Source organism: Solanum verrucosum, unplaced genomic scaffold (assembly GCF_900185275.1).
Source record: "Solanum verrucosum unplaced genomic scaffold, falcon-dt-bn FXZP01000161.1, whole genome shotgun sequence".
Classification (NCBI taxonomy): Eukaryota; Viridiplantae; Streptophyta; class Magnoliopsida; order Solanales; family Solanaceae; genus Solanum; species Solanum verrucosum.
Window position 1 is genome coordinate 984,043 of NW_026020127.1, and position 71,863 is coordinate 1,055,905.

General features: G+C 34.3%; 7 protein-coding genes across 10 annotated transcripts in view; 5 read left to right on the forward strand and 2 right to left on the reverse strand.

Moving 5' to 3' along the window:
* The window catches only part of LOC125825920 (uncharacterized), a 2,942-nt gene extending 1,937 nt beyond the window's left edge, over positions 1–1,005 (forward strand). Inside the window, exons 3-4 of the mRNA XM_049505207.1 lie at positions 1–253; positions 344–1,005. The exon at positions 1–253 is cut by the window's left edge and continues 116 nt beyond it. Of these exons, the coding sequence (XP_049361164.1) occupies positions 1–253; positions 344–1,005 (915 nt within the window). The remainder of the gene's footprint in view (positions 254–343) is intronic.
* A 24,570-nt stretch (positions 1,006–25,575) lies between these two features.
* LOC125825961 (uncharacterized) lies at positions 25,576–30,306 on the forward strand. Its single transcript, XM_049505251.1, has 4 exons — positions 25,576–25,769; positions 29,147–29,269; positions 29,768–29,887; positions 30,124–30,306. The coding sequence occupies exons 1-4, from the start codon at positions 25,742–25,744 to the stop codon at positions 30,186–30,188; spliced, it is 336 nt and encodes a 111-aa protein (XP_049361208.1). The 5' UTR covers positions 25,576–25,741; the 3' UTR covers positions 30,189–30,306.
* Positions 30,307–31,438: 1,132 nt separating this feature from the next.
* LOC125825954 (uncharacterized) lies at positions 31,439–34,642 on the reverse strand. The gene is made up of 4 exons (XM_049505243.1): positions 34,375–34,642; positions 33,128–33,753; positions 32,333–32,848; positions 31,439–31,764 (listed from the first exon to the last, which is right to left on the reverse strand). The coding sequence occupies exons 1-4, from the start codon at positions 34,640–34,642 to the stop codon at positions 31,639–31,641; spliced, it is 1,536 nt and encodes a 511-aa protein (XP_049361200.1). The 3' UTR covers positions 31,439–31,638.
* Positions 34,643–38,712: 4,070 nt separating this feature from the next.
* LOC125826011 (heat stress transcription factor A-4a-like) lies at positions 38,713–42,248 on the reverse strand. 3 transcript variants are annotated; one of them, XM_049505307.1, is made up of 4 exons: positions 42,019–42,092; positions 40,321–40,562; positions 39,961–40,254; positions 38,713–39,846 (listed from the first exon to the last, which is right to left on the reverse strand). In XM_049505307.1, the coding sequence occupies exons 3-4, from the start codon at positions 40,174–40,176 to the stop codon at positions 38,851–38,853; spliced, it is 1,212 nt and encodes a 403-aa protein (XP_049361264.1). In that variant the 5' UTR covers positions 40,177–40,254; positions 40,321–40,562; positions 42,019–42,092; the 3' UTR covers positions 38,713–38,850. The 3 variants fall into 3 exon arrangements, with proteins under 3 accessions (XP_049361264.1, XP_049361263.1, XP_049361262.1); XM_049505306.1 differs by lacking the exon at positions 42,019–42,092 and adding an exon at positions 42,122–42,248 and having other exon boundaries at positions 39,961–40,562; XM_049505305.1 differs by having other exon boundaries at positions 39,961–40,562.
* Positions 42,249–55,900: 13,652 nt separating this feature from the next.
* Positions 55,901–61,369, forward strand: LOC125826044 (BES1/BZR1 homolog protein 4-like). 2 transcript variants are annotated; one of them, XM_049505341.1, is made up of 3 exons: positions 55,901–56,201; positions 60,022–60,773; positions 61,079–61,369. In XM_049505341.1, the coding sequence occupies exons 1-3, from the start codon at positions 55,986–55,988 to the stop codon at positions 61,080–61,082; spliced, it is 972 nt and encodes a 323-aa protein (XP_049361298.1). In that variant the 5' UTR covers positions 55,901–55,985; the 3' UTR covers positions 61,083–61,369. The 2 variants fall into 2 exon arrangements, with proteins under 2 accessions (XP_049361298.1, XP_049361299.1); XM_049505342.1 differs by lacking the exon at positions 61,079–61,369 and having other exon boundaries at positions 55,904–56,201; positions 60,022–60,914.
* Positions 61,370–66,052: 4,683 nt separating this feature from the next.
* On the forward strand, positions 66,053–69,182 carry LOC125825960 (aquaporin NIP1-1-like). The gene is made up of 5 exons (XM_049505250.1): positions 66,053–66,230; positions 66,745–66,966; positions 67,641–67,838; positions 68,293–68,354; positions 68,803–69,182. Exons 1-5 carry the CDS (start codon positions 66,093–66,095, stop codon positions 69,014–69,016), a joined length of 834 nt encoding a protein of 277 aa, XP_049361207.1. The 5' UTR covers positions 66,053–66,092; the 3' UTR covers positions 69,017–69,182.
* Positions 69,183–71,122: 1,940 nt separating this feature from the next.
* The window catches only part of LOC125825921 (E3 ubiquitin-protein ligase RSL1-like), a 2,611-nt gene continuing 1,870 nt past the window's right edge, over positions 71,123–71,863 (forward strand). Inside the window, exon 1 of the mRNA XM_049505209.1 lies at positions 71,123–71,863. This exon is cut by the window's right edge and continues 53 nt beyond it. Within this exon, the coding sequence (XP_049361166.1) occupies positions 71,123–71,863 (741 nt within the window).

A 71,863-nucleotide genomic window follows, 5' to 3' on the forward strand; every position in this document is an offset into this window, starting at 1 on the left:
GTTAGTAAGGGTTGTTTAGCTTTCTTGGCACATCTCAGGGATGATACTTCCAAAGTGCCTTCAATCGAGTCTGTTTCGATAGTCCGTGAGTTTACAGATGTTTTTCCTTCCGACCTACCTGGTATGCCACCAGATAGAGATATTGATTTTTGTATTGACTTGGAGCCGGGGACTCGCCCCATTTCTATTCCACCTTATAGAATGGCCCCAGCTGAGTTAAGGGAGCTAAAGGCCCAACTTCAGGAATTGTTAGGTAAAGGTTTTATTAGACCGAGTATATCTCCTTGGGGTGCTCCAGTTTTATTTGTGAAGAAGAAGGATGGTAGTTTTCGGATGTGCATAGACTACAGGCAGCTGAATAAGGTAACTATTAAGAACAAGTACCCCATTCCTCGCATTGACGACTTGTTCGATCAGTTACAGGGTGCTTGTGTCTTCTCTAAAATTGATTTGAGGTCTGGTTATCATCAATTGAAAATGCGGGCAACGGACGTGCCAAAGACTGCTTTTCGAACCAGGTATGGGCATTATGAATTCTTAGTAATGTCATTTGGGCTTACGAATGCCCCTGCTGCTTTCATGAGCCTAATGAACGGAATTTTTAAGCCATATTTAGACCTCTTTGTTATTGTATTCATTGATGATATCCTGATATACTCGAAGAGCAGGAGGGAACACGAGGAGCATTTGAGAATTGTATTGGGGTTGTTGAGGGAGAAAAAGCTTTATGCCAAATTCTCCAAGTGTGAGTTTTGGCTCGATTCAGTGTCCTTCTTGGGGCACGTGGTTTCTAAGGATGGAGTGATGGTGGATCCCTCTAAGATTGAAGCAGTGAAGAGTTGGGTAAGGCCTACTAATGTTTCAGAGGTAAGGAGCTTTGTTGGTTTAGCTAGCTACTACCGCCGATTCGTACAGGGATTCTCTTCCATTGCTTCCCAGTTGACCAATTTGACCAAGCAGAATTTCCATTTGTATGGTCGAATGAGTGTGAAGAAAGCTTCCTGAAACTCAAGACCTTGTTGACTACTGCACCGATTCTTGCCTTGCCCGTGGAAGGTAAGAATTTCATTGTTTATTGTGATGCATCTTATTCTGGTTTGGGTGCAGTGCTAATGCAGGAGAGGAATGTAATTGCTTATGCTTCAAGGCAATTGAAAGTGCATGAACGTAACTATCCAACCCATGATTTGGAGTTGGCTGCAGTTGTATTCGCATTGAAGCAGTGGAGGCATTATCTATATGAGGTCAAGTGTGAAGTGTATACAGATCATCGCAGTTTACAATATGTGTTCACCCAGAAGGATTTAAATTTGAGACAGAGGAGGTGGATGGAGTTATTGAAAGACTATGATATTACTATTTTATATCACCCGGGAAAGGCTAATGTTGTGGCAGATGCCCTAAGTAGAAAAGCAGGGAGCATGGGTAGTTTAGCCCACTTACAGGTTTCTAGACGCCCATTGGCTAGAGAGGTGCAAACTTTGGCTAATGACTTTATGAGGCTGGAAATACTTGAAAAAGGAGGATTTTTGGCCTGTGTGGAGGCAATATCTTCTTTTCTTGACAAAATTAAAGAAAAGCAATTTGAGGATGAGAAGCTGAGTCGAATTCGAGATATGGTGTTGCGGGGAGAGGCTAAGGAGGCTATGATTGATGAGGAAGGTGTCTTGAGAATTAAGGGGCGAGTGTGTGTGCCCCGTGTTGGTGACTTGACTCATACTATTCTTGCAGAGGCTCATAGTTCGAGGTATTCTATACATCCTGGTGCAACCAAGATGTATCGTGATCTGAGACAACATTATTGGTGGAGTAGAATGAAGCGTGACATTGTTAATTTTGTTGCCCAATGTCCAAACTGTCAGCAGGTAAAGTATGAACATCAGAGGCCTGGAGGGACACTTCAGAGAATGCCCATTCCGGATGGAAGTGGGAAAGAATTGCAATGGATTTTGTGGTTGGTCTTCCAAAGACATTGGGTAAGTTTGATTCTATTTGGGTAATTGTTGACAGGTTAACTAAGTCTGCTCACTTCGTTCCGGTTAAGATGACTTACAATGCAGAGAAGTTAGCCAAACTCTATATCCGTGAGATTGTTCGATTGCATGGAGTTCCAATTTCCATCATATCAGATAGAGGTACGCAATTTACTTCTAATTTTTGGAGGACTTTGCATGCTGAATTAGGTACTAGATTGGATCTTAGTACCGCATTTCACCCTCAGACCGATGGACAGTCTGAGCGAACAATTCAAGTGTTGGAGGATATGCTTCGTGCGTGCGTGATAGATTTTGGTGGTCATTGGGATCAATTCTTGCCTTTAGCAGAGTTTTCGTACAACAATAGCTACCACTCGAGTATTGATATGGCCCCATTTGAGGCATTGTATGGGAGGAGATGTAGGTCTCCCATTGGTTGGTTTGATTCATTTGAGGTGAGGCCTTGGGGTACCGATCTCTTGAGGGAATCGTTAGAGAAAGTGAAATTCATTCAGAGAAGCTTTTAGAAGCTCAGAGCAGGCAGAAGGAGTATGCAGATCGGAAGGTTAGGGACTTGGAGTTTATGGAGGGTGAGCAAGTCTTGCTTAAGGTTTCACCCATGAAGGGTGTGATGCGGTTTGGTAAGCGAGGTAAGCTTAGTCCGAGGTACATTGGGCCATTTGAAGTTCTTAAGCGCGTGGGGGAGGTGGCCTATGAATTGGCCTTGCCTCCAGGGTTGTCAGGAGTGCACCCGGTATTTCATGTGTCCATGCTGAAAAAATACCATGGTGATGGAAACTACATTATTCGTTGGGATTCAGTACTGCTTGATGAGAATTTGTCTTATGAGGAGGAGCCTGTAGCTATTATAGATAGGGAGGTTCGCAAGTTGAGGTCAAAAGAGATTGCATCTATCAAGGTTCAGTGGAAAAATCGGCCAGTTGAAGAGTCCACTTGGGAGAGTGAGGCGGATATGCAAGAAAGATATCCACATCTTTTTGTAAATTCAGGTACTCTTTCTTACCTTTGCCTTCTTTTTATCGTTCGAGGACGAACGATGGGTAAATTGGTATCTAATGTAACAACCCATTTTATCATTTTGAGTATTAGAGCTTTTATTGTATAAAATACTCTTCCGATATATTTTAAATGAGTGTTTTGGACTATTCGTAACTACAATTATGATATTAGTGGGGTAGTTTTTATAATTAGGTTACTTGGTGGTTATAGAAGATAGCATTAAAACAAATAGTGGACCACTTCTACCACCCCATATTTAGGCTTAATAATAATTAGGGATTTCCATCGTGAGTTAGAAACTCAACAAAACTTCCACTACAGCGATACAAATTGCAGAGAGGCCGACGAGTACTTCAGGTAAATCCAATATCCAATATGTATTTGGTGAACATGAACAAAGGTTTTATGATTATTATTAGATTATCGTTATTAGACTAGAATTTGAAGAGAACGAGTTCTCAGTGGTAGTATTAGGTTGACTTCTGATGATTAATGGCGATAGGTGGTTGAATTGTGATTAATTTCTGAGTGGTGGTGTAAGGAAATTATGTAGTGCAAGAGTAATAATATGGATTTGTATTTTCATTAAACTGTAAAGGAAATTATGGGTAGTGATTATTGTTGCTTTGTGTTGAATAATTGGGTGAAAACTTCGGTGGAGACAAACTTGTCTCTCTGTTCATTATTTAATTAAATTATTGTTAAGTACTAAAACCATAGATGGCAAATTATTATCTATTGAATTTAGCGAGTGGATTGCAGGCGAAAACTTTATAAACTTGAATGGTCACTGTCATGTTTTGATAATTTTGAAATGGCTTTCGTGTGTTTGCTGCCACTGGTATCGTGACCAGTGGCTTCAGTTTTACCATATTATAAACTAAAATTTGATAGATTGAGGTAGAGGTAATTAAATATATGGTGTAGTATATTATATGAATTACATTAAAGTTATGCTAATGGGAGGAATTAAGACTTGCCCTTAGGTTTGAACTTTAGGAAGTTGATTATAGAATTAGGTGAGTTTTTGGATATAGGAGGGACATAGAATAATATGAGTGTTTGTAGGCTTGTTAACTTACAAATTATGCATATATACTTGATAGATTGGAAAGGTTCGGAGACATTGAGGAAAGGAAAGGCATTGGAGAAGTAGCTTGCCTGACGTTAGTTCTTCGGTGGAGGTAGGTTATGGTTTGTTCTATTTGATAGATAAACTCTTAATAGCAATTGATATATATTGAATGATATTGTGAAGTTCTCTATGTACTTGACTGTGTGATTACGTGGCTTGGTTGTGTGGTTTGTGATTGGTCTAAAATCCTGAGACCGTGAGATTTATAATCTGAAAACCTCTCTATTGAAGTTATGCCTTGAATAAAGAGGGCTTGATGTAATATTATTAATGAACTGAAAAGTAGTGATAATAAATGATGAACTAATAATATTATTGGATCGGAGTGTCACGTTCCGACACGGTATTTTTGGATCGGAGTGTCACGTCCCGACACGGTATTATTGGATCGGAGTGTCACGTTCCGACACGGTATAATTGGATCGGAGTGTCACGTTCCGACACGGTATAATTGGATCGGAGTGTCACGTTCCGACACGGTAACCTTAAAGGAAAAAGATATTGAATTAACTTAATGTACTCCATCTCAATGAACACATTTCCCAAACGAGTGTGATGTAGAGGCATGAGTTCTCGTGTGTGTACTTGATAGTGTGATTGATTACGTACTTGCTTCAACTGTTACTTGTTCATGTTGTGGTTTCTTATCACCTGCTAAGTGCTATAGTTGACTTTATACTATTATTCATTGTATATTAGTTTCTATTTTGGGTTGGCCGATGATACCTACTCAGTACGTGTTCCTTGTACTGACCCCTACTTGTGTTTTCCTCGTTTTTCTTTTGTGGAGTGCAGCAAGTGTACCATCGACTTCGACTCGCCCTCAGCTCTAACCAGTCTCCAGCACATCAGATTTCAGGGTGAGCTATTCCTTCTAGCTCGTGCTGAATTCTCTCAGTTATGGCGTGATGTCCTTGAATTTTGGACATGGACCATCGTATTTTCTTATTTTGGGGTCTCTAATACTTTTAGACTTGATATGTTAAGAACAGATGTCCTTGATGTGATGACTTTTAGATTTTGGGGATAATATGTAAGAGACTTTAGAGGTTTATTTGATTGGTTACATTAATAAGTTTTGGAGCTTCCGCGTTATTGTTGTTAGTCGTAATTAAATTATTGGTATATGTTGGGGTTTAGATTCCTTGGTCCGCCCACTTAGGAGATGAAGTGTGGGTGCCACTCATGACTCAATTTGGGTCGTGACAAACTTGGTATCAGAGCCTTAGGTTCGATGATCTCATCACACAAGGACAGGTCTAGTAGAGTCTTGCGGAACGGTACGGGGACGCTTTTACTTTTCTTCAAGAGGCTATAGGACTTTAGGAAAACTCACATTTTTCTTTCTTTCTGCTATTACTTGAATCCAATTGGTATCTAGGTGATACAAATTGGTATCTGACCTTTTTCACTCTATCTCGCAGATGGTCAGAACTAGAGCAACAGGTGTGACAACACCAACCCCGGCAAGACAGGGTACGCCTGAGCCAACCGTTGGGGCTGCAGCTCGAAGGGGAGCAGTGGCAAGAGGCCGTGGTAGAGGTCGCGGGAGAAGGCCCACTAGAGGCAGAGGACAAACACCTGGTTCAGCTAGGGATAGAGTGGTAACTCATCCACCGACTGACGAGGTAGTGAGAGAGAGTGACGAAGGGGAAGATGAGCAGATTCAAGAGAAGGAAGTACCACCCCAGCCTACTCCAGAGATGATTAATCAGGTTCTCACTTATCTTAGCGGGTTATCCGATCAGGGGCAGGCACCCCCAGCATTTTCTTCACTAGCACCTCAAGTTCAGGGAGTGCAACATGCAGCTGATGTGGCTCCTCGCATGGATGCGTCCTTAGAAACAGACACGTTTCCCCGATTGACTGCAGGGCCTATAATGACTAGTGACCAGCATGATCTCTTTATTAAGTTCTTAAAGCTGAAACCTCCAGTTTTCAAGGGTACTGAATCTGAAGATGCTTATGATTTCCTGGTTGATTGTCATGAGTTGTTACATAAGATGGACATAGTGGAGCGATTCGGTGTTGAGTTTGTGACCTACCAGTTTCAAGGGGATGCCAAAATGTGGTGGCGGTCTCATGTGGAGTGTCGACCAGCAAAGGCACCACCTATGACTTGGACAACATTTTCTAGCTTATTTATGGAGAAGTACATACCCCGGACTTTGAGGGACAGAAGAAGAGATGAGTTCCTGAATATAGAGCAAGGAAGGATGTCTGTTGCAGCTTATGAGGCTAAATTTCGTGCGTTATCCAGGTATGCCACTCAGCTTTGCTTCAGTCTGCAAGAGCGGATTCGCCGCTTTGTAAAGGGATTGAGGTCAGATTTGCAGATCCCAGCTTTACAGGTAGCTGCTTCTGCAAAGTCTTTCCAGGAAGTGATTGATTTTGTGATAGAGGTAGAGGGGGTGAGGCCGGATGACTTCACCAAGGTGTCAACATTTAAAAAGTTTCGTAAGGGAGGTGAGTTTAGTGGTTCGTACTCCAGAGGGCAGAGTTCAGGGGGCTATCCACCTCGTCCTATTCAGTCTTCATTGCAGGCTTCAGTTGAGGGTCCGTTGCGGACCAGTCAACCTTTTTCTGAGTTTGGGGGTTACCTCCAGTCTTCTTCGTCTTCACAAAGACCTACACTCGACTCTAGGACTTGTTATGGATGTGGAGAGGCCGGACATATCAAGAAATATTGTCTAAAGCAGAGTCAGGCTCGGTACGATCAGAGTTACAGATCCCCAGCAGTTAGAGGTAGAGGTGGTCATGGTAGAGGCCGTCATTCTGGAGGACGTGGTGGCCAAGGTAATGGTGGTCACCAGTTCAACCGGGGTGGCGGGCAGGTTGGAACTACTGAAGCGCAGCCCGGTAGAGGCAATAGACAGACAGGTGATAGGGCCCATTGTTATGCTTTCCCCGGGAGGTCAGAAGCAGAGACATCTGATGCTGTTATCACAGGTACTCTTCTGGTCTGTGATCGCATGGCTTCTATATTGTTTGATCCTGGATCCATATTTTCTTATGTATCTTCCTCGTTCGCTACTGGTCTTGATTTGCATTGTGATTTGCTTGACATGCCTATTCGTGTCTCTACTCCTGTTGGTGAGTCTGTGATAGTGGAAAAGGTGTATAGGTCTTGCCTTGTGACTTTTGTGGGGGGCGAGACTTATGTAGATCTGATTATTCTAGAGATGGTTGATTTTGATGTAATTTTGGGTATGACTTGGCTTTCTCCAAATTTTGCTATCTTAGATTGTAATGCTAAGACTGTGACCTTGGCCAAGCCTGGGATAGATCCACTAGTGTGGGAGGGTGACTATATTCCCGCCCCAATTCGTATTATCTCTTGTCTTTGTGCTAAGAGGTTGGTTAGTAAGGGTTGTTTAGCTTTCTTGGCACATCTCAGGGATGATACTTCCAAAGTGCCTTCAATCGAGTCTGTTTCGATAGTCCGTGAGTTTACAGATGTTTTTCCTTCCGACCTACCTGGTATGCCACCAGATAGAGATATTGATTTTTGTATTGACTTGGAGCCGGGGACTCGCCCCATTTCTATTCCACCTTATAGAATGGCCCCAGCTGAGTTAAGGGAGCTAAAGGCCCAACTTCAGGAATTGTTAGGTAAAGGTTTTATTAGACCGAGTATATCTCCTTGGGGTGCTCCAGTTTTATTTGTGAAGAAGAAGGATGGTAGTTTTCGGATGTGCATAGACTACAGGCAGCTGAATAAGGTAACTATTAAGAACAAGTACCCCATTCCTCGCATTGACGACTTGTTCGATCAGTTACAGGGTGCTTGTGTCTTCTCTAAAATTGATTTGAGGTCTGGTTATCATCAATTGAAAATGCGGGCAACGGACGTGCCAAAGACTGCTTTTCGAACCAGGTATGGGCATTATGAATTCTTAGTAATGTCCTTTGGGCTTACGAATGCCCCTGCTGCTTTCATGAGCCTAATGAACGGAATTTTTAAGCCATATTTAGACCTCTTTGTTATTGTATTCATTGATGATATCCTGATATACTCGAAGAGCAGGAGGGAACACGAGGAGCATTTGAGAATTGTATTGGGGTTGTTGAGGGAGAAAAAGCTTTATGCCAAATTCTCCAAGTGTGAGTTTTGGCTCGATTCAGTGTCCTTCTTGGGGCACGTGGTTTCTAAGGATGGAGTGATGGTGGATCCCTCTAAGATTGAAGCAGTGAAGAGTTGGGTAAGGCCTACTAATGTTTCAGAGGTAAGGAGCTTTGTTGGTTTAGCTAGCTACTACCGCCGATTCGTACAGGGATTCTCTTCCATTGCTTCCCAGTTGACCAATTTGACCAAGCAGAATGTTCCATTTGTATGGTCGAATGAGTGTGAAGAAAGCTTCCTGAAACTCAAGACCTTGTTGACTACTGCACCGATTCTTGCCTTGCCCGTGGAAGGTAAGAATTTCATTGTTTATTGTGATGCATCTTATTCTGGTTTGGGTGCAGTGCTAATGCAGGAGAGGAATGTAATTGCTTATGCTTCAAGGCAATTGAAAGTGCATGAACGTAACTATCCAACCCATGATTTGGAGTTGGCTGTAGTTGTATTCGCATTGAAGCAGTGGAGGCATTATCTATATGAGGTCAAGTGTGAAGTGTATACAGATCATCGCAGTTTACAATATGTGTTCACCCAGAAGGATTTAAATTTGAGACAGAGGAGGTGGATGGAGTTATTGAAAGACTATGATATTACTATTTTATATCACCCGGGAAAGGCTAATGTTGTGGCAGATGCCCTAAGTAGAAAAGCAGGGAGCATGGGTAGTTTAGCCCACTTACAGGTTTCTAGACGCCCATTGGCTAGAGAGGTGCAAACTTTGGCTAATGACTTTATGAGGCTGGAAATACTTGAAAAAGGAGGATTTTTGGCCTGTGTGGAGGCAATATCTTCTTTTCTTGACAAAATTAAAGAAAAGCAATTTGAGGATGAGAAGCTGAGTCGAATTCGAGATATGGTGTTGCGGGGAGAGGCTAAGGAGGCTATGATTGATGAGGAAGGTGTCTTGAGAATTAAGGGGCGAGTGTGTGTGCCCCGTGTTGGTGACTTGACTCATACTATTCTTGCAGAGGCTCATAGTTCGAGGTATTCTATACATCCTGGTGCAACCAAGATGTATCGTGATCTGAGACAACATTATTGGTGGAGTAGAATGAAGCGTGACATTGTTAATTTTGTTGCCCAATGTCCAAATTGTCAGCAGGTAAAGTATGAACATCAGAGGCCTGGAGGGACACTTCAGAGAATGCCCATTCCGGAGTGGAAGTGGGAAAGAATTGCAATGGATTTTGTGGTTGGTCTTCCAAAGACATTGGGTAAGTTTGATTCTATTTGGGTAATTGTTGACAGGTTAACTAAGTCTGCTCACTTCGTTCCGGTTAAGATGACTTACAATGCAGAGAAGTTAGCCAAACTCTATATCCGTGAGATTGTTCGATTGCATGGAGTTCCAATTTCCATCATATCAGATAGAGGTACGCAATTTACTTCTAATTTTTGGAGGACTTTGCATGCTGAATTAGGTACTAGATTGGATCTTAGTACCGCATTTCACCCTCAGACCGATGGACAGTCTGAGCGAACAATTCAAGTGTTGGAGGATATGCTTCGTGCGTGCGTGATAGATTTTGGTGGTCATTGGGATCAATTCTTGCCTTTAGCAGAGTTTTCGTACAACAATAGCTACCACTCGAGTATTGATATGGCCCCATTTGAGGCATTGTATGGGAGGAGATGTAGGTCTCCCATTGGTTGGTTTGATTCATTTGAGGTGAGGCCTTGGGGTACCGATCTCTTGAGGGAATCGTTAGAGAAAGTGAAATTCATTCAGGAGAAGCTTTTAGAAGCTCAGAGCAGGCAGAAGGAGTATGCAGATCGGAAGGTTAGGGACTTGGAGTTTATGGAGGGTGAGCAAGTCTTGCTTAAGGTTTCACCCATGAAGGGTGTGATGCGGTTTGGTAAGCGAGGTAAGCTTAGTCCGAGGTACATTGGGCCATTTGAAGTTCTTAAGCGCGTGGGGGAGGTGGCCTATGAATTGGCCTTGCCTCCAGGGTTGTCAGGAGTGCACCCGGTATTTCATGTGTCCATGCTGAAAAAATACCATGGTGATGGAAACTACATTATTCGTTGGGATTCAGTACTGCTTGATGAGAATTTGTCTTATGAGGAGGAGCCTGTAGCTATTATAGATAGGGAGGTTCGCAAGTTGAGGTCAAAAGAGATTGCATCTATCAAGGTTCAGTGGAAAAATCGGCCAGTTGAAGAGTCCACTTGGGAGAGTGAGGCGGATATGCAAGAAAGATATCCACATCTTTTTGTAAATTCAGGTACTCTTTCTTACCTTTGCCTTCTTTTTATCGTTCGAGGACGAACGATGGGTAAATTGGTATCTAATGTAACAACCCATTTTATCATTTTGAGTATTAGAGCTTTTATTGTATAAAATACTCTTCCGATATATTTTAAATGAGTGTTTTGGACTATTCGTAACTACAATTATGATATTAGTGGGGTAGTTTTTATAATTAGGTTACTTGGTGGTTATAGAAGATAGCATTAAAACAAATAGTGGACCACTTCTACCACCCCATATTTAGGCTTAATAATAATTAGGGATTTCCATCGTGAGTTAGAAACTCAACAAAACTTCCACTACAGCGATACAAATTGCAGAGAGGCCGACGAGTACTTCAGGTAAATCCAATATCCAATATGTATTTGGTGAACATGAACAAAGGTTTTATGATTATTATTAGATTATCGTTATTAGACTAGAATTTGAAGAGAACGAGTTCTTAGTGGTAGTATTAGGTTGACTTCTGATGATTAATGGCGATAGGTGGTTGAATTGTGATTAATTTCTGAGTGGTGGTGTAAGGAAATTATGTAGTGCAAGAGTAATAATATGGATTTGTATTTTCATTAAACTGTAAAGGAAATTATGGGTAGTGATTATTGTTGCTTTGTGTTGAATAATTGGGTGAAAACTTCGGTGGAGACAAACTTGTCTCTCTGTTCATTATTTAATTAAATTATTGTTAAGTACTAAAACCATAGATGGCAAATTATTATCTATTGAATTTAGCGAGTGGATTGCAGGCGAAAACTTTATAAACTTGAATGGTCACTGTCATGTTTTGATAATTTTGAAATGGCTTTCGTGTGTTTGCTGCCACTGGTATCGTGACCAGTGGCTTCAGTTTTACCATATTATAAACTAAAATTTGATAGATTGAGGTAGAGGTAATTAAATATATGGTGTAGTATATTATATGAATTACATTAAAGTTATGCTAATGGGAGGAATTAAGACTTGCCCTTAGGTTTGAACTTTAGGAAGTTGATTATAGAATTAGGTGAGTTTTTGGATATAGGAGGGACATAGAATAATATGAGTGTTTGTAGGCTTGTTAACTTACAAATTATGCATATATACTTGATAGATTGGAAAGGTTCGGAGACATTGAGGAAAGGAAAGGCATTGGAGAAGTAGCTTGCCTGACGTTAGTTCTTCGGTGGAGGTAGGTTATGGTTTGTTCTATTTGATAGATAAACTCTTAATAGCAATTGATATATATTGAATGATATTGTGAAGTTCTCTATGTACTTGACTGTGTGATTACGTGGCTTGGTTGTGTGGTTTGTGATTGGTCTAAAATCCTGAGACCGTGAGATTTATAATCTGAAAACCTCTCTATTGAAGTTATGCCTTGAATAAAGAGGGCTTGATGTAATATTATTAATGAACTGAAAAGTAGTGATAATAAATGATGAACTAATAATATTATTGGATCGGAGTGTCACGTTCCGACACGGTATTTTTGGATCGGAGTGTCACGTCCCGACACGGTATTATTGGATCGGAGTGTCACGTTCCGACACGGTATAATTGGATCGGAGTGTCACGTTCCGACACGGTATAATTGGATCGGAGTGTCACGTTCCGACACGGTAACCTTAAAGGAAAAAGATATTGAATTAACTTAATGTACTCCATCTCAATGAACACATTTCCCAAACGAGTGTGATGTAGAGGCATGAGTTCTCGTGTGTGTACTTGATAGTGTGATTGATTACGTACTTGCTTCAACTGTTACTTGTTCATGTTGTGGTTTCTTATCACCTGCTAAGTGCTATAGTTGACTTTATACTATTATTCATTGTATATTAGTTTCTATTTTGGGTTGGCCGATGATACCTACTCAGTACGTGTTCCTTGTACTGACCCCTACTTGTGTTTTCCTCGTTTTTCTTTTGTGGAGTGCAGCAAGTGTACCATCGACTTCGACTCGCCCTCAGCTCTAACCAGTCTCCAGCACATCAGATTTCAGGGTGAGCTATTCCTTCTAGCTCGTGCTGAATTCTCTCAGTTATGGCGTGATGTCCTTGAATTTTGGACATGGACCATCGTATTTTCTTATTTTGGGGTCTCTAATACTTTTAGACTTGATATGTTAAGAACAGATGTCCTTGATGTGATGACTTTTAGATTTTGGGGATAATATGTAAGAGACTTTAGAGGTTTATTTGATTGGTTACATTAATAAGTTTTGGAGCTTCCGCGTTATTGTTGTTAGTCGTAATTAAATTATTGGTATATGTTGGGGTTTAGATTCCTTGGTCCGCCCACTTAGGAGATGAAGTGTGGGTGCCACTCATGACTCAATTTGGGTCGTGACAAACTTGGTATCAGAGCCTTAGGTTCGATGATCTCATCACACAAGGACAGGTCTAGTAGAGTCTTGCGGAACGGTACGGGGACGCTTTTACTTTTCTTCAAGAGGCTATAGGACTTTAGGAAAACTCACATTTTTCTTTCTTTCTGCTATTACTTGAATCCAATTGGTATCTAGGTGATACAAATTGGTATCTGACCTTTTTCACTCTATCTCGCAGATGGTCAGAACTAGAGCAACAGGTGTGACAACACCAACCCCGGCAAGACAGGGTACGCCTGAGCCAACCGTTGGGGCTGCAGCTCGAAGGGGAGCAGTGGCAAGAGGCCGTGGTAGAGGTCGCGGGAGAAGGCCCACTAGAGGCAGAGGACAAACACCTGGTTCAGCTAGGGATAGAGTGGTAACTCATCCACCGACTGACGAGGTAGTGAGAGAGAGTGACGAAGGGGAAGATGAGCAGATTCAAGAGAAGGAAGTACCACCCCAGCCTACTCCAGAGATGATTAATCAGGTTCTCACTTATCTTAGCGGGTTATCCGATCAGGGGCAGGCACCCCCAGCATTTTCTTCACTAGCACCTCAAGTTCAGGGAGTGCAACATGCAGCTGATGTGGCTCCTCGCATGGATGCGTCCTTAGAAACAGACACGTTTCCCCGATTGACTGCAGGGCCTATAATGACTAGTGACCAGCATGATCTCTTTATTAAGTTCTTAAAGCTGAAACCTCCAGTTTTCAAGGGTACTGAATCTGAAGATGCTTATGATTTCCTGGTTGATTGTCATGAGTTGTTACATAAGATGGACATAGTGGAGCGATTCGGTGTTGAGTTTGTGACCTACCAGTTTCAAGGGGATGCCAAAATGTGGTGGCGGTCTCATGTGGAGTGTCGACCAGCAAAGGCACCACCTATGACTTGGACAACATTTTCTAGCTTATTTATGGAGAAGTACATACCCCGGACTTTGAGGGACAGAAGAAGAGATGAGTTCCTGAATATAGAGCAAGGAAGGATGTCTGTTGCAGCTTATGAGGCTAAATTTCGTGCGTTATCCAGGTATGCCACTCAGCTTTGCTTCAGTCTGCAAGAGCGGATTCGCCGCTTTGTAAAGGGATTGAGGTCAGATTTGCAGATCCCAGCTTTACAGGTAGCTGCTTCTGCAAAGTCTTTCCAGGAAGTGATTGATTTTGTGATAGAGGTAGAGGGGGTGAGGCCGGATGACTTCACCAAGGTGTCAACATTTAAAAAGTTTCGTAAGGGAGGTGAGTTTAGTGGTTCGTACTCCAGAGGGCAGAGTTCAGGGGGCTATCCACCTCGTCCTATTCAGTCTTCATTGCAGGCTTCAGTTGAGGGTCCGTTGCGGACCAGTCAACCTTTTTCTGAGTTTGGGGGTTACCTCCAGTCTTCTTCGTCTTCACAAAGACCTACACTCGACTCTAGGACTTGTTATGGATGTGGAGAGGCCGGACATATCAAGAAATATTGTCTAAAGCAGAGTCAGGCTCGGTACGATCAGAGTTACAGATCCCCAGCAGTTAGAGGTAGAGGTGGTCATGGTAGAGGCCGTCATTCTGGAGGACGTGGTGGCCAAGGTAATGGTGGTCACCAGTTCAACCGGGGGTGGCGGGCAGGTTGGAACTACTGAAGCGCAGCCCGGTAGAGGCAATAGACAGACAGGTGATAGGGCCCATTGTTATGCTTTCCCCGGGAGGTCAGAAGCAGAGACATCTGATGCTGTTATCACAGGTACTCTTCTGGTCTGTGATCGCATGGCTTCTATATTGTTTGATCCTGGATCCATATTTTCTTATGTATCTTCCTCGTTCGCTACTGGTCTTGATTTGCATTGTGATTTGCTTGACATGCCTATTCGTGTCTCTACTCCTGTTGGTGAGTCTGTGATAGTGGAAAAGGTGTATAGGTCTTGCCTTGTGACTTTTGTGGGGGGCGAGACTTATGTAGATCTGATTATTCTAGAGATGGTTGATTTTGATGTAATTTTGGGTATGACTTGGCTTTCTCCAAATTTTGCTATCTTAGATTGTAATGCTAAGACTGTGACCTTGGCCAAGCCTGGGATAGATCCACTAGTGTGGGAGGGTGACTATATTCCCGCCCCAATTCGTATTATCTCTTGTCTTTGTGCTAAGAGGTTGGTTAGTAAGGGTTGTTTAGCTTTCTTGGCACATCTCAGGATGATACTTCCAAAGTGCCTTCAATCGAGTCTGTTTCGATAGTCCGTGAGTTTACAGATGTTTTTCCTTCCGACCTACCTGGTATGCCACCAGATAGAGATATTGATTTTTGTATTGACTTGGAGCCGGGGACTCGCCCCATTTCTATTCCACCTTATAGAATGGCCCCAGCTGAGTTAAGGGAGCTAAAGGCCCAACTTCAGGAATTGTTAGGTAAAGGTTTTATTAGACCGAGTATATCTCCTTGGGGTGCTCCAGTTTTATTTGTGAAGAAGAAGGATGGTAGTTTTCGGATGTGCATAGACTACAGGCAGCTGAATAAGGTAACTATTAAGAACAAGTACCCCATTCCTCGCATTGACGACTTGTTTCGATCAGTTACAGGGTGCTTGTGTCTTCTCTAAAATTGATTTGAGGTCTGGTTATCATCAATTGAAAATGCGGGCAACGGACGTGCCAAAGACTGCTTTTCGAACCAGGTATGGGCATTATGAATTCTTAGTAATGTCATTTGGGCTTACGAATGCCCCTGCTGCTTTCATGAGCCTAATGAACGGAATTTTTAAGCCATATTTAGACCTCTTTGTTATTGTATTCATTGATGATATCCTGATATACTCGAAGAGCAGGAGGGAACACGAGGAGCATTTGAGAATTGTATTGGGGTTGTTGAGGGAGAAAAAAGCTTTATGCCAAATTCTCCAAGTGTGAGTTTTGGCTCGATTCAGTGTCCTTCTTGGGGCACGTGGTTTCTAAGGATGGAGTGATGGTGGATCCCTCTAAGATTGAAGCAGTGAAGAGTTGGGTAAGGCCTACTAATGTTTCAGAGGTAAGGACTTTGTTGGTTTAGCTAGCTACTACCGCCGATTCGTACAGGGATTCTCTTCCATTGCTTCCCAGTTGACCAATTTGACCAAGCAGAATGTTCCATTTGTATGGTCGAATGAGTGTGAAGAAAGCTTCCTGAAACTCAAGACCTTGTTGACTACTGCACCGATTCTTGCCTTGCCCGTGGAAGGTAAGAATTTCATTGTTTATTGTGATGCATCTTATTCTGGTTTGGGTGCAGTGCTAATGCAGGAGAGGAATGTAATTGCTTATGCTTCAAGGCAATTGAAAGTGCATGAACGTAACTATCCAACCCATGATTTGGAGTTGGCTGTAGTTGTATTCGCATTGAAGCAGTGGAGGCATTATCTATATGAGGTCAAGTGTGAAGTGTATACAGATCATCGCAGTTTACAATATGTGTTCACCCAGAAGGATTTAAATTTGAGACAGAGGAGGTGGATGGAGTTATTGAAAGACTATGATATTACTATTTTATATCACCCGGGAAAGGCTAATGTTGTGGCAGATGCCCTAAGTAGAAAAGCAGGGAGCATGGGTAGTTTAGCCCACTTACAGGTTTCTAGACGCCCATTGGCTAGAGAGGTGCAAACTTTGGCTAATGACTTTATGAGGCTGGAAATACTTGAAAAAGGAGGATTTTTGGCCTGTGTGGAGGCAATATCTTCTTTTCTTGACAAAATTAAAGAAAAGCAATTTGAGGATGAGAAGCTGAGTCGAATTCGAGATATGGTGTTGCGGGGAGAGGCTAAGGAGGCTATGATTGATGAGGAAGGTGTCTTGAGAATTAAGGGGCGAGTGTGTGTGCCCCGTGTTGGTGACTTGACTCATACTATTCTTGCAGAGGCTCATAGTTCGAGGTATTCTATACATCCTGGTGCAACCAAGATGTATCGTGATCTGAGACAACATTATTGGTGGAGTAGAATGAAGCGTGACATTGTTAATTTTGTTGCCCAATGTCCAAACTGTCAGCAGGTAAAGTATGAACATCAGAGGCCTGGAGGGACACTTCAGAGAATGCCCATTCCGGAATGGAAGTGGGAAAGAATTGCAATGGATTTTGTGGTTGGTCTTCCAAAGACATTGGGTAAGTTTGATTCTATTTGGGTAATTGTTGACAGGTTAACTAAGTCTGCTCACTTCGTTCCGGTTAAGATGACTTACAATGCAGAGAAGTTAGCCAAACTCTATATCCGTGAGATTGTTCGATTGCATGGAGTTCCAATTTCCATCATATCAGATAGAGGTACGCAATTTACTTCTAATTTTTGGAGGACTTTGCATGCTGAATTAGGTACTAGATTGGATCTTAGTACCGCATTTCACCCTCAGACCGATGGACAGTCTGAGCGAACAATTCAAGTGTTGGAGGATATGCTTCGTGCGTGCGTGATAGATTTTGGTGGTCATTGGGATCAATTCTTGCCTTTAGCAGAGTTTTCGTACAACAATAGCTACCACTCGAGTATTGATATGGCCCCATTTGAGGCATTGTATGGGAGGAGATGTAGGTCTCCCATTGGTTGGTTTGATTCATTTGAGGTGAGGCCTTGGGGTACCGATCTCTTGAGGGAATCGTTAGAGAAAGTGAAATTCATTCAGGAGAAGCTTTTAGAAGCTCAGAGCAGGCAGAAGGAGTATGCAGATCGGAAGGTTAGGGACTTGGAGTTTATGGAGGGTGAGCAAGTCTTGCTTAAGGTTTCACCCATGAAGGGTGTGATGCGGTTTGGTAAGCGAGGTAAGCTTAGTCCGAGGTACATTGGGCCATTTGAAGTTCTTAAGCGCGTGGGGGAGGTGGCCTATGAATTGGCCTTGCCTCCAGGGTTGTCAGGAGTGCACCCGGTATTTCATGTGTCCATGCTGAAAAAATACCATGGTGATGGAAACTACATTATTCGTTGGGATTCAGTACTGCTTGATGAGAATTTGTCTTATGAGGAGGAGCCTGTAGCTATTATAGATAGGGAGGTTCGCAAGTTGAGGTCAAAAGAGATTGCATCTATCAAGGTTCAGTGGAAAAATCGGCCAGTTGAAGAGTCCACTTGGGAGAGTGAGGCGGATATGCAAGAAAGATATCCACATCTTTTTGTAAATTCAGGTACTCTTTCTTACCTTTGCCTTCTTTTTATCGTTCGAGGACGAACGATGGGTAAATTGGTATCTAATGTAACAACCCATTTTATCATTTTGAGTATTAGAGCTTTTATTGTATAAAAATACTCTTCCGATATATTTTAAATGAGTGTTTTGGACTATTCGTAACTACAATTATGATATTAGTGGGGTAGTTTTTATAATTAGGTTACTTGGTGGTTATAGAAGATAGCATTAAAACAATTAGTGGACCACTTCTACCACCCCATATTTAGGCTTAATAATAATTAGGGATTTCCATCGTGAGTTAGAAACTCAACAAAACTTCCACTACAGCGATACAAATTGCAGAGAGGCCGACGAGTACTTCAGGTAAATCCAATATCCAATATGTATTTGGTGAACATGAACAAAGGTTTTATGATTATTATTAGATTATCGTTATTAGACTAGAATTTGAAGAGAACGAGTTCTCAGTGGTAGTATTAGGTTGACTTCTGATGATTAATGGCGATAGGTGGTTGAATTGTGATTAATTTCTGAGTGGTGGTGTAAGGAAATTATGTAGTGCAAGAGTAATAATATGGATTTGTATTTTCATTAAACTGTAAAGGAAATTATGGGTAGTGATTATTGTTGCTTTGTGTTGAATAATTGGGTGAAAACTTCGGTGGAGACAAACTTGTCTCTCTGTTCATTATTTAATTAAATTATTGTTAAGTACTAAAACCATAGATGGCAAATTATTATCTATTGAATTTAGCGAGTGGATTGCAGGCGAAAACTTTATAAACTTGAATGGTCACTGTCATGTTTTGATAATTTTGAAATGGCTTTCGTGTGTTTGCTGCCACTGGTATCGTGACCAGTGGCTTCAGTTTTACCATATTATAAACTAAAATTTGATAGATTGAGGTAGAGGTAATTAAATATATGGTGTAGTATATTATATGAATTACATTAAAGTTATGCTAATGGGAGGAATTAAGACTTGCCCTTAGGTTTGAACTTTAGGAAGTTGATTATAGAATTAGGTGAGTTTTTGGATATAGGAGGGACATAGAATAATATGAGTGTTTGTAGGCTTGTTAACTTACAAATTATGCATATATACTTGATAGATTGGAAAGGTTCGGAGACATTGAGGAAAGGAAAGGCATTGGAGAAGTAGCTTGCCTGACGTTAGTTCTTCGGTGGAGGTAGGTTATGGTTTGTTCTATTTGATAGATAAACTCTTAATAGCAATTGATATATATTGAATGATATTGTGAAGTTCTCTATGTACTTGACTGTGTGATTATGTGGCTTGGTTGTGTGGTTTGTGATTGGTCTAAAATCCTGAGACCGTGAGATTTATAATCTGAAAACCTCTCTATTGAAGTTATGCCTTGAATAAAGAGGGCTTGATGTAATATTATTAATGAACTGAAAAGTAGTGATAATAAATGATGAACTAATAATATTATTGGATCGGAGTGTCACGTTCCGACACGATATTTTTGGATCGGAGTGTCACGTCCCGACACGGTATTATTGGATCGGAGTGTCACGTTCCGACACGGTATAATTGGATCGGAGTGTCACGTTCCGACACGGTATAATTGGATCGGAGTGTCACGTTCCGACACGGTAACCTTAAAGGAAAAAGATATTGAATTAACTTAATGTACTCCATCTCAATGAACACATTTCCCAAACGAGTGTGATGTAGAGGCATGAGTTCTCGTGTGTGTACTTGATAGTGTGATTGATTACGTACTTGCTTCAACTGTTACTTGTTCATGTTGTGGTTTCTTATCACCTGCTAAGTGCTATAGTTGACTTTATACTATTATTCATTGTATATTAGTTTCTATTTTGGGTTGGCCGATGATACCTACTCAGTACGTGTTCCTTGTACTGACCCCTACTTGTGTTTTCCTCGTTTTTCTTTTGTGGAGTGCAGCAAGTGTACCATCGACTTCGACTCGCCCTCAGCTCTAACCAGTCTCCAGCACATCAGATTTCAGGGTGAGCTATTCCTTCTAGCTCGTGCTGAATTCTCTCAGTTATGGCGTGATGTCCTTGAATTTTGGACATGGACCATCGTATTTTCTTATTTTGGGGTCTCTAATACTTTTAGACTTGATATGTTAAGAACAGATGTCCTTGATGTGATGACTTTTAGATTTTGGGGATAATATGTAAGAGACTTTAGAGGTTTATTTGATTGGTTACATTAATAAGTTTTGGAGCTTTTGCGTTATTGTTGTTAGTCGTAATTAAATTATTGGTATATGTTGGGGTTTAGATTCCTTGGTCCGCCCACTTAGGAGATGAAGTGTGGGTGCCACTCATGACTCAATTTGGGTCGTGACAATGGAGGAATGTGTATTTATATGTATCATGATTTAATATAAATGGAAAATATTTTTTTAAAAATAAGATCATATTATTAGAAGTAATGAAAAGATTATTGCCAAAAAAAATAAAAGATAATTGTCTTACCAAAAAAACAAATTGAAAAAAAATTATTGTGAATTGTGATCACTTGAATAGGGCAACATTTTGGTGCATGATTAAGGGGGGGAGCTAGCTTGTGTCAAGGGGATTCATCTTAATTAATTCCCTTCGATGAAAAATTATATAATATATATATATACATATATATATAACTAAAATTATTTTTTTATATATATAGTATATGTCGAATCTTCTCTTCAACTAGTTCATGTGTTTATTTCTTCAGATTTTAAATCTCCTTAGTGAAAATTTTGTCCCCATCATTGTGTAGATTAACAACAACGACAATATACACATTGTAGTTATTTCATAAATGAAATCTGAGGAGGGTGTTGTGTACACAACATCATCCTTGTCCTGTAAAAGTAACACAAGATGTTGTTGATTAACCTTCAAACATGTTGAAAATAATGAATAAAAGAATTATAATAACAATAATAAATAATAAGATAAGAAAAGCAAATAAAACAACATGTAATAATGATATATAAAAATTCAAAAACGGATATAGTAAAAGAGGAAAAAATAATTATTTTCATGAATGATTAATGTAAATAGTTATTAGGAGAAATAAGAGGGAGGATATTGTACGTATAATAAATTCCTATACAAACAAAAATTCAATATGATCTCCTTGATTTTTTATTTTTTTTTGTGATTTAATGCAAATAAATAGGAGGAATTAGGGGAGATTTTGTACAAACATTTCTTGCTTGGAGCTTTTATATAGTTGTTAAAAAATGCTACTGATCTATATTATATTCACTTTTCACTAGAGTCAATTTGTCTAATTTTTAAAAATAAATTAAATCAATTTAATATTTTAAAATTATAATTTAGATATTTAAAACTTACATGAAAATTATTGTAGGCATAATTATTCTAATATCAATATAGTAAAAAAAAATATCTTAAAATATTTAACTTTCTGAAAATGAAACATAACAAGTAGGCATAATACATATATTGACCCCTAAACTTGGCTTCAAATTTTAACTTTGACCTTTAACTTTGTAAGTGCACAAATAGACACTTTAACTATCCAAAACTTAAACAAAAAATCACTCGGATCCTACCTGGCAAAATGCGTGAAATACACTCAAATTAGGCGCGTCAGATGTAAAAATTCAGGGGGTCAACAGTAAAAAAAGCATTGAAAGGACAATTAAACCCTTTTTATATTTTTTTCAACAATTTTCCCCTCTTTTTTGCATTATTTGTTGTTCACTGCAAAATGCAAGTGACATTTAATAAAAAAATTTGTTATTACCAAAAAAAATTATAATGAAGTTTTTTTTGGCAAGAAGGAAAAAGGAACACGTCTAGTACTAAATTTTTTTTTTTGAGATTCAATCAAATTTTTTTGTCTTTGAAATATTTCTAGTTGTTAATTACTGTAATTTATAGTACTTTCTAAGAAATTTTCAAATAATATATATTATTTCATTTGTCCGAATTTATGCGTCACCGGTAAAATTTGAAGAGTCAATCAGATCTTTTATATATTTTTATATCTTTTAAATATTTAAGTAATTAATTATCGTGATTTATAATATTTTATACAATTATTTAGTATGGTAAAAGAAATTTAAAAGAAACACGCATCCTTCAATAGTAAAATATGGGTCCCCCTTTTTTTTTACAGGTTGACCTCCTGCCTGTATAGTCTTTTTTTGTCCAGAAGGAAAAAGGAACATGTGTCGACCCCAAGGTCCTCTCTATTCCCGCTTATTATATTATATACTAGTGATGAAGAGCCCGTGCTAATAATTAATTTAAAAGTTAATTTTTAACTGACGTTAAATAAATAGTTTTAAATTTTAAATTTGAATAAATTATATATATTTATATGGTAGTAAATGTTCATGTTAACTCTAAAATGAATACATCACTATTAATAAAGCTTGAAGTTTAAAGAAAAATCCTTAAATGACCAAAATAACCCTTAAACTCAATTTTAATCACAAAAAGCATACATGTCCACGGTGTGGTGGCTGATTCATCAACTAATTTTTTGTATGTTTTTTCAAAAATATTTTAGTTGCTAATTTTTTATAATTTATAAAAATCATTAACGTCATTTTCGAATAACTTATAGTATTGTTAACTTTCAATAATATATATTGTTCCATCTATTCAAATTCATGTGTCACCAATAGAATTTCAAGAGTCAGCAAAAAATTTTCTAAAAAAAATATATTTTAATTATGATTTATAGTACTTTTAAATATAACGTATAGTGTGTTTGTAGGCTCTTATTAGATTGAAAAAATATTTTAAATTAGTAATTATTGTAATTAATAGTATATATTACGTAATTTTCAAATTTGTAATAATTTTTTTAAAATATTAAGTCTAATAATTTATAGTATCTTAAATGTAATCTTTGAATACACATAAATTAAAAAAAGAAATAAGACAAATAAATTATAAATTGAATAATTGACATTTTCAAATATTAATTTACCACAAAATGAAAGTGAAGGAAGAAGTTGTGAGGCAAAAATAAAGAGAAGGGAATGGAATTAGTGAGGTGGGGTCCATATCCATTAAAAGAGATTGAAATAAATGCATGGCAAATTGAAAAGGTGTCAAATAGACAGGAAAACGGGCCCACATGCATTGAATAGTTGGCAGTCATTGAGTGGGTCACTAATACACGTGGCAGCGTTTGCATTTCACGCTTTTGGCTTCGAAAATTGCGTGTTTATTTATTTAAAGGTAGGATAGTTAAAGTGCATATTTGTGCATTATGAAAGTTGGAGGTCAAAGTTAAAATTTGAAGCCAAGTTTAGAGGCCAATATATGTATTATGCCTAACAAGTATTATAGGACGGACTTTTAGAAAATGAAACATATCTTAAAATTAAAATTACTTGAACTTGTTTTTTTAATTTTCATTATTAAATATATTTTTTTCTTAATAATTGTGAATAACTCTGACTTTTCTTTAGATTTTGGATAAGATAATTAGCCCCTATCACCATCCATAATAAGTTGAAAACAAAAGGCTGGCAATTCTTGAAAAAGAAATTTGCATGGAATTGCCAACTTCACTAAAATACGGATTTAAAAATGGGATAAGGGTCTGAAAAATATCTTAACTTTGGTTGAATTTACTGTTGCGATATTAAACTTTCATGAGGACCTATTACTTCCCTAGACTATTTAATATCATATTTTTTACCCCCTAAACTATTTAATAGTGTATTTTAAAGGTATATATGTGCTCACGTGGACACATTACTATTTATAATTTTGTATTATTTTTTATGTCCACATGGGCAAATATATATGTTTAAAATACGTTATTAAATAGTCTAGGGAGGTAATAGGTCCTCATGAAAGTTTAGTATCGCAACAGCAAATTCGACCAAAGTTAAGATATTTTTCAGACCCTTATCCCTTTAAAAATTCATAATAATTTCAAGTAACTATATATAATTATTAAATTTATGATTAAATATTTTTTTAATAATATATATAGATAATTGTGTTGTCTAAGATTACCAAAAAATCAGTATTTGATGAAGATCTTTTATATATAAAGTAATGATTTCATGGTATATTATTTCATAGTCTATATATAAATTTTAATATCAATCGATCTTTCTTTCTAAAAATGTTTATTCAGTCAAATGCTATCATATAATATACGAAGAAGGAAAAATTTCTTTCTTCTAATTAGTTTAACTATAAAACACAAGGTTCAAAGAATTTTTTTTGATATATAAACTAAATGGAAAATAATTTTCAATGCACTTAAGACTTAAATAGAAGAAAATACCTCTATAAGTCTTTCTATGTTATTATTAATCTATTTTTTGTGAAAATAAACCTAGCTATAACTAAAATAACATTTATAATAGGTTGGAACATCAAATTCCTAAAACTAGGCATACATAAGTTACTAAAATCTAACCATAGTATCAAACAAGGGAACCTAGTATATAGTTATGGGTTCATTTGAAATTAATAATTTTAATTTAAAGTTTCATATTTATATTTAAAAACAATTAATAAACATAATTAATATATTTTAAATTTAATAAATTAATTAAAGTGGAATAGAATTTCAAATTTAAAACTATAATATTTAAATTCTAAATTCATAAAAATCGAATGAAAAAAAGATAAAACATGTCAACCTTCCTCATTATTAAAAAAGGAAATATAGGGACCTTCTTTACAAAGCATTCCAATGTAGTTTGTGGTGGAATGATTAAAATAATTCCACCTTTAATAAGAATTTGGTTCGAACTCTTAGGAGTGGAATGATCATGTTGAGACTGTCACTTCTAGAAACAAGCCTTTCAATACGAAAATTTCGTGTGAATTAAATTTAGTTGTGATTCAATGCGGATGTTGGTAATGTCACTCTCAAAAATGGACTTTGAAATGCGAGAATTCTAGTGTGAGATTTAGTTGGGCCCTAATACAAATATCGAGAGTGCCACCCGCAGAAATTAATCACACAATAGAGGAAATCTTGCAAATTTCAGATTTAGTCAAGCTTCAATGTGAATATCGAAAGTGTCGCCCTCTTAAATTGATCCTGTAAATGCAAAATTTCACATAAATTCATATTGAATCGGGCCAGCAAGAAACTACACACACCAAAAAGAAAAGTATAAAGTATAGAAATCCAAATAATTTGAGCGCTAATTACATTATATTCCGAGAGTTTCTCAAATCATAACAAATTCGTATTTTTCAAATCTCGTGAAGCTATTGTTCCTTCATCCAATACATGAGTTATGTATCAGATACATAATTATAAACCAGATTCATACTGATTTAGGTTTAACATAACTGAGATTATGTATCAACAATAACATTTATACCAGATACATTGTACACAAATAAAATTGTAATGAATCTGATTATAGAGATGGAATGATGTATCCGGATGTTAAGAGAGAAGAATAAAAATATTTTTGTAATTAATTCAAATGGTAGGAATCTTTAGATTGTGTTATCTTAAGTAGTGTAATTTCATAAGTTTTCAAAAAAAATAAACCTATAATCTATTCGAATTTAGTCCAAGTTTCAATTATACGCAAACCCCCCTCAGTGCAGAGTGAGGAAACCCAAAAAAAAATAAAAAATTAAAGAATAGCTGTCAGTGAGAGTGGTGAGCACGCAAAAACACTCCTCAAATGAATCACAAACCAACTCAAAAATCCCATTTGATTTCTCACTTTCCATACAGAAATTTATGTAAATAAGTCATTTTCCCCTCAATATCTGTTTCTGGGTGATTCTTGAACATGGGTTGTTCTGGATCCAAAGAAAATGGTACTCTCCTTTTTTTTTGGTAATTCTTGGTGAAATCATTTGCTTTTACCAATTTTTAGGTAATACCCAATTGGTTATAGAGTTATATGGTGTAAGTTTTGCTGTTAGGGATTTGCATTTGTTGTAAAGATTGTTGCTTTTATTGTTTTTTGCTCTTTTCTGGGAATTTTCTTTGTGCTATGCTTGTGTTCTTGTTATTTTTGGTGAAATTAGTTGTTTTTCTTATACCAATTTTTAGGTATACTCAATTGGTTATATGGTGCAAGTTTTTTCTATAGTTTACGTTTCTGTTTGTTGATGGATTTGCATTTGTTGTAAAGTTGGTTGCTTTTTTGGGAATTTCACTTTCAAGGACTTTGAGAATTCATATCCTAACTTGTTGGTGATGTTTGAGGAGTAGCTTTTTGATGAATTCAGTGTTGGGAGGTATTTAGCACTTTTTAATTGAAATTGCCCCCATGAGTTAGCTCAATCGGCAAACGTTGAGGGACTTTGCCTTATTTCACAAGTTCGAGCCTTGCCCCAAACAAATTAACTTCAGTATTTAAGTGGAGAAGGAACTCCGTCTGTGTGAGTTTGTTCACATTGTCGGTCCCAAGCCCGGATAAAAGAGGAGGGTTGTTGAGGATCAATCGGAGACAACCTCTCTACCCCATAGAGGTAGGGGTAAGGCTGGGTACATCATACCTTCTCAGACCCCACTTGTGGGATTACTATGTGTTTGTTGTTGTTGTAGTATGTAAGTGGAGAAGGGTGGATGGGTGGGCCTAATCATCCCTGAGTATTGAAGGCTGCATTGGCCCAAAGGGTTGGATCCAGACGGATTCTTTGATTAAAAAAAATGATGGTGATAGGTTAGCTTAGAGTTGTAGAAATGATGGTGGGTTGCTTATTTGACTAAAGACTCGATAGATCAATGATGCCTCAATCCGAAACTAGTTAGTGTCAACTTTATGAATCCTCCATATTGTGAGTATAAAATTTAAGCTGGAGAAACCATCGTATGAAATAAAAGTCGCCTTTGCCCAAGTTTAGACTGGTACACATTTTGATCCGTAACATGATTCCTAGCACTGTACTTTACTTCAGGATGTGTGATGGTACTTTCTAAAAATGTGGTGAGAGAGTAGATCGCAAACAGATTGCAGACACCCAATATCTTGTGCTTGTCCTCTATCTGTTCGAGCAGCCTCGGGAAAAACCAGCTTCTTATCACCAGCGTTTATCAACAGATTTTTCATATTGCTATTTTAAGTTTTAAGTCAAGTCTGAAGTAAGTGGATATAAGTGGACCGATATTAGGAGTAGAAATCGAATTCATGGAGTGTGTTGGCTGAAAGTCAAGAAGTACCTAAAAGCAACAAGTTCGGTTACTTCTCAGAATTTTTGTGTTGAAAAGCATGACTATCTCATCTAAAAGCGCTTATGTTGTTAGAGAGAATGAACTTTTATTTTGGAATAATACATGAACAAACACTCAGATTTGGCCTTAGCTGGCAACTAAACACTCCAATTTTGAGAGTGCACCTGTAGACACCTCAACTGGCAATGTCAGAGTGTTAGGCTTTGTGAGGTAGAATTCAGGTTGTTAGCCCATCAACGGAGAGATTAGGTTGATTAGAGTTCATTGCAGTTTCAGTTTGGATACTCTTTTACCTAAGTTTGACATCTTAGGATAGAGTCGAAGTCCATGAGAAAATGTAAAATAATTTTATAAATTTTTTATTTTGTCAGGCATCATACTGAAGGTGCCAAATGACCCTGCATATCAATTGAATGCTTGATTTTACCACAAAAGCAATCTTGTGAAATAGGAATGAAATGTCGCATAATTTGTTGATAATACAAATGCAAAGAAAAAAATCATTTTCTCCTATGGAACTTGTTATCTGGCTGAGCAGAACTTCTTAAATTGTACTACGATAAAATGAATTGCTGGTTCCTGGCTGTCATACTCAAGTTATCGGAGCAAATTGAGTGTATGGGTTCATGTTGTTACTAGCACGGCCTGGTTAGGATGGTTTTATGGTCATCTAGTTTCCAGTCAGACATCCATTTGCCAATGCGTAATAGGTGAAACGTTTTTGCAGATCTTGCTTCCCTTGATTCGACAACCTATAATTTCTAAACCTTCTGCATTAGCCTTTCGGTTATGGACTTATATAGTGTCTCTATTTCCTTTCATTTTGTGTAATAATTGTTCCTTTGGTTAGTTGTCTTTCAGTAGAAGTTCTTTCTATGCTATACGTTTTATTGTTTTCTGCCATATCTACCCTTTCCTTTTCATTCTCTGTATAGTTCTCATGTTATTGTTATGATGAGCACCTTGTTTCTTAGACTATCTTCACAGTTCATTTTGTAATGACTTCCGGTTATTTTCCTGACAAAATTATCTTATCAACCTGTTAGTTACCCAGTGTTTGTTGTTTTCTGTTAAATATTGATACCACTATCTACCATATGTCAACCATCTCTGCTGTATGTATTGACTTCACTTTGTTGTCTCGCTTACCCTTCCATACTAGTAGTCATAGTATTTCTCCCGTAGTTTCTTGTCCGTCAATTTCTATTACTATCTATTGTCTCTTCTTGTGCTTCGATATTGCACTTTTTTGGTGTAGTTACTGTTCCTTTTTTCAGAATACTTTGTCATGCTTTTTATAGTATTTTGCCATGATCCCTTCACTTCAGTTATTTCTTTTTCAATCTGCTTTGATATACTTTTCCTTGAGCTGAGAGTCTATCGGAAACAACCTCTCCACCTCCCAAGGTAGGGGTAAGGTCTGCGTACACTCTACCCTCCTCAAACCCCACTTGTGGGATTACACGACGTATATTGTTTAGTAAATTCATCATTTTGTTCTTATCAGCAGTATTTAGTATTGGATCTTTTACAGTAGCTCATTGGAGGTTAGAATCCTAGGAAGATGAATGTTAGATCAATACTTAGGTCACTTAATCACGTCCCTATTATACCCGTCATACACATCTGTTATCACAAAGTTTATAGTCTGTGTGTGTTCTTGTTAAGTTACCCATTGGTTGAGGAAATGAGTTGTGGTCCCCTTGGGGAATCCTCCTCTCATGAGGTTGTGTCGGACCCAAAGTTTCACATTTAACAATTCTTTACGTTATTGGCTTGTTTAAAGCATAGGACTATATGAATTATGGCTATCGTGTGGTAAGGAATTCCTTCAACGAGGAAAAAGAGAATACTCCAATGCTTTATTTCTTTCCATGACTTCATGCTGCCTGCTATATCCCGTGAATTCCGATACTGATAGATCATGAACAATTTTCTTAACTTCTTATATGATATATTTTCTTTTAATATCACTCCTGAACGACGGAGTTCTGAGCTTGTTTCTTGATTGCAGAAGCAGCTAAACAGATACGAAAACCAAAGCCTTGGAAGCATTCAGAACCTATTACGAGGGCTCAGCTTGTACAGATGCGTGATGAATTCTGGGACACAGCACCACACTATGGGGGTCGAAAAGGTAATGTCCATAAAATACGGGAAGTTTTACCATTATACTTGTTTCCTATTTCTGGAATAATTGGTTCCTAGAGCCAGAAGATTGTAAGATAGGAATTCTTACTATCTCGATATTCTTATCCGAAAAGTACTATCTCATTGTTCTTTGTGCCTATTTTGTCCTCGGTCCTTGCATTTGAGATATTGTTCAAGGCATTGAGCTACTCTGTCTTTCATGTTACACATCAGTCTCAGATAATCAATGGGACGTTATGTATGAGTACTATTTCACCTCTGGCAATAGCTAGAAATTTTTTTATATTATAATGATGTTCATTGCGAAGCCAGAAAACATAATATGTGCAACATCTACACCTTCGAGACTCCAAATACCCGAACTCGTTACACTCCCCCACCCCCTGCTATATGAATATATACCTATGTGTACTTATAGGATAAGTCTATTTATAAAACAGCATAGCAGATGAAAATATCCTAACCATTACATTTCCTTCTTCAGAGATCTGGGATGCACTCCGAGCTGCAGCAGAGTCGGATATAAGCCTTGCACAAGCAATCGTGGACAGTGCTGGGATAATCGTGCAAGCCCCTGATTTAACAATATGCTACGACGAAAGAGGTTTGTAGTAGTACTTTTTGCCAAATACTTGTTGACTTCATTTCTCTATAATCTCATTGTATCTAGAGGTGGATCCATGTTTTGAAGTTTACGGCTTCCTACAACGACTTTAAGTTAGATATTACGATAATAACTCACAGTTAAATATTTCTAGATATTTGGTGAATGTTTTAACACATAAACGCAATACTCTGGACCCGACACTGATATTTGTATCAACTATTATTCTATTGCAGGCGCCAAGTACGAGTTGCCCAAGTATGTTCTAAGCGAGCCAACTAATTTGATTCGCGATAACTGAAAACTGAAAACTGAAAAGACAAGTCCTTCATGTACAATACTTCATTGAGACTGTAAATTGTTGTAAATTTATTGTCACAAGTTATTTCTTTCTACAATTGATATTGTTTTGTGCATGATGGTCCTATCTGAAGATATCAAAAAAAGCTATATGCCCAGAAATAGAACAGCAACCATCTATCGGGGTATTATTTTGGACACAATATAGAATTGGTAAAGTTGTTTCCATCTAATCAGGAGGTCACGGGTTCAAACCGTGGAAATGGCCTCCTGCAGAAATGCAGGGTAAGGCTGCGTATAATAGACCTTTGTGGTCCAGTCCTTCCTCAGAGGGCATAGCAGGAGCTTTAGTGCAACCGACTGTCCTTGTTTTAAGCATAAAGTAACATTTTTTCAGTACCTTTACTGAAATTCTCATAGTGAGCTCTTTCAACTTTGCAAAAGAAATGAGTCAAAGTTTTGTTCGTATCGCAGAAATCAAACGTTGTATTAGTTATGCAGAAATTAATAATGTTGCAAACTAAATTCTATATGAGATTACTTTTTGTTATGCTGAAAGACAAAAAACTATCATCAAAGGTTGTGGTAGGGTTATGGGTTGTACTGCTTTATCCTTGACTAGTTTCGAGCCTTGTGATCTCTAATTATGGCGGAAAGATCTCATTCATCTAATTATACGATTTGGCAGCAGATCGTTCTAAAAGAGATTGTCAATCAGGATAAAAATTGTGAAAAAATATAGAAAAAGACTTTCCTTTTAAACATACTAAATTAAAAAAGTAAATAAGATACATAAATTAAAATGGTAGAGTAATATCTAAAATTTTATGGAAACGCATATACTAATATAGTATGTTAAGTAGTCAATCTTGATTTGGTGTTTTATTGGTGGATAGTAGTTGATTTGTATCTTTGAAATCTGTTGAATCGTTTAGATTATTATTTTTTCAACAAATCTTTTAGATCAACAAACTAATAATTTTAAAATCAAATCTCTAATATGTTTGACTGTTTGTTAGTTGTTAATTGCTGACATCTCTCCAAATTCACAACTTGTTAGTTGGTTAGAGTGTTTGGTTCAACCACTCAATCCACTTTAAGCCAAAGCTAAATTGCTTCTGTTCGGATTTTTTAAAAATATCGATATATACATAAACTTCAAAAATAATGTATTTTTAAAAGAACGACATAAGGACAATAACATACTAAGAAAGTTCGAGCAACATAATTTCAAGATAGAAAATCCTTAAAAAGCTTCTTCTATTTCTCTATTTCAATCATACAACTTGGAACAAATCAAAAAATATATTTTTTTTTTTAAAAATACACCCCTTGGAGAAAACTTGTGGTCTTTCTTCAGACCAAATTTAAATCTTTCCCAAATTTGTAAATAATAATAAAGAAATTCTTTTTCTTTTTAATTTTTTTTCTCTTTTCTACATCTAAAACTTTTATTTAGGTACAAGAATGTCAAAATCAGTAACTGTCCACTCTGCCACTTGATTTGGATCTTTATAAATTTCAGTTCCCAAGTTGATTGAAGTCCATTTCCTTCTTGCTGGTGTAGTTCCTGGATCCTACAAGAAAAAATGTTCCAAATTATATCCAAGAAAAAAAAAGTCAATTTGGTAATCTAACTATACCTAGGAAGTGTTTTTCAATGATTGTTAGATAATATTTTTTAAACGGATTTAAGTTATATACATCGATAGTCTAAAGACTTTTAATATTATCGTTATAGGTGTTTGGTTGTTTTTTAGTAGTAACAGAAGTGGTTTTTCAGAAGCCGAAAGAAAAGTAATTTTTACCCATAAACACTTTTGAAACATTGATCAAGCACAAATTGTTGCTCTAATCTACATTGCTCGGACTATTCAAAAATGTCAACGAATACATATTAGATCCTCCAAAAATAGAATCAGACACAGGCGCGACAACAAATTTTGGAGAGTCCGAGCAACATAGGCTTTAATATCGACAAAATTGCTTTTCAAATTGATTAACCAAACACAAAAAAATATTTTATTCAAAAAGAACTTATGACAAAAGAATACTTTTCGAAATAAGCAGATTTTAAAAGTTTGACCGAACAGTCTGTTTAAACTCCTTTTTGAAATCCAAGAAAAGGGAAAAATAGATTCAAACCTGGTAAAAATAAAGTGATTGTGACAACTTCCCAACATCAAGTTCCCATGTTTTTGGATCTCCAATCCAACCATCTCCTTTCCTAGTAGGATAACCATAATCCCCCCAAACAGGATGTGGCAAAATCTGTAAAATCTCCTGAGGTTGAGGATTACTATAAGGATCACAATGAACATTAGGTTCCTCAATGTGTTCACCATTTCCAGGTGCACAATACATATGATAAGCCTCATAAGGGAAACGAATCGTATCGTTTCGATGAATTCTTGATCCATTTGAGAAAATGTGGTATGGTGGACATAATTTTGGGCTATCTGGTTTGCACCATGATGGTGTTTCTGGATTCAAGATCATCTCACTGTATCGCGTAACGTCTGTTGTTACATTTCCATCACATGACTTGCCATTGTTCTTCCAGCAACTCCCTATGTCCATCAAGTAAAATTGGCTGTTTGGACCTCCTCCTTTTATCACATTCAAGGTGAATTTCACCTTAAAATTTGGTGATTCTGGTATCTACACAACACAAAAGTATCAATATCTACACAACAACAAGAATAACATACTCAGTGTACTCCGGACTCCCACAAGTGGGGTATGGGGAGGGTGGTGTGTACACAGTCTTACCCTTACCTTGTCTTGTGAAGATAGAGATACTGTTTTTGATAGACCCTCGACTCAAATATCAAAAAACAAGTATGTAAAACAAATACAATAGCGAAGATGACTACAAAGTATATAGAATTAAAATGTATGTTTCATAGCAAATCAAGAAAAGTTGAAGTTTTTACTCACAATTTTTAACATGCCCCTAGATGGATAATGATATCCACCAGAAAAACCAAATGTAGCATCTGATCTTAAGTAAAGCATAAGCCAAGGATACTTATTTGATGTCTTCAACACATGATGAAAAATCCAACTTCCTTTTCCCAATTCTTTCTTCCATTTCACAGAATAAAAAGAATTATTCTCTGTTCTTGATTTACTCATTCTACTATGCAAATCCCATGTACCAAAAAAACTCCCTTTAAGTGTAGTCCTATTAACACCTTGTAAAGTTGTGTAGTTGTGAAAAATCAATGGTTGATTCATACACCCTTTTCCGAAACACGGAAAGTTGTTATCAGGCCCATACGGGCCTGATAAGAGCCCGTTTTTCGGACACTTAGCAGCATAAGTATCCATGTTTCCATTCTTGAGCATGATCATCCAAAATTGCCAAGGATTTGGCTTGTCTTCAACTTGACATTTTGATCCCAAGTAAAGTTCTTTTTGTGCTGCATAATGATCAACATTAAGAATTGCCTTTTTCTCCAATCCAAGAAATGATTTTCCTTTGCCTAACCTGTTTTCTTCCTCTGTCACTTTATGTACCAACATGTATGGTATTGCATTGCAAAGAGAACAATTATTTTCCCCTGTAAAAAGTATATACATTAAATATTTAACACAACATATCGAAAAACCAACAAAACAACAACTCGACTACTTTTTTGGGAGGTACATGAGTCAGGTCAGCTATATGAATCCTTACTGATCATGTCGTGACATTTAAGCTATTTTTTGAGAGATATGTGTTAATTTCAGTATGGACTACATATCTATATATGGAAATTCTCCAAAACTAGTATAAATATCATGTTTTGAACTTGTATTTTGAAGAACTCAGAATTTTGAACCTATTTAAGTTTAAATTCTGATTCCGCCTCTGGTTGTTCAACATGTATGGAATTGCATTGCAATGAGAACAATTATTTGTCCTTGTATAGCAATAGCCATTATGTCTTTAAGACAATCTAGAGAAAACAACAAAACAACAATGCCTCAATCTTATAGTCAGGTCAGCTATATGAATCCTCACTGATCATATCATTCCGTTTAAGCAAGATAGTTATGTATTGCGAGGATTCATCATAACCGTCTTGACATCTCATCTTCCTTCATTCAAGTTTGTAAACCGACAATGTGAGCAAGATCACACTAGCACAACATAAATACCAAAACATTAACGAAAACTCGAAACATGGAATTCAACTTACCTTGTGATTGAGGAGAAGCTTTATAGACATCAAAGCAATCAGCAACTCTTGGACTTCCCATTTTAGGCACTTCTTCTCCAACTTCATTGCATTGATTCCATGCTTCTATAGCAACTCTTAGACCATCCCTTCTCATCCCCGAATCGCCAACAGCCGATATGTAACCATTTCCATGATCAAGATTTACACAAGAAACACCATAAAAGGACACAATGATTGAAAGAAGAGAAAGAACAATTAACCAAGAAGAAGTTTCATGTTGAGCCATTGGTAAGTTTTTTAAGACTATGTTAACACTTCTTATATATACTAAAACCATTGGGAAGGACAAACAAATAGGACATGATAATTTTAGATTTTAATAATATCCGAGTTAATTTCTCCGATGATCACTTTACTAATAAGTATTATCTCAGGAAGTCGTATTTTTCTTGATTCCAATTTTCTTCAACAGAAAAAGTAACTTTCTGAGATAATAACGGTTAGTTGAATGACCATATGAGAAATCAACTCCCTTATATCCATGTGTGAAATTGATAACTACTCTCCTTATTGTTTCATCAACTTTACTCAACCTACTCCTTTGAACATTTTTCTCCTTTCACTAGAAGAAGAAAGTTCTTTTTTTTTATAAAAAAAAAAGGTATTAGCGACGAATATTTTTGCTATTTGTTGGTAAATAATACCCGTATCTAATCGAATTATTTATAATTCATTTAAATAGGATTAGCGATAGATTTTTGTTGTTCAACAATGTGAAATTGATAACTACTCCCTTATTGGTTCTTTAACTTTATCTCTTCAGTACCAAAAAAAAATGTGGAATCAATCACGGTTTATTTATCTATCCGATCTGTCGGTAAATAGCTTGTAACTAATAGTGACATGTCAGGTTGTTTAGCGACAAAATTTGTTTCTGATTTCTATTTTTCCCTATTGTAGAGTTTTTCTTTTGTTTTCCGCGTATCAATGTATTATATCTGCATCGGAGTCTCGATTAAATCTTGATCATATTGTTAAGTCACATCAATCGTAGAAGGTAAAGTGTTCCCTAATTAACAGACGTGATATTTTATATATTTAGATTGAATCTGAGACATCTCATTAATTAAGTTTTACACCTATACAAGTGATTGGTAAATTATGATATGGCAGCTGGTTTTGTTGTTGACACTTTCTTCATGATTGGTTAGGTTCCAACTTATTGATTTTGAAATAAATATTCAAAAGGTTCTTTTTACCAAAACCTCTGAAAAGAAAGATCTATTTGTCAGCAACATCACCTAACAAATTAATAATGTTTTTTGGACTTGATCCTTTGATTCGCAAATTAAATTATCTCGAAATTATATATAGTCCTGATATTATAACTCTGGGACTAAGTTATCGCGTATCACACCTTATTGCATGAACCTAACGACTAGTTCATTAATCCAACTCAAAAAGTAAACAAATGAAAGAAAACATTGTTTCGTTTTGAATAAATGATCTTGAAAAAGTTTGGATAAATTGAAATCCCAAATTATTTATTTATTTTAACTTTTATTTGGTGTGAAAATAAGAACTTTGTGATGAAGAAAAAGGGGGTATTCTTGAACTCAAAGGGATGCTTTTTATCATGTAACAAGAAAGTACAAGTATTGTTTTTTTCTTATTTTTTTTGTATTTTTGATGACTTAAGATGCAAATATTCTTTTTCAAGAAAATACTAAACTTTGAGAATTTCTTTGGTTTTTATGAACTTTATATTATCAAAATTGTGACCCCACAAGACCCATTTGCGGAAGTTTTGTAACAACTCCAATTTGCAATTCGCTACAAAAAAGCAAAAATTATGAGTGTTTTTGGTAGGTGGGAAAATCACTTTTTAGGAAAATATTTTCGAGAAAGTCATTTTTCTTATTTTTAATATCTGTTTTGGGAGGTTTTTGTTTTCTTGTGAATGTAAAAATTTTGAATTTATGGTTAATTTTTTCTTCAGTAATGTTATAAGGAATACAAATTTTTTCATTGTAAATTTATAGGAATCAATCAACGAATTTTAGTGAAAAAGAAATTTTCATGTTAAAAAAGAAGAATTTTCTATTTGGTACGATGGAAAACATTTTTATCAAAAAGAAGGAAAGCATTATTATTAATTTCTCATATTCAAAGTTTTTCCATCATAACTTTAGGCACTTTTTATTGATTCAATCTACATTTACTAATTTTTTTTTAAAAAAATCTCCAAGTATAATAAATATAATATAACCATCAGTGGTTGTGATAGAGTGGTAAGTACTCCTTCATATATATATATATATCCAGTAGTATTAACACATATATATTTCTTAGACCAAATATGATCATTATATTCTATATGTGGGTGAACTAAATTCTCTCTTGAATTAAACTTCATTACTTTTTTTATTTCCCAATAAACGTTAGTTTTATATGTGATTTTTTTACGTTGATTAATATATAAAGCTATCTGAGTTTTCTCTATACTATGGAAGTTGTCACTCTTTTTTGTTATATAACTAAGATAATGATGGTGTTAATGTCAAATTAGGTACACCTCGATTATTTTATCAAACATCTATTATTTGATACTAACAATTGTATTTTGCCTCGCACCAATATAAATATCGGGTAAAGCTTAAGCATCAAGCAAAAAAATAACCTAGTATTCTTTGTTTCTATCGAAGTCAATTGTTGACTCGCCAATGAGAATTGTAATGAAATGATGAATACTTCTTCATCCTAAAGCAGAGGTCTCATATCAAACTCTGCTAGGTACAACTTTGTTGAGAAATGTTTTACCCTAATGTAACACTTTTCATAGTAAATTTAAATTTAATCAGACATTCTGATATCGAATATCGAATAAAAAAAAAGAATGTTGACTTAACAGCCACAATTTTCAACACAACAAAGCAACCAATCAATCAATCACTTTGCATATACATGTTTTTTTGCCCTTTAAATTTCTCAAAGGCCACACAAAGCATATATAGAATCTTTGACTAATATTATTTCTTGTTGATAAGAAGACAAAAATTTCATACAAACACCACTTTTTTGGATTTAAGAGTCCACCTTTGTAGACTAGCAGCCCTTAACCACATGGCCTTAACACCATTCATTTGCTCTTTGGGTCTACAAACTTCTCCACTTAGAAAAAATGACACTAATGGCATGAATATAGCAATAACAATGATATTTAGACCAATTTACGCACACCTTGACTCCGGATATATTGTTACCTTCCACAAGCACATGCATTAGATAACTCTATAAGACCAAGATTTAGCCCGACAAGACGAGATCACCTATAGCTTTTTGTCTTAGTTAGGATTTAGACTCTAGTTTCTCGTACTTTTCACCCGCTTCATTGATAACTAAGGTTACACTTATCCAAGATCTTGTATATAATCTCAACCATAAGGAACTTGTGTCCCTGACCATGACCAACATTCACCATCAGGAATTGAACATGTTGGTATATCAACAATAACAACAATATACACCCCATGTAGTCCCACAAGTGGGGGTCTAGAGGGTAAAATGTACGCAAACGGGTAAAGATGTTTCCAATAGACCCTCGGCTAAAAAGCAAACAGAATATCTTCTTTTCAAAAAAAGAAGACACATTCAGGCTAACAATTTACACATCAAACAAAGTCTATCCTTTTAGACTTTGTTGACATACAAGAGATTAAACACATCCTTTTAGTCAAATGTGCAAAGCTGGAAACAAGAAGCATCAAAGAGAAAAAAATTGACACAATTGACAGTCTAATGAAGAAGCAATACATATATCAGTGCGTACAGTCAACAAACATTTTAACAATCAAGAACGTCTGAGCTACTGAACACGTAGAGCAGCAACTATTACCTCATAGGAATCTACCCGAGCTCTGGTAAACCATTCTTAGGGGCCAGGAGGAACTAGTTTAAATGCTAACAGATCGAGAACCATACAAGATATCCACAACCATCACATATCCAGAATCAGTATAGACAGTATTACACACGTCGTGTGTTTCTACTGATAGCATGAAACAACTGAACACCCTGAGCAGAAGAGTATAAAAGAATCATATATAGCCTACCCCAACTGATTTGGGATTTAAATGCTGAAACAACAACTCATACAAACATTGCATATTCATACATTAAAAGGATAACAAGAGAAATAAAGCAAAAGGAGTGCTAGAAAAATTACTCTTACCTTATGTAACACAAATCGGTAACATGGACAGGCAAGGCTGGAAAGAATATAACTACATAAAACATGAAATTGTGCCAGACTAGCATTACTACTGATCGACTCTATCATTCACTATATCATGTCATGCCGAACAAGGTAAAAACAAAAAAAGAAGGTTAATATACCAAAATTCTATGTACTCTGACAAATTACTTTCTCTAAATTTACAACAAGAAACAGGCAAAAAAACATTTGCTATCAAAAATAGTACATACCCTGCCACATTACATTCTCTCTGCTGGAGTAAGATGTCCCAACTGTTCTGTAAGGCTAATTACAGTCTTCCTGTTCCACCAAAATTTCCCATCCTCAACTGTCTTGGATTCACTTATTTTGCGCTCCATATCTTCCCTTTCCGGCTTTACATCAGTAGAACCAGGGTTCTCAGTAAGGAATTGTTCCCAGAATACATCATTTACTCCTGTTGGCACATTATTACTAGCAGTCTCTACTCGGTTTTCTGGCGGAGTAACATCAGGAGTAGTGTTTCCATTAGGTTCAGAGTTCATGTCAATATCAGAAACCTTAGATCCAACATCAACAGTTAGTTGTGGGTAAGATATAGCAGGGCTATCGGCACAACTGATGGATTCATCCAAGTCTATTGAAGAGCTCTGTCTCATTCTAGCTTGATCAATGTCACGCAGTGTATACTCCCAGAAGGTCAAAGAAGATTCCAACTGATCTAGCACTTCCTTGTTGAGAGTCAAAAGAGAAGTTGGGTCCATATTTTCCCTAGTCGATTTTTCAGAAGAACTCGCTTGATTATCTTCAAGGCCTGTTTCATTGTAAAGAAAACTGTTTCCTGGCAACCTTCTCTTCCTTTCATTCATTTCCAGTTGTGGCATGAGACTCAAAGCTAATCCTGGTTTATTTATGGTTCGAGCTAAAGTAGACAGCACGTTCTTTTGTCGGTCTTTCACTTGTTGGACACGTTGGTTAAGGACCTGCATTTGCATTTCAAGTCCTTGATGATCCTGTTTATGTCTGTGTAGTACTAAATGAAGCGATTCGTTCTCATGCTTCAACTTTTCAATATCTTCCTTATACCCTTGTCTTTCCGATTCGGTCAATGCAGATGATGAAAGGATATGAATATTCTGTACAGAATGACTGTGAACAGGTTTCCGTCTATAGATATTCTTCAAAAGGTGTGGCTGACCTCTAAGAAAATCCTCATTTGCAAATTCCCATTGTTCAGGATCTATTTTCTTGAATCCCTGGTTTGACAAAAGAGCAAACGACATGAGAATAAGAACAAAAACAGTAAAAGACTGAAACTCAATTTAAAAATAATATCACTGCAAATGAATCAAGTAAAACGAATTTCTCACGTAAGTGTTTAGCTGTCGGATAAAGCTGGAAAAATTATTGTGCTTAAAGTATCTGGGCAACAAATCTCTTGCAAAATCAGGAGGATTACGAACAATAAAACTTTTATTATTTGTACTCCATGAGACTATTGGATCAGTGGAGGGGTCATCCACCATTTCATATATCTTTGCAATAAACGGCGGCAGTGCATTGACGCTGCAAGGAGCTTCATCCATGGTAAGTTCAAATCCAAATCACAACCCCTTGAAATGAAACTCACAAGGCGAAGCTCAACTACAAGTGACAAATCCTTACTGACAGGGAAGATCAACTTTTCAGATTCCCAACATACGTATACAACCAGCCAAAAGTGTTATCACTTTGATTTCCTTCGATAAATTCAAGTGAAGCAGCTCCCACCTGATCATACAAATTCTTTGCGAATACACATTTCCATTCAAGTCCCAGCTCTGGGTCGCTTTCAAAACACACAAATTTGCTAGAGAATTGTTAAAAGAGATTGTGGCCCATCATGAGTTTCCACAAGTGCTCAAACAAATGTTAGCTTGAATTCAAAAGATAGCCGTTTCACCCTCTAAAACTCAGAAATTTCCCAATTTGCCTGCGTTTACAACCAATCACGGTCAAAATTAGAAAGCATAAGATGAGAAAAGTTAATCACTTGTCAGAATACCTAGAAACTCATTACATCAAAGTCATCAAAACAACCATTATTACTCCCAAAACTTCAAGAACAAGCTCAAATAACCTGTCTTCAAAGAAAACCAAGATTTTCCAATTCTCATACAAATGCTAAAAAAAAAAAGTCTTTTTCACACTAAAGCTCAGATATTTGCAAAACCCAATTTCCCTCTTTTTACAACTAATCACAGTCAAAAATAGGAAGTGCAAGAAGATGAGAGAAGTCCATCACTTCACAGATTACCCAGAAACCCATTACATCGAAGTAGTTAAAACAATAGTCATTACTCCTAAAACTTCAAGAAAAAGCTCAAATCACACACAAAACTCAGAAATTAGCAAACAAAATTTCCCTGTCAAAACTAGAAACAAGAAAATGAGAAAACAACTTGATGGATTCACCAGAAACCCATTACATCAAAGACATTAAAACAATAATCATTACTCCCAAAACTTCAATGAAAAGATCAAAACACACACACAACTTAAAAAACTTGCACTCACAATGAACTAGAAAGTGCAAGAAAATGAAAAGTTAATAACTTTACAGATTACCCAGAAACCCATTACATCAGTCGTTAAAAACAATCCAATTTAATCCAAAAACAATCAAATTTACTTCTAAAACTTCAAATCAAAGTCGTTAAAACAATCACTATTACTCCCAAAACTTCAATCAAAAGCTCAAATCACACACAAAACTCAGAAAATCAGCAAACACAATTAACTAGAAAGTGCAAGAAAATGAGAAAAGTTAATAACTTTACAGATTACCCAGAAACCCATTACATCAGTCGTTAAAAACAATCAAATTTACTTCTAAAACTTCAAGCAAAAGCTCAAATCACACGTAAATACAAAAACCCACAAGAGATATACAATAGAAAAGTTAATAACTTTACAGATTACCCAGAAATCCATCACATCAAAGTCGTTAAAACAATCACTGTTACTCCCAAAACTTCAATCAAAACCTCAAATCACACACAAAACTCAGAAAATCAGCAAACACAATTAACTAGAAAGTGCAAGAAAATGAGAAAAGATAATAACTTTACAGATTACCTAGAAACCCATTACAGCAAACTCGTTAAAACAATCACAATTACTCCCAAAACTTCAACCATAAGCTCAAATCACACATCAATATAAAAAACCCACAAAAGATATACAATAGTAAAGTTAATAACTTTACAGATCACCCAGAAACCCATTACATCAGAGTCGTTAAAAACAATCAAATTTACTCCAAAAACAATCGATTTTACTTCTAAAATTTCAAGCAAAGGCTCAAATCACACATAAATACAAATACCCACAAAAGATATACAATAGAAAAAGTTAATAACTTAACAGATTATCCAGAAACCCATTACCTCAAATTCGCTAAAAACAATCAATTTTACTCCAAAAACTTCAAACAAAAGCTCAAATCATGTCATATCTGAAAGCACGAGAAATCCATTGTGAGAAAATTACCTGTGAGAAAAAATCAAGAATAGCCCTTAACAATAAGAGGCACATAGAAAGATGAAGAAGCTTCAGAAGAAGAAGAAAGTTTACTTTGACCCTTTTCTCAAAGACTTCTTCGCAATGGTTTTTGGATGTTTATTCATATTTTATTATATTATAGTATATATACGGTGGCTATTTTAAGAGTATCAAATGAGTAGTTAAGCTGTTTTTTTAGAAGTGAATATAAGTTGAGTTAATAAATATATTTTAAAAAAATTTGTGATAGTTTTAGAAGAACTTTAAATATGATTATGATTTGAGATTAATTGGAAATTTATAGCTATAGTTTATTTAATTGTGATTTATAATTAGAAAAAGGGAAGCGATCGAGATTGGAAAATAGAGGAGAGATGAGAGAGACGATGAATATATGTTGTATTTGTTGTATTTGATTGTATCATGAATATAATTAATGTAACTGATTTATATCAACTGATATAATTATATTAAGCTGTATAAATGAATATGATTGTATCAAGTGTATATGTTCCTTATGTATTCACTATGTATCAACGTATTCGAGTGTATATGCAACAGGCTATAAATTTATTTCAATGTATTCAACTGTATTTTGTCCCTTTTATACATATGTGTCATGTATCGTATATTTTTTCAAAATATGATTGGATTTCTCTCTAGTTTAGGCATATTGAGAGTCTGAGCAGGAAATTGAAGAGGAGAAGAGGAAGAAGAGATCAAAGTTTTCGTCATCTCTCGTCTGATTTGTATCAATAATATCTCATCTGAAACCTCAAGCTTTTTGTTGCTTATTGAATTTCAATTCAGGTGAAAGATAGATTGAGGTGATGAGAATGGGAGAGAGGCGAGCAAGAGATGGGGAAGGGGAGAGATGAGTGTGAGTTTGAGAGATGGGAAGATTTTCTATAAAATCCTAAGTATAGTTATTTAATGTAATTTTTTTAAATAATTGTGTATAGTAAATACATAACACATACTATGTCTCAATTTATGTGGCATTTTTCATTTATGTCTATTTAAAATAGAATGACACGTTTCAATATTTAATAGCAATAATTTATCTTTAAAATGTTCATTTCATCCTTAACGAGATAATCTATAGTCACGCACAAATATTTATGATTTTTTTAAATCATAAATTTTAGAAGGCTTTCTTAAATTTCGTATCAAGTCAAACAACATCATATAAATTGAGACAGAGATAATACTCTCTTAGTCTTTTAATATTATGTAATATTGTCAGTTTTAGGTCAAATTCGTACTATTTTCCTCAAAATGCTCATATCATTAAGGGGTTATTTGGTATGATGAATAAGGGAATAATCACGAGATAAAACTTAAGATTATTTTATGTTGTATTTGTTAGGATTCTTAGTTAATTTCGAAATTGTTTATCTCACTATTTTGCACTATAAATTATAGGATAAGTTCTCCATGTATGTGTTTTATAAGGAAAATATATTTTAAGACTAGTTTAGAGTCGCCACTTAATTTTTAAGAAAAATCAAGAAAACTTATTTTTTCAAAAGATTAAAACAATAAATCTAATGAAAATATTTAAAGAGGGTTCGAGGTTCATATTAGCATTTCGGGAAGGGTTTGAAAGCACCCGAAATGCCCGCTAACACGCGGTTATCCAACAATTAATTATTTGGCTAAAATAATTTTAACTTAATTTGAGTAAAACGATTGAACTATTTTATAGTTGAGACAGTTATAAAAGGGAAAAAGGGAAATACTGACCTACGATCTAAGTGAGATGCTTCTCAAAATTTATGCTTTTAAATTTTTTGAAGGATGATCGATTTAGTTAAATTGTTAAAACGAAATGAGCGTCTTTCGGGGATTTGAACTCTTCGACCCTAAGATTAACGACAAATATTAATAAGCAAAACAAACATAGTAAAGTAAAGAGGGAAAGAGAGTTGGACCCAAATCTGGTTTCTGTCCGCCTGGACCAGTATTTGGGCCTATTTTGTTTTGGGCCTTCGGCCCATTTGAGTTACACCTGTTCTAGACTAACACAAAGTAATCATTCTTTCTTTTGGGCCTTAGGCCCAATTTTCCACCTGCCATAAAACTAGCAAAGTAATAGCAAAATTTAATAACAAGGGCTTAGGCCCAAAATAACAAAATACAAAAAATGAAATGTGGGCCTTTGACCCAATCTTTCCAAATTATTGATCTGTTGCTTCTTTCAACCTCGGGACCTGTTCGTCGATTTTTATAGCTGATTGACTCGGAAGGGAAATGATTTGAGCCTTTATGGCTCTCTCGAAATGCAAAGATAGAGTCCGTGGGAGACTCGGGCAATGAGTTCATACAAATGAAAGAAAAGAATAATCAGTAACATCACAGAAAGGGATTAACACAACTCTATAATTTCAACTGAGTAGAAGGATGACAACTTGCACCATAATTGATTTTTGAATATACGGCTAACCCTTTTTATAAAAGAAACAATATAAAATAATAATAATAATGATAATGATAATAATAATAATAATAATAATAATAATAATAATAATAATAAAACAAGATCAATACTCATGTCAACTTATGCTCAGTCAATAATATGCAAAATAAATAAACAAAATAAATAAATAAAGAAAAGATAACAAATTATTATTATTATTTTTTAAAACAAAAAATTTAAGTTAAAATTTTACTGGAATATTTATTTAACACTCAAATCCATATATGATCATTAAAATTTTGGAGAAACCATGTCAAAAAATGAAACACACCGATTGACCAACATGATATTTAATAGCTCATACAAACAGTAAGGCAACAATAAGAATTAGAGAACAAATATATGCTAATAAGCATGAGTAACAGAGAACAAATGGGTCAAGACATGCCTTTTTTTTTAATAAGAATCAATATGGCCAAGTCTTTGATGTAAAGATAGAAAAGAGTAAACAAATATTAATTTGACTAAATGACAAGCATGAATAAATTAATATTTTCCCCTCTCTTTAAACCAACAATGACTCCAAACAAAATAGAAAAATACGTATCATAATATCATACAATTGAACAAAGTAAGAGAATGCCCATGTGATCCTAGAATGAAGTCAAAAATTTACACATGCTCAAATCTGCAAAAATAGTATGATTAAAGCAATATGTAAATGACATAGATAAACGAAGGGACTTCAACATTTTTACAGCTTCAAGTAGAGAAAAAGGGGGGAAGAAATAGCGTGCTTCAACAATACGATCAAATTACAACAAACAACTAGCTGGAACAAATTGAAACAAATTGTCCAATCCAAACACTCTAAATCCACACTTTTGAGACAAAATAGACAAACTTTATACCCAAAATGGACCACGGTAAGCGATACCTCAATGTAAATCTGGAAAATTAAATAAACACACACGAAGCAAGGAATTTGCCAAGGATATTTCAAAGAACAAGATCATTTCATCTAAAAAATCCATCAAATAATGCCACTGGTTCGGTCAAATGTGCTAACATGCTAACAAAATTTATTTTTATTTAAAAAGGAAACTGAATAGAGCTATAGATGGCTTATTATGAAATGAAAATAATGACTAAACACATTGATAATCAAGAGTTTAACTTATCTATATGCTTATTTCTGTTCTGGCAGGCAAGAAGACACCTCTTACATACACTAATATATAATGCAACATGAACTATCAACTTATATTACCAATTCACACATATACAATACTCTTTGGTTATTTTTAATATTGAGTCAAATTCAAGACTATATAAAACTAAAGAAAAATAAAATAAACTAAAACGAAGTCGACGTAACTATATAGTTATGCTGGTGTAGAGCAGAAGGAAAATAAATAAATAACAACAATATTCATCATTGAGGCAGCAAGACGCCAAACATATGGACCCGAGTTCACAATTTCAATAGAAAAACACAAGTCAATCGCAAATTGGTGGCATATTCAATAAACCGGATGTAGAAACGAAGCATGCTTCTCGTGACAGCAAGAATAGCATAACAGAACAATACGCTAGATTGAAGATAGCATTATAAAGGAGCCACACCAAAAACAGAAAAGAAAAGCTCTTACAAGAAACAGCCTTTAAGCAGAGCAATCAGACCAGGAATTGAAATGAATAAAGACTAGAAAGGATTTTTACCTTCTTTGGAGCAGCGACGGGGACAACACGAGCAGAACTCCTACCACCACAAACGACGACTCCGATGAACTCACGTGAATAGAGAAACGAGCAAGGACTCGATCGACGTCGGAACTCTCACTCCCTCTGCTTCTGGAATTTATTTCCTGACGTTTGTATGTGAAATTTAAGCTAGTGGTTCACTGTATTTCCCCTCAGATTTCAGCTAGTCCCTCTCAATATTTTCTCCAACTATCTTCTCTAGCACTAAATTTCCAACTAAAAAATATCTCCTTTCAAGATATTTTTTTTTTCCCAAAAAAAATACCCCCTCTTTAGTGAACAACAAGCAAATATATAGAGGGGAAAATAGGGTTCGGATTTTGGGGGAAATTTCGATGAAATTAGGGCGGATTCAAAATTCAAAATTTGAAAATTCTTTTCCCAATTCGGGGGAGACATCCTTTCTCTGCAATTTCGACTCGATCTGGAAGAGGAAAGGGAAATGGGCGATTGGGATCGATCTTCCGTCCTTGGGACTCGACGTGGCATCATCTCGCAGCCCCAAGGACGAAACCATGCTGCCCTTGCTGCTGTACGACGCCTTTGGAATTCTTGTCGTTGGCGTGAAGAAGATGAACAGGAGTGGGGTCTGTTTTGGGTGAGCTGTACGCATCTGTTTTGTATGTATTATTGTTGTTGTTGTGAGGGGTTTAGGATTGGGTCAATTTGATAATGAGGGATGGGTTGGGAGTAATTGGAGAGGAACAAAAAATTGAAATGGGCTGCTGAAGGGAAATGGGTTGGGTCCTAAAATAATAATAAAGCAAGGGTGGGCTGCTGAAAACTAGAAGATAGAGCCCAAATCCTTGATCTTAAAATGGTTTGAAGAAAAGGGTTAGAGTTGGCCTATAATTGAGATAGAAATTAATCAACCATTTAGTCATACTGATCAAAGAGGTAACCAAAAGAATTAATTTTAGAAGATTCGGCTAGAATTCAAATAGGACGAATCAATATAATTAATTTAGGAACTTCTTAATCTTAACGAAATAAAGTAGCTAACTGAATAATTTAAATTTATAATCACAACCTAAGTTATAGCAAATTAATAAAACAAGCTTCCCAAATAATTTTGCTAATAGACTAAATAGCTCCAAATTACGAATATACTTTAAACCCAATTAATTCTATTGAAGATTTAATTAAAATAAAATCTTTTGAAATGATTTTCGAATATTCACAAAAAATACTAATTATACGCGAAATTATATAAGAGACATATTACTTAAAAATTTTAACAAGTGACAAACTATTTAAAAGGATTTGCAAACTATATATATTATTTTTATTTCAAAATTTCTAAAATTAATTATTTTAAATCGTTTAAAAAATTAAGAAGTTCATAAATTAATTATTATCGGGGAGGATCAAAATTAGGTGTCAATAGTATGTAGTGGAATAACTAATCATATAGGATATACTAATTAATGATTAATTTGTCTATTTCATCCTCATATCAATCAGCCCCTAAAAGTATCATCTATACCTTATATATAGTTTCTTTTCAATGTGGATTTTGTTCATACACCTCACAATATTTCCCTCAAAATAAATTTTATCCGATCTATTATCAGTTATCACTATCAACGAGTCTCCCCCCTCAAATTATGTTCTAAATGGCTAATTATCACGATCCCTTAGTCAATTTTTGAGATCAATTGTGCACCACCTCTATATATAATCGAGCATTAATTATGTCCAACAAATCCTAAAAGCCAGCTTCTTCTTGTAAGCTTATGCTTCACCTTTGGCATTGTAATTATTGAGCTACATGCATCATTTTGTTATCTTTATACTTGTCTGATTGAATTGTTATATATATATTTGATATCGATTTGTTGGGTTAAATAGCTTAAGGATACTCTTTAATATGCTATAATATCATCTACTTTGGATCAAGCATGCATAATGATTAACTCTAAATTTCACCTCATGCATTAAGTGTATCCCTACACTTCATATATAGGTTTTTGATCTTATCGATTTCAATATAAGGTTTTATTTATGCATAAGTAGTATAGTAAATTTATATATTATTTTTTAATCCTACCGAAATATACCCATAATAAGGGTTGGCAAAATATTTTTTCTTTTAAAAACTATTCAATCCGACCCGTTAAAATATATATTGGATCATTGACCATTTAAAAATAGATCGAATATAGATACTATCCATATTATCTACTAAAAAATTAACATTAAGATAAATAATACATGTTATACCCCAATTTAACCAAGGTCAAATTAGTGTACAACATATTGGTAATTTCCAAATTAATTAATTTAAGAAGTCGCCACCTAATTATTTTTAAGGCAAATTAGGATACCTAAATTATTAACTATGTAATGCTAAAAAATGACTTCAATTAAGGTCTACTAACTTATGTGATTTTAGGTAAGAGTTCTAATTCATCCTAAAGGGAAGGGGTAAGGCATCCTTTAAGATTAGTTTTAAAACTATTAACCGGCCAAACTTAGGTTAATTACTTTTTTTAAAAGAAATGAATGCTAAAGATTAAGTAATTGAGTAGCCAAGTTGGAAAACATTATTTATTTTAAAGCTCTTATTACAATTGTATTAGAGTGAAAAAGATTTAGGGAAGAGTAATTTCTTTAGATCCATTTAGATAAATCCATGACTAAAAATAAGTACTTAAAAATAGACGCTTGTTCATTGATTGACAAGGTACTCTCGTTAGAAAAAGTTCAAGAAAGAAGAAAAAGAAAAAAGGTTTAGAACAAAATATTTTCTTTATAAGACATTGCCAAGTTTAAACAAAACTAAAAAAAATTAGTGAGTTTAAAGTGATGCAAAATGAAGTGTTTAAGAAGATTTTTTCAAGTGAAGTTAATAAAAGCTAAAGTAATTAACTAATAGGTTTATTGCTAGCTAAAGGTACCCAAACCCAAACATCTATATTAAGTTACCTATTTGAGAATTCAAAGATAAGAATATCTTCAAGTCACGTAAACTAGTGTAACATATAAAGAAAAACATGTAAACAAATAATGAAAAAAAAATGTAAGTAGCCATAAGTGACTCCAAGACAGGGCCACTAATTTCGCTTGCAATTTCGAATGGTCAAATATGTAGTGAAAAAACTCCATGTGCGGGTATGAGGATAATGTTGAGTCTATGAGACTCGATTTTGCGAGAGTCCTTAATCGGGACTCCATTTTTGTTCCAAAGTATTCATGCAAACAAAGAGAAGATAAAATGAATTAGTAAGATATTCGACTTTAAGCAATATTATAAAAATAGATAATACTAATTAAGTAACATCATACATCAAATATAATATTTAACATATAAAGCGTACTAATGCTGAACGGAAAAACTCAAACTAAGATATTAAGACATTTTAAATAGCCCTTACGAAACACTTGGGAGAAAATAAATAAAAAAAAAAATAAAAATATCCAACTATACTAACTAATGAATTAAGCAAAAGGATTTAAAAATCTATATTTTGTACACATAGAGATAATATCGGAATCTTAGATAACATGCCAAGGATCATGATCTTTCTTACTCTAACAAAAAATATAAATAAACAAAATAAAGACATAAAGCAAATTAAAAATAACCTGCATATCATTTCTAAAAAATAATCAACAACAAATATGAACTCTTTTTAGCATACTTTTAAAGTAAAAAAAAAACAAGCTAAAAAATTTCATCATACAAAAAACATCAGAGGGACATTAACTAACAAAAAAAAAACTGATTTCAAGTAATATTATCAAGTTGTCTAATATGCCAAGAAACAGAGCTTAAGAGCTATACCAATCTCGAAATAATTCATTGCCACTATGACTAAACTAAATAGAATTATTTACTAAACATGATTTATCTTTCTAATAAGATATGAAATCAACCCATTAATATTAACTATAAGGAGATTATCATTATCTAAAGAGATATGACATCAAACAAGATTTGAGATTTCAATATGACATTATTTACAATTGGAAAAGAAACACATACATAATACATACATGTCTGCTAAAAGGAAGTATAACAGGAAATAAGCTTAGCAAAAATTCATATCATATATAACGGAAAACTACATCTAGTATGCTTGCAATTACTTCCTAGGAAACGAGTAGCTTGCGACAGAACTTCAAGATTGGTTACCAAGTAAAGACATAGGAGGTCATTAAATCATAACAACACTAACTTGACTTAAAATAAAGATTTAAGCACAAAAAGAAATCATTTCTTAGCTACAAGATGGTTGAACATGAAAGAGGGAGAACTTTCGATTATTACGAGTCTTGAACTAAGCCGAAACACATCTGAAACGTTATTCTTATTATAGCTAAAATGAGCAGAGATTACTACGACATATGTAACATTTTAATATAGTAACAAAGAAAAACAGAGAGAACAGGGAATGAATTTACCTGCTATAGGGCAGTGAACAAGGGCGCTTCGATCCAAGGTCAAACTTCGAACAACAACGAACTCAAATAAGCTTCAAAAATAGAGCTTCGTCCAAGATCGGGAGAGAATATAAAGGAAATATTTTAGAACAAAAACAGTAGCTAGCAGTACTCGGGTGCAATAGAAAAAGCTAAAAAGACGTTGAACGTCTATTCTAGAGATAAAAACCAAAAAAAAATCTTCCCTAAGATAGGGTTGAATGCGAGTATTTATAGACAATTTAGAGCTAGGGCTGTGTTTTGGGCGGGATTTTGAAATTTCAGATTTTTGAACTTGGTCAAGATAGTCGTTCAAACTTGAATGACGTGAGTAGTTGAACATAGCAGCCTTCACGCTATTGATATGCATATATCACGGAAATGGGGTAGTTGAGCTCTGTCAATGGTTGACAGACATTGTTGTTCCTTTTTTTTTTTTCTGAAAATGTGAGGGAAGAAGAGAGATGAGGCAGTTGTTGTTCTCTCAATATTAGGTCCAAATTTGGGCTGAAAAATTTGTTTTTGGGCTCGATTTTTTGGGCTATTTTGATATAAAACAATGGCTGAAGCGTTTTGGTCTCTTTTGGAGGCTTTGGACCGAATTTTGGGCTTCTTTCAGACAGATTTTAGTGTAGCAAATGGGCTGAAATGTTGGTCTGATTTGAGGGGTTTTGGGCCGAATTTCTTAGCCTTTTCCTTTCTTCTTTTAAATTATTTTGGGCTTCTAACTTAATAACTAATACAATACATATTAAAAAGTGATAACTAATGATCTACATAATAAAATATCAATATTACAACCTGACACTAATATAAAGTACAAATACAAAAATAAGATTTTATAATTAATTAAATAGGTTAGAAACTTGAGAGAAGGTGACAACAAATAGTTATTTTAAGAAAATAAGGTGTAGAAATGAGAATAGTAATTTCAATAATAAAACATAAAATTTTAGTAGATAAATAGTCGTAGTAGTAAAATAGTTGTGAAAAAAAGAAGAAGAAGATAATTTTATATATTATTAGTTTAGAAACTCGAAAACAATGAATTAGAAGAAAGGAGGGTCAAAATTGGGTGTCAACAATACAAATATTTATATTATTAATACCCATTTATCTATTTCTTAATTTATTGTTTTTATCCATGATATATAGTATTGACGGATCATATTTTTCTTCAATGTTGAGGAAGACATCCTAAAAACTTAATTAAGTATTATATTCATATCCAGTTTAGGTAGATATTCAAGATTAATTAATTAGCTTTATCAAGATTTACAAGAAGTCAACACAATGAGATTTTTTTCTCTGTATAATACGAAAAAAGTAGGGGAATAAATTGGAAAAAGAATCCTCCAATTTAAAATTTATTAGTTTATTTAATTTGTTTTGTTGCCACATTTTCAAAAAGGCAACTAAAAATAAATTATGCATGCGCGTTAAATTAGTTAAAGTTATCTGGGATGTTTTAATAACATACGAGGGGAATTATGATTTATAAAAATGACCAAAATTTAACCATAAAATTGTATCTTAATTAAAGTTGTATAATTTAAACCTTTGTAAATTTTTTCATACTACACAATGAAAACTATGGATCCTTTAATTAAATTTTTCACTTACTAATGACAAATTTAAGTGATTAGTATTTAATACATTTGATTATTTTCCTCCTAGAATCTATATATATCTATATAAAGCTGAATATAGAAAAGGTGATGTGGCACCTCTCTATGGCCAGCATTCCTATTTATTTTTTTCTCATTTTTTTAATCCATAATATTGTACTAATTAAATAGTTTAAGAAAAACCTAAAAAAAGAAATGTTTACTAACCGTAATGTTAATGCCTAATATTTATGTTATTAAAGCCTTTAACAAAAAAAAAAAAAAGCAGTAAGCCCACATAATAATAATTTTCCAATAAAGCCCAATGAATTGCTTCACCCACGTTGCCAGACCTTTGGCTTTTCAATTTCTCCAGTTTTAATGTGCATTATCATGTCAAAATTAGGATATAAAAAGACAAAAGCTTTACCTCACAACAACAATTCTTACTGCTATTTAGTGTGGATTATATTAAGTTGGGCTTATTTGTATGTGTCATCTTCCTATCATATCTAAATATATTCATTTCTATACTGATAACATTTGTCTGTGAATAGATTACACTTTTGAATTCCATGTATGAGTGCTTTTTACTTGACATTTGCTAAATTTTTCATATTATGGCATTTGCATTAAGAAGCGTGTGGTGTTGAATATAATTTTTAAAAGGTCATAATATTTACCCTTTAAATTGAAAAAAAAATATTTTTTCTGCTTCTATTTATTTTATTGTGTTCTTTTTTTAATTAGATTGTTTGGAATTTGAGATGATATTCAATTATTTAAAAGTAGAGACACAATCTAACTTATATTTCTTTGTTTGATGCAGATGGATTTAGCTTTTTACTCCAACTACTATCTTCTATTAGTAAAGTAATGGAATTTGAACTTTCCTAAAAGAGGAGTTGAAGTTCTAATTTTAATTAATGGAAGCGTAAGTGGACTTATGGTGTAAAAACAAAAATATTGATTTTGAGAAAATCTTAAATCTGTGTTGTGTTACTAATTAAGAAATCAAAAATACTTTTCTTTTTTATGTATGTAGTAGGCGTAGCTATTTACCCAGTTGCTTTTCTTATTAATCTCACTAACCTTTTGAAATAATTAATGTGTATAATATTTATACCTCTTCATATTCTATAATATATTTTATGTGCTATTTAATATTTTGTTTTATTTTCTTATGTTGAAACTATATAATATTATCTTTTGATTACTTATTTTTATTATTAAGAAGTTGTAAAAAAAAGAAGTAACAACATATATTTAACAATTTTTTAAAGAAAAGGAACGGGTAGAAGAAAAAAGTGAAAAGGGTGAGGAAAAAATAAAGACAAAAAGTATTAAAAAAAATGTACATGTAATTAGATTTATTAAAGATATACAAAGAAACATCATAATTTTTGGAAATATATACAGAAAGAATTAATTTTTTCTTGAATTGTTATTTTTTTTTCTTTACTTTTTTTTTAAACAAAAATAAAAGTATATGAAAATCAAGTACTTTAAAAGATTTAAAACCCCCAAGTGATGAAAATTTATATAGGAATGTATGAACCTAAATTAAATGTGAATAATTAAAACTTGAAATATTTGAATTTGAAAATTAAAAAGAATTTTGAAAATTAAATGTACTTTCTCCATAAGTTATTTAGGTTGAGAATTTTATTTTTTCCGATGATAATTATAATTATTTGAAATTATTAGAATCATGAATGTTTTATGGAAATATAGGACCTTCTTTTAATGAATTTTAATTAGTTGTCGACAATGAAATTTTGTATATGATTATTACGGGTTATCAAAATAAGGTTATTCACTATTTCTTTATGCGTATGAATTTTGATTAATAAATTGTGAATACTTTATATATGTTATAAAGTATTTATATTGTAGTGAATGTCTATTATGTGGAGTCCTTTTAGGATATGGTTAGAAATTCTATTTGGGGATCAAGTTAGATTTCCCCTATAAATCGAGGGGTCCTCTTCAATGTAATATCATCCCTCAAGAGAAATAATAAGTGTTCTCTCTCTATTTTCTTCTTCTTATTCTATAGTTTCATAACAATATATTTCATTTAGTTTTTTTTGACTTATTTTAAACAATAATAAATTTCTTTCATAAATGACATTGTGTTTGAATTGATGTTAATTAGGAGAGAGCATAATGCTTTATTAAAAGCTTTGGTATGCTAATTTCAATTTTTAACTTTTTTTTAAATATTACACCATTATTATATCATTTAAAAAAATGACTTCTCTTGGTGTCAATTTAATGTTAAGATTTGTTTTCCTTAATTATTTTGTTTAGCAGGAAACAAGTCTCGACTCTAAGTAATATAAGCGCGGTTTTGTTTACTAGTTATATTCTTAAAAGTAAAAAATTTACATAGAGTGCCACGTGGTCCCGCCAAAAGTTGAAACGACGTCGTAACGAATATTCATGCACAATGACACTCACTTTCCATGCAGCTACCTGCCTACCCCACCCACCCCCCTTTAAAAAGACTAAACACGTGCACTTCCCACATTTCCAGGACTAAAAAAATATTTTTTTAAAAAAATTTATAAATAAATCAGTAGGAGTCGTTTGGTTATAAGAATTAGGGGTTATTTCGGTATAAAATTTGGGATTAAGTTTATTTGATACTTTTATTGTGGACATTAGTTAAAATTAGAGAAGCGAAACAGAGATAATTTTAACATGATCTGAAGAGAAGGTGTGAGATGAGAAGTAAAGGTATGTCGACGAAGTATTGAGAGAATGTGATTAGACAGAACATGATGTGATTTTTGTTTTACTAATGAAGACATGATCCTAGATAAGAAGATATGAAGATCGGATATTAGGATTATGATAAAATGGTAATTGATAGACGAGTGTTATTATCACACTTTAGGTGAGTGTGGTTAGCAACTAGTCTCCTCTCCTCTCTTCCTTATGTGTAGTAACATTTAGTAGTCGTGCAATTTCTTATTCTTCGATGTGTGCTACTATTTGTTTGCTTCATTTTCCATAAAAAAAATTGTTTTATAGTTGTATTCTTTGCATCCATGCTTCAATAATTTTTCTCTTGAGTCGATGCTCTATCAGAAACGGTCTTTCGACTTGACAAAGATAGAAGTAAGCACATGCGTATATCTTACTCTGGCAAACTCCATTTGAAAGATTACATAAAATTTATTATTATTGTATATAAGATACGAAATAATTTATTCTAATTATCATAAGGGGTAAAACTACAAATACAAATTCAACAAAACTCAATTGACTTAACTCAAACCTCATAATTTATACAAATTATCTATCCAATGCAAATCTAATAAACAAAAGAGCAATAGTACATAAACGCATAAATTAAAAATTATGACTCCGCCTCAACTAATTACAATCTTGAAAATTGAAATGACTTTATTTCAAACCAAACAAAACCTAAGTGGCAATCTACGTAATATTTTAATCATTTAGTGGCAATGTTAAATTCACCGTTCACATATTTACTTCTCCCTCCTCTTCTTCTTCATCTTACAAATTTTCAACTTCAAACCGATCCAGAACCAAACCGGTTTCACACTCGAACCGCTTTTTTAATCCGGTTCGATCCCGGTTTACAACAGCGATTCCGGCCACTGGAATGACATCCGGCACGAGGTTACCGACATGGAAGGAAAGAGAGAACAACAAAAGGAGAGAACGACGGCGAAGAGCGATCGCCGCGAAGATCTTCGCCGGACTTAGAATGTACGGTAACTTTAAGCTCCCGAAACACTGTGATAACAACGAGGTGTTGAAAGCTCTGTGTAAAGAAGCTGGTTGGATCGTTGAAGAAGATGGAACTACTTACAAAAAGGTAAATTGAAGTTATTGCCTTTTTCTACTGATTTTTTTATATTCATCTAGCGAAACTGAGCTGATTAACCGATTCGGATTGAGCTAATTTTTTGTTTTATTTTCGATCGGAACATCAAGTTCATAGATTCATAGTCTGAGATTTTCTGAAAAGTTTGAATATTTCTACAAAATGCTTGATTTGGACGAGATTACCCCTGCTGAATACTTGTATTTTCACACTCTATCTATACTTTCTTTTTGTTGTAGAAGGTCAACGCAGTCATATTTTACGCGATTGGCCATAGATTTAAAATATTTTTCACTTTTTTCCACACGAATTTATGGAGTTGGAGTTGAAACTGAAGAAAAATAGTTTATAAGTTGTTGAATTTGAATTTTCAGGGCGAAACATTGATTTTCAAATAAAGTGTAATTACTCCGAGAAAAAGTGAACAATTTTTATGGTCAAATGTGTCCAAATTTACTGCATTTTCACCTGTGGGCTGTGATGATGCTTGAAAGCGACGTTCTTTGAGTTTTTGCAGTTTCTGTCTCCTAACTCGAGCAGATTCTTTTTTACTTTCTTAAAGGGCATTTTGGGAATTTTAAAGGCTCACCACTCAAAGCACATAGTACAACCTCTTGATGCATCACTGTCTCTGGCATTGTCATCCCATATTTCTAACAAAGTTTTAAGTTTTATACACTGATGATGTAAAATACAAGCACAATAAGCTAATTACCAGTAAATTTTCATAATAATAGTAGGAGTATAGTAAATAATACTCTCAACTTTTCAATTTATGTGGAAAAATTTGAATATGTACTGAGTTTAAGAAAAAGGGAGAATTTTTTAAACTTATGGTTAAAAAAAAATGACATAACATTTGCTAGCTATAAGACTTTTGAAATGTTAGTCTTAAACATTTCGTGAAATTGTGTGGTTTTAAAAATTTCTCACTAATGGTAAAATGATAAGTTTAAGATGAATGATTTCTAATTTTAGAAAGTTGTTATGTTTTTCCTGAACAGACTGTAAAGGAAATTTGTCATATAAATTAACTTGGCAGGAGTATAACATGTTAAGTTACTCTTATTTTTTATATTGTCGGGTCATATAGCAAGGGCGGAGGTAGCCTTTAGCATATGGGTTTGGCTGAATCCAGTTTCGTTGGTCCAAACCATGTATATATGTTAAAAGATAAATTACTAGCACTTAAGGTTGCCGACTTGTTGTCCTAGAATTGAGAACTCATAAAACTCAAATCTTGGATCTGCGTCTATCGATAACGTTAAATTAGTTTGTAATAATTTGTGTATCCAATTTGGTTATAGTCTTTTACCGAGATTTCCGGGGTTAAATGCATTGTCAATCTAAAGTCAAGCATGTGATTCAATAGTTGTTTTGAGGTGGTGTGGATTGGTTATCAAATTTGTGGGCCTTAGATGTTCTTGAATGTTGGGTGTCATTTATTATACTTTATGTTGCAGTTTGTTATAAAGTTTATAATGTATTGATTATAATATAAAAGGAAAGTAGATATCAAATCTTTGGATTCTGTATCACAAAAAAAAGAGAAAAAAATGGAGTAATTAATTGTTGAGGCTGTAAAGCGTGTGGGAAATTAATTTTGGATTGGATGGGAGGAGAACTGTTTATGGGTCTCAGAGTATAAATTTATAATCATGGTGTTGACACTACTGATAGTGCCATCATTCTTTGCCCCTTTAGGGTGTGGGTGTAGTTTATGTCCAATTCTTTTTGGGTATGTTGGTACCTTTATATCATGAATATGTAGGGATTGTCTGTCATTATGTTGAGTCTTTGGTCAATGGTGGGAAGGGGGACCAATAATTCATAATTGTCGTAGATGAAAACTTTAGTGGCCATTTGATGACAAAAAGAGTTCAGATTTGTAGTGATGCATTTGGAGCCTAAATCTAAAAATTGGAAGGTGGATAACAGTCACCATTGGAGTGCTAAAGATGACCCCACTAATATTTTTTATGAAGGTGGTGTCCCCGCCAGCTGAGGTCTGTGTACACACCACCCTCCCCAGGCCCAACTTATAGGATAACACTAGGTATGTTGTTGTTGTGGTGTCCCCGCCAGTTTGTGAGTTCAATTATTTTCACCAGGTAACTGTTGTCTTTCACCATCACTGGTACCGGATGATATGACTCTAATATCTTGTGAATTCATGCGGAATGAAGTTAATTGGAGTGGATGATGAACTCTTATATTAAGGACTGAGTTTAAATATTAGGGACTAAACAATCTTCAAATTATCAAAATACCTTCGTAAAAAAATATTCATGTCAAAGAGAAAAAATTGCCTTACCATCAGAAAAAGGAGTTGGCTTAACTGTGTACTATAGTCTTGCTAAGACAAAAGGAATAGGAGGATCAACCCATGTGGAGAGATTTAATTTTCTTCTTCAAAACACAAGGAAATGCAGGAAGGGTAGAGCTCGGCAAAGGGCCCAAGAATACGGTAGGGTCGTGTCCTTTAGAAGATTCAAATAAGAAAAGAGTTCCAAACCTTTATGCATGCACCTTCGTACAAGTGCTGCATACATGATTGAAAAAGATTCAACCAATTTGAACCGCAACTAGAAAGGCTATATGATCAAGTACTTTAACCCTTGTCATCAGCTTATTTAGGTGATTTACTTGAAATCAATCTTCTCAGTGAAAGAGAGGTAAAAAAAATTTAAACGAAAAAAGAAGCAAGCTTATTGCTGAGCTTAGATCCATCCTTATAAAACTTAGGGTGACTTTTCTGGAAATACACTGAAGATAAATTTCAGATTTCAGTTTACATATAGGTGAATGAAAAGGTCCTGTCAGTGACTATTTGGTTACTAATTTTTTGGTCAAATCGATGCAAATGGTTTTCCAATTCATTGGATTTGATCTCCCTTCATTTCCTATACTGTTAGTTTTGTACTGTGATCCTGTTGGTCAATGTGTTGCCAAAGTTGGTTTCTACATGCGAAGCACTCCCCAGTCCCTCCATCCCAATTTACTTGTCAAATTTTGACTTGACCCACCTATTAAGAAAGCAATGATTGATATAGTGAGTTTACTATTTTACCCCTATTATTTGATAGGGTCCCAAACATATTTACTTAGTACATTTTTCAAAGACATTAACTCAATGTAAATTGAGGGTATAATAGGAAAATTTTTTTGTCCTTGGTTTGTCAAAAATGACAAGTAAAAGTAGAAATCAAATTAGGAAATATTTGACAAGTAAATTAGAATGGACGGAGTAGATTGCTAACCTCATAATAACAGAATATAAGTTGCTCCGGGTTCATGATATTACTATTTTTCAAGTGGTGTCTCTGCTTCTGCGCTGAGAGGTATATAATAGAACAATGATAGAGATGAGTGGTGGCTTTTGTTTGAGTTGATATTTTAATCAATGACTTGGAAAATTATCAGGCCATTTAGGTCTGCCTGATTGCTTGGCACAAAACTACCATCTTGTTTATGCTGCATACAACAACAACAAACCTTTTGTACTCCCACAAGTGGGATCTAGGGATGATAGTAGGTAGGGTAGAGAGGTTGTTTCCGATAACACCTCGGCTCAAAAATTGTTCATGCTGTAGCTAAAACTTAAATGTTTTGACGTCTTTGAAGAATGGTGAGAACTTGAAATTGACTAGCTTGGCTCATTGTTTATCAGCTAGTAGTCATCAATGTGCAACACCTTATGAATATGACGTTTTCTTCTGCCATAATTGTATTGTTCTGGTGGCAGATTTATTATCGATTCTTTTTGTGATTATTCATTTTTATATATGCTAATCGATTCTCTATTTTCCAGGGATGCAAGCCAGTTGGACATGTGGATATTATAGGTTATTCAGCATCTGTAAGCCCCTGCTCATCTTACCAACCGAGTCCAGGTGCTTCGTATAATCCAAGTCCTGCTTCATCATCTTTCCCTAGCCCAGTCTCATCCAATTATGTTGCAAATGTCCAAAATAATCATGATCCTAACACACTAATTCCTTGGCTTAAGAATCTCTCATCCGGATCATCGCCTTCATCATCCAGATTTCCCCACCATTTGTACATTCCTGGGAGCTCTATAAGTGCACCTGTTACTCCACCTTTGAGCTCTCCCACAGCTCGTACACCTAGAATGAGTGATGATCCCATGGCAAATTCAGGGTGGGCACAACAACATTATGCCTTCTTACCATCCTCTACCCCCGCCAGTCCTGGTCGTCAAACACCACCAGATTCAGGTTGGCTTTCTGGTGTTCAAACTCCACAAGACGGACCTTCATCCCCTACGTTTAGCCTTGTCTCACCAAATCCATTCGGATTCAAGGAGCCAATATCAAATGGAGGGTCTCGGATGTGGACACCAGGGCAAAGCGGGGCATGTTCTCCTGCAATTGCGTCAGGTATAGACCAAACAGCTGACGTACCAATGTCGGATGCTATTTCAGCAGAGTTTGCATTTGGCAGCCATATGATGGGATTAGTGAAGCCATGGGAAGGTGAAAGAATTCACGAGGAGTGTGCGACTGATGATCTCGAGCTTACACTTGGCAACTCTAGCACTAGGTAACCTCTTCTTATTACCAACGTTTTGTCATAAATATGTTTGCAACACGCTTATGCCGACCCACAAGCAAAGTTAGTTTACAACGGTGATGTCTAGGCTAGCTCGCGCGCACCTCGACTAATTTCACTAGTTACCTTGTACCTCCCACTAAGAATAGGTATACTAGTTACTCTGTCCACCAACACTTCGACATATAGAAAGATAGCACCTAGTGCTTTGCTTTAGATCTTTTCTCCTCCCTCTCCATTGACCACTAGGTCACACACTCGAGTCTGATTATTTATTTCTTTTGCTGATTTTGCAGATAGAGAAGTACAAGAGAAGTCTACTTATTCATTGATTTTGATCATAAACATATCTTTGTGCAAATTTGAAGTTAAACTTATGTTATTCACTTCTGGTAAGTAAAACCAGTTTAAAATGCACAGTAGCAACAAATGTTACATTTTCTTGTAGATTGAAGTATTTATTTTTGCACATTTTCCCATGAATTTTCCCTGTATTTGTAGTACTATCCCAATTTTTTATATTCTTTTTTATTTTTTCCTCTTTCAAGATTGGAATTACTTTTTATTTTTGTAGTTATCTTTTGTAATTGTTCACTTGATATAGTATGTAGGAGTTAACTTACAAGAAGTGTTTTTCTCTATCTTATTGTTTATTTACGATTTGTCAAGATTAAGTCGATATCTTTGGGTCGTTTAGTTTACATACTAGTTCCTAATAGTGTTTTTGTCTTTTATGATTAATGTTAATTGTTTATTAGTAAAATAAGCTGAACACCCAAACGTTTTCTAGTTGAGTCTGATGTGTATAACTCTCATTGACCACTTATATCATCGTCAACCATTTCACCACCACCATCAACTACCTTCACCAAGCACAACCATCGTCATGATGACCATCGTTGCTAGATTTTAGAGGAATCAAACAACTTTTATGTACAACACCATATAAATTGAGATTTTCTCACATTTAAAGCTATCATCTTAATAATCAAATATATACCATTCAAATTCAAATATTCTAAATTTTAAATGTAAATGTGGCCTTAGACCTTAGTACACATTAAGGTGCATCTAATTAAGTTCAAAGGGGACAATATAACTAGTGGTTTTGGTAGTTAATACCTAGATATGGTGTCAAAGCCACTCTGCCTACGATGTTAGGTAGTGGTATGGCATGTATCGCGATTTGATATAATATCAAGTTTAAGCAAATATCGATCCAACCTCAATTGAATATAGGTGAACCCCCTATCTTTATGACAATAATAGATCAACTTCAGCGAGGATGTTAAGTCATATCACATATGTAACACACTTAGTTAAGTATGTATGTAATAAAGCAAACCTTAGACTCTAATGACGCGTTTAATCAAAGTCAAGGGGCCTATATGTCTTTTGAAAAAACAATATAAAACAGACTAATAATTTCCTTGTGATGAGAAGTAAGAAAATTATAAAAAGTGAGAAGTGTATATCACAAGAGTCATTGCCTGCCATTTCAATAAAGATAAATCAACTAACAAATTCCATGAATCATGGGGCAAATGACTAAATACTTTCTTTTGCCCTTAGCTACAATATTTTATTACTACTTTTCCTAATTCATTCACAAGAATTATGTGTGAACACTTTGTTCAACAAAGTAAGATTCCAAAAATAAAGTGGTGTAGTATCAAATTTGGACTTTGGATATATATAACATAAAGTTGCATAGTTGAAATATCTTGTGTTTGACTGTTAGTTAAGATTACCCATGAGGATTGTGATGGAACGGATAAAATTTCTCAATTTTCAACCAGAGGTCTTGACAAGTTCGACCCTTGAATATGAGAAAGAAACATGTCAGGGAGCGATTCTCCCTAAATATAAGCGCCTTACACGCTACAAATCTGAATTAGTTGGAGTTAAATACGAGTATCAAACAGTAGATGGAAACCAAAATAATCAAAATAGATGTGTTAGTTAATATGCAATCTTGATCTTTTAATATATATATATATATATTTAGACAAGAAGTCAATAAAAGAGCATTTTGGAGACTTTTAATTAGAAATGGTAAATAGTGGGATGTTTTAGTGGGGTTAATGCATGCGGGTTAAAAAAGTTGTTTTTGCATGGCACTAATCATGCAAATTTTTGTGGGTTGTTGAATTTTTTCACTCATATTGTGTAGCTTTTTATTAATTAATTAATGTTCAATTACTATGTTGTAAAAGAAGCTTCTGTTTGATTTCCTAATTTATATGGAATAATAATATAGTTGAAGCATGTTACAATTAACTACTGGTGATATTGTTCGCTTTGAATTTTAATTTACACGATTAAAAATATCTCCGGCTTGCTTTTAATCTATATATATATATATATATATATATATATATATATATATATAATATTGTGTTTTATCGACGTGAGATTTATGTGTTAATTACACGGTATCACTCAAATATTATATGTGCCTATAAAATGATGCAATCATGAGAAAATTATGAGATCACACAATGAGGAAACATATTATAAAGATGTGAAATGTGTTTTTTTTTTAAAATAAAAGAGAAGTTACTCAAAAGCTGTTGACTTGATCTAATACAAAGTATATTGCTTGTTCTTTTTGACGTCTTCAACTAATAAAACAAAATAAATTACTTTGTTAAGTCGAATTGAAATATATTAAAAATATAAAATTCTACACTATCAATATATGTATATAGTTTACATGTAATATATTTACATCCATGATCCAACTATTTAAAAGATTTGGTCTTTAAGGTGAACAGAAGAGTCTTGGAGTAACAGTAAAGTTGATTTTGTGTTATTAATAGGTCATAAATTTGAGTCGTGAAATGATTAGAAACATCAAGATAAGTTGTCTACTTAACACCTTTAGGAATCCACCCCTTCCTCAAACTTGTGAATGCATGATGGATGCTTAGTGCATCGAGCTATTTCTTTTTTTGGTATTTCATGTGAAGAGCTTAGTAAGAGGGTAAAATTAACAACTAGCGAATTTATGATTAGAAAATACACAAGTTTCATCAACACAAATCAATAATCATAATAAAATTTATTTGTACAAAAAAATAAGACGTGTTGAAGATATAATTAAATAAATATAATAGTGTCACTTTCTAACATTTTAATTATTTACATGAGCTCTCCATATAACCATCATCTATTGCAAGTTTTGTTCCTTAATTTTTTTTATTCCTTAATTATAAGTAGATATATATATGAGTAATATATATATATATATATATATATATATATATATATATATATATATTCTCCTTGGATGATTTGGACATGTTTATTGTTCTAGGATTCTACTATATTTCCTATGGAAAAAAATTAATTCTTTGGAAACATAGAATCTAACTAGCCAAATGTCCCTTTTCTTGCTTTTTCGCCTAATGTTCGGTACTTATATCATAATTTGATTAATTTGAATTAGTATTATAGTATACGATTTATTAGAAATCTAGAGAAACGTTTTTTATTAAAATCTTTTTTAATATTCAGGGATTGAATTTGAAATCTTTTGTTGAGAGTAAAGATATTAGAGCGTAGCCTCGACAAATTTTGAATTACGCCACATAAAATTCATTTACAGAAATTAAATGCGCTTCCTATTTTATATTTTTATTACACTTAAACTCGAATTCGAGATATCTGATTGAGGTACGTACGTGTCTTTCGACAATAATGGTAAACCGTTATTAAACTTTTTCATAAGTCATCCTCTGCCTCCCTATAGGCTATATTCTCTAGGAAGGAAAAATGACAAGTTAAAATAAATAAATTATTGAATAATAATATCAATTAATTAGATGAGAATAGAGCAATTAAAATTACCTGCCATCAAATAACGTTTATACCAAAGAACAAATATACTTAATTAGTATTAATATATGCAGTAATTTCTAAGTGTCAATGTTTGCAGTTATTTTAGAAGTCACCCTCCTATACTAAAATAAAAAAATCTACTAGACAAATATAAATAAAAAATGTTTGTATAATTTTCTTAAGCTAATTTAATCATGTTTCAATATGGATATAAGACACTTAATGAGAAATCAAAAAAATTAATTGTGTGTACTAACACATTTTTTTTTAATGAATTGCTCTAGTTCAATGAAAACCGTTCAAGCAAAATTAGTGTACACCTTCTTTCTCAATTTATGTAACACACATTTTTAAAAAAAAATCATAAATAAAAAATTTTATTTTTTGTCTATTGAAATGATTTATAGTCAATTAAATATAATTTTTTTTGTATAATTAACCAAAAAATTCAAAAGCTTTTTTATTTTCTTAAAATTTTAAATCAAATTAAATAATATCATATAAATTGAGACGAATAAAGTATTGCTTCTTAATTTTTATATTAGATAAAAAATAAATACAACTTTAGGATAAAAATGATGATAGAACTTTCATTTGTCAAGTGGATAGTAGGGCAACTAGTTAATGATTTGTGACAAAAAATTCTTCTTTATATTCATAACCTTCTTGGATCAGATATAATGCGCTATCTTTATTTACAGTTTAATTAATTAATTAATTAATGCTTACAAACTTTTCAAATATATCCACTCATTGAAAAAATAAAGATGTATCGAAAACTCACATTTGAAGGTGTATATATATATATTTTTAATAGGTTATACTATGTTTGATATATTCTTGATCTGTTTTTAGTGTCTAGTACTGTTTTTTTTAATATAATGGACCTTAAATTTGATGAGACTTTCTAGTGTTTCTAGTTTATTCTTTTTTCACAATTCTCCTCACTTATATAATAAATTTGAAGAATTAAAATTTTTCAAAAATGTATTTTAAAATTCACATTGAATTAATTCTCAACCATTAGGCAAATGACTACTTTAATTTGTTACTGAGTTTCTTAAAAGATATTTGTCAAGTATTTTGTACAAAATTTCAATATAAATATAAAATCTATCAATTTAAATTACTGAGTTTTCAAGAATCCGCATCTAATACTCTAAATCCGCCCCTACACATGATGGACTATTTTTTTTTATCATTTTTTTTCATCTCTTTGTCAAAGTACAGATCTCTCATAAAGAAACAAAAAAGGCAAAAAAACAGAAAAAGAATAAAGTTGTCTCTTCCTCTTTCCTCTTTCTTTTTTAAATTTTTTATTAATCAATTTTTTCAAACTATTTTTTTTTGTCTATAAATAGGAGATGACCCTTGTTCTTCACAACTACCTCCTTAGTATTAATCCATCTTATTTACCCTCTTTTTGTTTTCTTGAACAATTAATTAAGGATTAATTAAATATTATCTATGGCTGATCATCAGATTAATGTTAATGGAAATATTAATCATGGAGTAAGCTTAAATATTAAAGAAGATCATGATTTGAATAATCACAAGGAGTCTTCTTCAACCTCAAGTTTTCTTACTGTTCCTTTTATTCAAAAGGTGAGTACTTAACATCTTAGTTAATCTTCTTGTTAGTAAATTTTTTGTATGTGAAAAAAAATATATAATTAACTATTACAATTTTTTCTATGAAAAATGATGGTGAGACACGAGCCTAGAATTTTTGTCTATTACGATTATATCATCTAAAAGTTTAAATGGTTATTTATAAAAAGAACATCTAGATAGAATAATTTCTTACATCCGATTATTATGACGTTCCTGTATTTGTTTTGTGGCCCGATAAATTTGAGTTTGTGTCACGTAAGGCCTATTTTTTTTTTTAAAAAAAAACTCTTTCTATCAATATTTTTTCCTTTATTTATTCATTCCAGCATAATCCTGGATGGTATCTAGCTAGTTTGAATATTTGATGTATATATCTTTTCTTATTTTGATTAATTATGACGATTCCTAACTCCACTTGTTGTATTCTACTGATCAAATATATGATTTGATTAATTATGATTATTTCAGACGTTACTTATAAAATTACACTGATCGAATTTTACAGATAATAGCAGAAATGATAGGAACATATTTCTTGATATTTGCTGGATGTGGATCAGTTGTGGTAAATGCAGATAAAGGGATGATAACATTTCCAGGAATAGCCATAACTTGGGGACTTGTTGTAATGGTTATGGTTTACTCTGTTGGCCATATTTCTGGTGCACATTTTAACCCTGCTGTCACTATTGCATTTGCCTCTGTCAAAAGGTTCCCTTGGAAACAGGTATTCTTTCCGTTTCAATTTATATGACGTAATATTTAGATAAGTATGTTTTTTGAACAGTTCAGTGAAGCTCTCTATATGTGCGGGACTCCAAAAGGATTGACCATAAGAGTCTATTATACACAGTCTTACCTTGTATTTATGCAAAAGATTGTTTTTATCGCTCAAACTTATGACCTGCTGATCATATGGCAACTTTATCAATTTATATGACATAATTTAATTGGACACAATTTTTTTTAAAAATTGACAATTTCTTAAACTTATCAATTAACTTTCATTTACACATATGAGTTGTAGTTGCTTGTCTTGATTGAGCATCTGGTCGAGTATATGAGCTATATGATTTAATATGTCGTAAAATCTCAGGCTTATTTCAATGAAAGATGATTATATATATAACTAAAGGAGGTGACATATTTGAGACGATTAATTTATCTACGTTAATGAACGTTTGAGAACACATACATAATTTTTTAAAAAATTTAAGCTACAAATGTCTAATATGAACGGTGAACACTTTACTATGTGTTCAAATGTTCAACTGAGATAATATGTAGTTCGAGGAGTATCTAAATAAACTTTACTGCCAAGTTTAAGAGATTGATAATATATTAACACCGTCGAAAAAAAATGAAGATTTTTAAGACAAATATATCTTTTCCTTTTTTAAGGTACCAGCTTATGTAGCAGCTCAAGTTCTTGGAGCAACCTTAGCAAGTGGAACTTTACGATTAATATTCAACGGAAAACACGATCACTTCGCCGGAACCTTACCGTCCGGCACCGATTTTCAATCCTTTGTCGTTGAATTTATAATTACTTTCTATCTCATGTTCGTCATCTCCGGTGTTGCAACCGATAATCGAGCTGTAAGTAATCTTTTTTTCCTAATTTATATGGTGGTATCTGACTGAACATAGAGTTTATCGAAGTGAAAATGATTTTGAAATTTGTTGTCTAAAGCGAATCATAAACATTTTTGTGCTCTAAAATTATCTTATTAAGAGTAAAAAAATTTTAAAAAAATATATATTTATTTTTGAATAAAAATATATGGCATCTAATGAAACTATAATATAAGGGTATTTTAAACCATAATCAGAAGTTGAAGGGTTGATTTGAATCTTTTCTCTCTAATATAGAATTGGACACGTGTAATTCATTCATTTCATGCTAAAGTTATGTTAATATTAGAGTAAATTAATTTATTTCGAATTAATTTCTTGAAGTAATTTTATTAGTTGAATTAGAAAATTGCTTAGGGATTCTTGAACATTTATTGTTCCATAATTAAAATATTTTTGTCATGTTTATTATTTGCAGATTGGAGAACTTGCTGGTCTTGCTGTGGGGGCAACAATTTTGCTAAATGTGATGTTTACCGGGTAATTACTCTCTAATTAATTGTAAAATAGTTGTCGTGAATTTCAAATTCTACGAGTAAAACTTCAAGATATTTACACCTAAATAATCATAGGTATAAAATTTTATGCATAATATACATCTAATTAATCAAATTCCACAAGTAAACTCCTTTTTTAGTTGACATGCATAAATTAGATATTGATTACGCGTATAATATACACTAGCCGACTTTCATTTTAGTATTTTCTTTCCATACTTGATTTTGATACGCTATCGAAAACAGTCTCTCTACTTTCACTAGAAGTAAGGCTGCATACACCCCTCCCAAATCCCACTCCAAACTCAACACGTATGAAATTACATTGGATATGTTCTTGTTGTTTATCAATCAACTATGTGTAACTTAAGTGTTTGAACGAGCAGCTATTTAGGTTAATTCTTACGTACTAATGAGTTGTGGTGGAACAGACCGATATCGGGGGCATCAATGAATCCAGCAAGGAGTTTGGGCCCAGCAATAGTGTCAAGCCATTACAAAGGCCTATGGATTTATTTGGTCAGCCCAACACTTGGGGCCATTGCTGGTGCTTGGGTTTACAATATAATCAGATTTACTGACAAACCTTTGCGTGAAATAACCAAAAGTGGATCTTTTCTCAAGTCCAAAAATTCTAGCACTTAAAAAGTGGACATATTTGCAAAAAGTAGTAATAATGGATGATGAAAGTGGTTACTTTTGCAATACACAAAGGGAAAAGGTTATAAAGTGGTTACTTTTGTAATACACAAAGGGAAAAAGGCTATGTATTTTGTAATATAATAAATGAAGTAAATCTATGTTTTTTTTTAAAAGAAAATTGTATGTCTTACCTACTTTTGCCATCCTATTTAATGTAAAAGTGTTACTAGTATTTAAAGAAAATGACATTCAGATTAACGAATTTGCAAAAGTACATTTCCCATATTTCGTGTTCATGTGAAAGATGGTATAACAAAGAAATGGACCATAAACAACATATGTGATACGTACTATATAAAAAAGTTATAATTTTATCCTCTGAAATTAAACACAAATACTATAAATATCTCTATGTATAATATGAAAAAGGGGAAAAGGTACAAAATTGCCCCCTTCTATTAAAAATTGTTTTGTTTTAATATCTTTGCAATTAGTAAATTGTCGAATATTTGCTCATGTTATTAACAAAATTTGAGCATGAAATAAGTCGATTAAACGTATTTTAATTATTCTAAAAATATCCCTTAAATTTTCATTATGATTTATAAAATTTCTCAAGGTAAAACTATTTTAAGGTTAAATATAAAACCGAAACTTTTTCCAAAAGTAGGTGACAAAATTAAATCAAAGTTTTTTAACATATAAAACAAAGTTGCTCGATTTTTCCAATGGGACAATTTTGATCTTTTCCTTTATTTTATTTTTTTAATTAAAAAACTTTTTTTTAATAGCTATTCATGGTCCCACTTTCCAAAAAAGAAAAATGTCCAAAAAAACTTAAAAAGTTAAAGAAAATTGCCTACTTATCCTACTAGGCTACTACTAGTGGAACTTTAGGGTGTTCTGGACGGACCGGACTGGTCCGGTTCACAAAACTTCAACCCGACCAGTTCGATGTCCGGCTTGGAGGGACCAATTCAAGCAGTCACATAATTAGGCTAGCCTGGACCTGGCGGAAGTTGGTTTGAACCGATTTTAGGTAGGCCTGGCTTGTTAGACAATCATAGTGCAACTTGTCCGATCCATGGAAAATTTAACTCGGTCAATTCGGAGTCCAGGTTGAAGGGAGGAGTTCAACTGTTACATAAATTGGTCTGATTCGATTTGGATGAAAATTGATTCGATTTGATGTCAGCTCGACCTGTAAGATAGGCATAATACAACTTGTCCCGTTCATTAAAAAAATCAATCCTATCAATTCGGGTAGTTCAACCTGTTGTCAGTCGGTCTATCCCATTTGATAATCATAGTTTAACTTCCTCGGATTCGTAAAAAATTCAACCCGGTCAATTTGGGTCCTTGTTGGAGGGAAGAGTTCAATAGTCTCATAAATTGGACTAATTCGGTTCGGATAGAAATTGATTCGATTCAATTTGATTTGATGTCAGCTCGACCCATTAGATAGGCATAGAGTACACCTTGCCCGACCCATAAAAAATTCAACCCGATTAATCCAGGTAGTTCAATCCGATTTTGGGTCTGTCTGCCTAGTGTTTTAGACGGCCAGAGGCGACAAGAGTCTGCCTCGACACCAGGAGCGGGACCACATTGGGTCAAGAGGGTTCATATGAACCCACCTTGTAAAAAAAATACACGACATATATAAGTATAGTTGTTTTATGAAAAAAAACAAGTATAAATAAAATATTGACCCCATTAAAACAAATGATAGCCTTTGGTAAAGTGGGTTCATTTTTGTGGAAGTACCCAGGTTCGAAACCAGACAACAACACACTAATTTATTAGCTTGGGCCGGCCCATATCATGCACCCCCTCAACAAAAAAAAAACACCAGAAATTGAGTCGGCCTGGCCCAGCCCATTAGACATGCATAGTACTTTGGAAAGCCCTATGCACTAAAAGTTCTCGCTATGGGTAGGTTCGGAAAAGTGCCCGACCACAAGAGTCTATTATAGTACGTAATATTACCTTGTGTACAATCCTAAAAGAAACATTGCCTTCTCCATCACGTAACAAACTCACATAAACAACCTCCTTTATACTTCAATTTTTCTTACCTTATTGCAATTATTTTTTCTTACTTCATCAATGGAAGTACTCTGCACCGCCGCCGTGAAAATCATAAACATCAGCGACGACGACAACGACTACCACGATGACGTTTTAGTAATACACTCAACTCAAGAAATTCCAACGCGTAAGCGTAAACGAGCTGTACGGAGAAACTTTGAATCTGTTCGTTCAAATCGCAGCCGTACTGGAACGGAAAAAGTCTTAATTGAAATATCCGATGATGAAATTGAAATTTTGTCGAATAATTCAAACTTCATATGTGAGATTTGCATAGATGAGAAGCCAATGACTGAAAATTTTCAAATTATGGGTTGTAATCATTCTTACTGCAATCAATGTACTGTCAATTACATAGCCTCGAAGCTCCAACAGAACATTCCACAAATTTCGTGCCCTGTTTTGGGTTGCAATGGGAATTACGAACCTTATTATTGCAGATCGATTCTTCCTAAACAAGTTTTTGATAGATGGGGAGACGTGTTATGCGAGATGATGATTATGGATTCTGAGAAATTATACTGTCCTTATAAAAATTGCTTAGCTCTTTTGATTCATGAAATTAGGGAAAAATATATGGTGAATAGTCATTCAAAATGTCCGGAATGTAAGAAATTGTTCTGTGCTAATTGTAAAGTTCCATGGCATAAAGGGATTTCGTGTGAAGAATTTAAGAAACTGCGAAAAAATAATGAAACGGGTACGGAAGATATGTTGCTTATGAAGCTTGCAAAGCGCAAGCGATGGCAGAGGTGTCCA

Coding starts and splice junctions, on each gene's coding strand:
- LOC125825961 (XM_049505251.1), top strand. CDS start 25,742: ATGGGTTGTTCTGGATCCAAAGAAAATG. Junction 29,270..29,767: donor ACACTATGGGGGTCGAAAAG/GTAATGTCCATA, acceptor TTCCTTCTTCAG/AGATCTGGGATGCACTCCGA. Junction 29,888..30,123: donor AATATGCTACGACGAAAGAG/GTTTGTAGTAGT, acceptor ATTCTATTGCAG/GCGCCAAGTACGAGTTGCCC.
- LOC125825954 (XM_049505243.1), bottom strand. CDS start 34,642: ATGGCTCAACATGAAACTTCTTCTTGGTTAATTGTTCTTTCTCTTCTT. Junction 33,754..34,374: donor AGCTTCTCCTCAATCACAAG/GTAAGTTGAATT, acceptor TACTTTTTACAG/GGGAAAATAATTGTTCTCTT. Junction 32,849..33,127: donor CTAGGGGCATGTTAAAAATT/GTGAGTAAAAAC, acceptor TGTGTTGTGTAG/ATACCAGAATCACCAAATTT.
- LOC125826011 (XM_049505306.1), bottom strand. CDS start 40,176: ATGGATGAAGCTCCTTGCAGCGTCAATGCACTGCCGCCGTTTATTGCA. Junction 39,847..39,960: donor TCCGACAGCTAAACACTTAC/GTGAGAAATTCG, acceptor TTGTCAAACCAG/GGATTCAAGAAAATAGATCC.
- LOC125826044 (XM_049505341.1), top strand. CDS start 55,986: ATGACATCCGGCACGAGGTTACCGACATGGAAGGAAAGAGAGAACAAC. Junction 56,202..60,021: donor ATGGAACTACTTACAAAAAG/GTAAATTGAAGT, acceptor TCTATTTTCCAG/GGATGCAAGCCAGTTGGACA.
- LOC125825960 (XM_049505250.1), top strand. CDS start 66,093: ATGGCTGATCATCAGATTAATGTTAATGGAAATATTAATCATGGAGTA. Junction 66,967..67,640: donor AAAGGTTCCCTTGGAAACAG/GTATTCTTTCCG, acceptor TCCTTTTTTAAG/GTACCAGCTTATGTAGCAGC. Junction 68,355..68,802: donor CTAAATGTGATGTTTACCGG/GTAATTACTCTC, acceptor GTGGTGGAACAG/ACCGATATCGGGGGCATCAA.